Raw genomic sequence first — 60,948 nt, 5'->3', positions numbered from 1 at the left:
TTGCATTTTGACCAACTCACGAAATTGGTCTTACCTCTTTTAAATCAAACAAAATCGTCCCTAAACTATATATATTTTTTTTTGCAGTTTTAGTCCTATCTCCCTATTTCCAACTCCAAAAACGCACAGAAATGACAGTTTTAGTCCAACGACCTATGCTCAACCATGAAATAGACAAGAAATAAATCATGTGGGTACAACAAATCTACTTTATTCAAAAGCCGTTAATAAGCTCAAACACATGGACAAACTTCAAAAACAAATTTTAAAAGCAGTTAAAGTAAAATAAATTATTTTAAGAAAAAGTCATAAATGGTGTCAGCAAAACAAATAAATAAACCGCAAGAATTGAATTCAAATCTCTTGTTTCATTAGTCAAAAAAAAAAAAAAAAAAAACTTGTTTCTTAGTACTCTATAAATCTTTTATTATTTTTTAATGTGTTTCTTGTCTTCCGTTTCAAACATTTGAATGCCAACAAGACAAAGTTTCACATATCAAATGAAACTGCAGCTTCTACCTTGTCAAACCAATATTCATCAATCATCATTTCCTCAAAATTATCGAACAAAAACACCACTCAGCTACCTTGTTATTCACCTCTCTTTCCAACACTAGCATAGTTCTTCATTCATTAGAGACAATTTTTCATTGAGCACATTATTTATTTCATCACATTTCAACTCTTTGAAGGTAATTAGATAATTTTTTAGTGTTTTTCTACATACCCTTTTGAACAATCTTGCTTCATGTTACTGTTCATGATTCAAAAATTAATTTTTTGATTGAAAAATTGTAACTTTAGTAATTGGTTGTTTGTTTTTGCTTAAAGGTTGTTCAAAGTGTTGATTTTTATTTTTTTTGTTGATCGTAGAAGCTGCTAGAGAGAGAGAGAGAGAAGGTGATGGTGATGAAGGAAAGAGATGAAGAGCTTGCTTTGTTCCTTGAGATGAGGAGGAGAGAGAAAGAGAATGAAAAGAATGACCTTCTACTTCTTCAAAACTCTGAGGAACTTGATTTGTCCAACTTGGGTATGTTTTTTTTCTTGTTTTTTTCTTCTTCTTGTTTTTGTTGTGATTATGTTCTAATTGTGTTCTTCACTGCAGAATCTAATCATGAAAACTCTATGATTTCCAAGATGGTATCTTCAGTTCCACCAAAGAAGACTGTGGTTGAAGAGTTCTTGAATTCAGAGAATGATAAGTCTGATTATGAATGGTAATTTTGGATTAATTGCAACTTTTAATTGCTGAAAAGAATATAAGATCTTGTAAATCAATTGGATGCAAAAGATTATTCTAATTAATCAGTCTATTTGATTTCAGAAAAGAATTCCTATTTTGATTTTCTGTTTTCAACTATTTGTACATGAAAAGATTAAACTTTCTAACACATTCTTCTATTGATTGAAATTAATTGAAAATTTCCATCATGTATGCCCCACATGAAATTTATGGGACCTAAATGGATTAGAGAGTGTGTTGCTAGCGTAGTTTGTGAAAACAAAATGTGACAGTTTTACAAATAAAAGTGAAAACAAAAGTAAAAAGGGATTTTTTTTTTTCTGATACCAAACATGCTCTTAAGCTTTGGAATGTAATTGTTTCTATGTATAATTTGGCGTGGTAGAAATTCTTATTGTCTAGTTGGATAGCAGTCACAATAGTACAGTTAAGCGTCATTCAAATTGCAAAAGGATTGATGAACTTTTAGAATGATTGAAGTGTATGATTGTTGTATTTGTGCGGTCCCAAATTTGAAATAGCTGAAAAGTATTTTGCAGTTTTGATAATGACAATTTGAGGCTGTATTCAGCAATTTTGTTCCTGTTCTTGTCTCCATTCATTATTTGTGATAAATAACTGATATTAAACGGCTTCTCAAATGTTTATATCTTAATCATAGTCTCCTTCATATCAATGGAACTTGGTGATTTCTCTTTTTAATGTCAAAGTTGATTATGAATTTATGGTGCTGAGTGCTTTGTCAAAGGAAATATGTTAACATCTAGCTTTTTACTTTTTATGTATTCTCTTCTGAGACTGATATAATACTTGAAAATGAGAATCATTGAACACCTTAATATTAATATATATATTGATCTGGTTTGATTAAGTGCAAACTTTCCACGGAGGAATCAGAAACAAGTTCAATTTTTATGGAATCATATATAGACTTGTCTAATATGATATTCTTCGGCAGTTAGAAACCTTTCATGCTAAAAATAACCAAATTGCATAATACATAACTGAGGAATAGAGTCATATAGCATGTATATTAATTTTTAGCTCAATCTCATTTTCTGCTTCTATATTGTAATACAATTTTTGTCTATCAAAACTTTTTCCTTCACACTGACAAGAGTTTTTCGTTATCAGGCTTCTTACACCACCTGATACACCACTTTTTCCTACTTTAGACAAGGAGTCACAAATGCCATTGAAGAGTGAAACGGAGACTCACAGTTCTCGTCCAACTGCTTTAAAGCTAAGGGTAAGAACTATTTAATACTTCCTCTGTCTCATATTACATGTCTTTTAAGGTTACACACGCATAGGAAAATTATCGAGTTTACTAATTTCTATGCTAAAATGTGTTTGTTTCATTTACTAAAGTACCCTATCAATAGCAGTTAGGTGAATTAAGATTCTGTTAATGAGTGTATATGCAGCATAGCAATTTTCCTCTTTGAATTAAGATCTTCTACCTTACTCAAAACCTTGTACTTTCATTTCTTTTATATTCCAACTAGTAGTAATGCATTATGTGTTTTTTAGTTGATTTAATTCATTCGACACATACACCTTCTTGTGTTGCAGGTAGATAATATCCAAATAGAACCTAGTTCAAGAAGCAATGTAGTTTCTAAGCATCATGCATCAATGTCAAGTTTTGGTTCTTCCACTAATGGCAGTAAGAGGATTTCTTCGTCAAGGGGTCCATCTCCAGCTACTTCAAGATCTTCAACTCCATCTGGAAGGCCAACATTACCTTCAACAACGAAATCCTCGAGGCCCTCTACGCCTACCTCGCGGGCCACATTAACTTCTACGAAGTCTACAGCTCCACCAGTGAGATCATCAACTCCCACTAGACCCACTTCGAGGGCCTCAACACCTACTTCAAGGCCTTCCTTGACAGCTCCTAAGACATCTCAAAGATCAGCAACTCCTAATATTCGATCATCAACACCTTCGAGGACATTTGGAGTATCTGCTCCTCCTACTCGACCTTCATCAACATCAAAAGCACGCCCTGTTGTTGCTAAGAATCCGGTGCAGTCACGTGGCATCTCTCCATCAGTAAAATCTAGACCTTGGGAACCCTCACAAATGCCTGGATTTACTCATGACGCTCCTCCAAATTTGAAGAAATCATTGCCAGAAAGACCGGCTTCAGTCACTAGAAATAGGCCTGGAGTTCCGAGTTCGAGATCAGCTTCTGTTGAGGCGACTAGCAATACTAAATCTAGAAGGCAGTCTAATACACCTTCGAAAGGACGTGCTTCAACCGGGTTCACTCACAATAATCATAGCTCATTGCATGCTTTGAGTAGAGCTCGTTTCACCGATGGTGACGAAGATAGCCCTGTTGTAATTGGTACAAAGATGGTCGAAAGAGTAGTAAACATGAGAAAACTTGCACCACCAAAGCATGACGACCCTTGCGCCAACAACAATTCATATGGCAAATCTTCATCTGGCAGCTCTGGATTCGGAAGTACGCTTTCAAAGAAGTCTTTAGATATGGCAATGAGGCATATGGTATGTTCATAACTCCATTGCTTATATGTTCTGCTACTGATTTTGTAGTTTTCATTAATGAGTATAATCTATCTAGGGAGACAAATATTATTTTTTTATATGCTTAAACTTGGTATACTTGAAATTAAAGGCTAATAACTTCATGAGTTATTTCTATGGAGAATATTCATTTAGTCATGAACTGTAATGAGTAAAAGATAGAATAGAAAGGTATACAAATGTAAATATAAATATGCAGTACATTTGTGATGTATCTGAATAAGCAAGCGGTATTATACTAAAATGAAAATTGTATTTGAATTAAAATGTAATATACACTATGCTATATAAAATGATGTCTAAACTTTGAAATTAATTTATTACCTTTTCATAGTAAACAAGTTACAATTTGTTGATGATTTCTCTTATACAGGACATAAGGCGAAGCGTTCAGGGTAATATGCGGCCACATGTGACAAGCATTCCAGCTTCGTCTATGTACAGTGTGAGATCAGGTAGTTCATCAAAGAGCAGAACAATGAGTGTTTCTGATTCGCCACATGCCACAAGCAGCACTGCTAGCTCTGAACTAAGTGTAAATAATAACTCCATATCTTATGGAAGTGAGAATGAAAAAGATTTTTAGAAGACGGTTTATTCAATCATCACCACTATATGATGGCCAAGGCATGATTATTACTGCTTTTGTGATTTTATTTGTATGTGGTGGAACAAATAGCACAGATATTGGTGTGATACCATGTAAATGTGGTAATGGCAGAAAGTTTGTAGCATAGCAGTTACCTTGAGACATTTTATGAACTTTGTTTGTGGTACATCAATCATTGTGCTGAACATTTTGAACTATCAATTGATGAGCTTGTTCAATTCTTACTTACTAAATTTGCTTTAAGTTCAATAATCTTGGTTCTGATTGTGTTGAAAAAGTAAAATAAAAAACGAAAGAAAGATTAAAAAAAACTTGCATCGACATTCAAGTAAACCCATAGCACCTCTGTTTCCTTTCATTTTTTTCTTCGAACAATGCCAATAACGCCTCCCTCTCTCGCACTTCGCCGCTGTTATGCCGTTGATGTGCTGCTATTCCGCATCAAGACCAGAAACACAAGACAAGGTTTTCTTCTCCTTTCCTTCTAACAACTTTTTGAATGTTGATTTTGGGCTTCTGTTTTGACTGTGTTAGATTTTTTATATTAACATGATCTGACCCCTTTTGAATAACTTCTTTCATTCGAACCAAAGTTATTTACTTAAGTTTGTTTGCGAGTTTTGAATGTTTGAAGAGAGGGGAGGGGTTTGGAGAAAAAAAGAAATGAGCAAGTGGAAGAAATAGATGACATTGGGAGGTGAAAAAATAGAAGATGTTGAGAGGTGAAGGCTTTTGAGGTTCATTTTTCTTCATAATACAAAACCCTCCTCATTTGAGGAACTTGAAAATTGTATTTGAGGAAAGTTTTGGATGGTTTATATGAATTCTTCAAATTTAATCTATGTATTTACTAAATAGAGATATATTGGTGAAGAAATAATTAATGTACTTTGAAATTTGAAAATAGTCTTATAAAAAGGGACAGAGAAAAAACTCAAAAGGGTTATAATTAGGGACGGAAGTAGTATACTCCCTCCGTCCCAAATTGTATGTCACTTTAGAAAAAATATTTGTCTCAATTTGTATGTCGCTTTACAATACCAATGAAAAATTAATGTTATTTTTTCTATTATATCCTTAACTATTTATTACTTTCTCTTCTTTCAATTCCTTCATTTATCTTTCTCCGTGCTGCCGCACGGGTCATATACATTGTAGATGTAGTAGACAAAAACAAATCTCAATGCATATCAAAGAGAATGAAATATGTGGTCCCAAATATATGTAGATGTTGGAATTTGAACCTCAGACACCACACTTATTCACCTTAAAAATATTAAATTTTATCAATCGTGTGTTACTTCATTCTTTTGTTAAAATTATATGTCAATGTTATATTATTGGTATGTTACTTCATCTTTTTGTTTTTTTTGACAAAATGTTACTTCATTCTTTTGTAAAAATTATATGTTAATGTTATGTTATGTACCTAAAAATAGCTCATTCTTAACCTCAACATGTAAAATGTTTTATTTAAATAATTTTCCTTTTATCGAATATTTGGCCTTTACCGTAAATGATACCCTTTAACTGTTTGTTGAAATGTTTGTTCCACCTGTTTATATAGATTGCAAAATTCTGGTGCATTTTATTGTAGATATTTAACAAAGAGAGTTCAGTTCTAATTTGGATGAAAAGTGTAATATTAACAAAAAAAATGTTACTATAATCTTTCAAAACCCTTTTATTCCAATAGGGCGAGTTGTTTTGTTGAAGAAATAGGGCGATTTGTTTTGAAGAAATAGGGGAAATAAAGCGATGCCGATTTGCTTTGTTCATGAAAATAGGAGATTAGGTGTGAGCATTATGGTGGTTCATGAAAATAGGAGATTAGGTGTGAGCATTAGGGTTAAAACAGTAAAATTATGCAATAGGGTTTAGGTTAAAATTAGAGCTTACGAGTTAACTTTAATATATACGAAGATATCATTTATTGAGGACAATTTTGTAAAACAACTCATAATATCTCTTTCCCACACAATATTAATTACATTTCTTAATATGTGTGAAATGCCCAAAACGTCATACAATTTGGGACGGAGGGAGAAATATTCTTAAAATTAAAAATATATTAATCATAATCATTAATTTATCATTCTCTAAAAAACCACTCTTTCAAAAAATATTTTTTCATTTTTCCCTATATTTTCAACCCTCTAAAACCTTTTATTTCCCTCCGCTTCAACCTCCCAAACAAAGCCTTAAGAAAATCATATTATAAATTGGTTTTTTCTAAATTACCTTTGAAGAATGGTGGGTAATTTACCCACCAACCAATGAAAATGAGCAATTTATTTGTGGGGTCAAGATAATTCATGAATATGTGCTTATGTGGCTAATGTGTATTGGTTGAGGTAAATTACCCATCCTTCTTTCATGGGTAGCCTAGTTGTCACCTTATAAATTTAGTTAAGTTTAAAACAGATTGTTGCATTTATTAGGTTTTTTTTTTTGTATTAATTTAGGTTCTGATTTTTATTTAATTTAGGTTCCGTTGTATTTTTGTTTTATCTGATTTAAATTTATTTGTCATGGATTTTCATGTTAAAATTTATAGTGGTGATGACCTCCGGTCAAAATTTTAAAACATTGATACAATCAAATCATATGACCATTATCAAAGTTCCATCTTCATAGGTTAGTTCCTATAGCATCTCTATAAATATACACAGATATTGCTAAAATTCTACACTATAGTAAATTTTAAAATTTCCATTAAATATTTAATTTGTATACGCACATGCACCAATCAAATCACTATACGACATTTTTTGTTTTTTTATGTTAGATTTTAAAATATCTTTACAAATACCTATTTGGCATGATTTATTTGTTAGATTCGTATAAAGAAGTTTTAAAACAATTTTTTAGAGGAAAACAATTTAAGCATAAAAATTATTCTCATATTTAAAATATGGTGTAAACTCAAGGTACATGACCCACTGCATCTGCTTACATGAAATCAGTCGGCCGTGAAAATAATCGATTTCGGTACAACCGAGTTTAAGAAAGAGAGTAAGAGAAAAGGAGTAAGTTGTCGACGATTGCCCAAACTTAAAGAAATGAGGTATGCATGCGGGATATGTATATGTATCTGATTGATTTATGGTTGGATTTCAAGAAGGGGAAGAGGTGTATATATCAGTAATGGAACACAAACATTCGGTTGAGTTTGCTAGTTGTTTGACCACTTTGCTTTGTAATTTTATGTCTTTTGCTAAAGAACCTTTCTTTTTTCATTCTTCTTCTCACAGTCAATAATATTTGCTCTGAGTTAGCATATCTACTTGATAAATTATTTTTCTAACTTGTTAAATAATTTTTATAAAAGACTAATTCATATTGTTAAAAAGTTTGGTTGACTTAAAAAATATTATACAATGAAATATTCAATTAAGTTTTTTTTGAAACATTAATTAAGTAGTTAGACTATTATTTAACAACTCACACACAGACACAACAAGGTAATACATATTATGAATAAAAACACTCTTTTTATATTATTTACATTTACTTTTTTTTTTTTGAAGGAATATTATTTATTTACATTTACTTAATTACGTTAGTTTGTTGTATCATAGAGGTTTTTAATTTTTGTAAAAAAAAACTTTTTGAATAAACCATAAATTTATTTGATATATAGCTAACACATGTAGTTGAAATATTCTTGATATAATATTTTTTTTTTTAATTTCACTTTTAAAAATTGTTGACTACCTTGAGGGGATTTCAACCAATCAATTAAAAATATCATTTTTGATTGATTTTCTTTCTCGATGCATTTTTTAGTCATATATTAGCAAAGATCTTGTACAATGATTTACAGAGACAAAAGAAAATTAAGGAAATATTAACAATTAATTTGGGATTCTGAACTTCTCTTCAAATATGGGAACCTCGATTGTCGTTAAATTTTTTAAACAATTTTTAGGTAACTTATTGATCGATAGTTTTCAATTAAAAACCCAAATAGTATATTTTTAATTAAAAATTTGATTAATCAAATTATTTTCCCAACCTTAAAGATAATGACAACCGTGAACTTCTACTAAAGTAAGAAATCGTTGACTGTCGTCAAAATTTGAACAACTTTTAAACATTATCGTATACCACTAGAAACATTTACGAAACCCTATCCAACTATATATAATAATACTAATATATTGATTAATATTTTATAATTAAAAACTCTAAAGTACATTTTAAAATAAATACTTTAGTTTAATACAAAAAGAAATAATAAAGTTTTTTTTATTTGTTGGTGATATAAGATATATAAGAAATATACTTAAATATCATCTAATTTTGATCCGTCTGTTGAGAGTTAGTGTCTATGAAACATTAAAGTTTAACAATTATTTGTGCCAAAAAAAAAAAAAAAGTTTAACAATTATTTTTACTCATTTACGAAATCGTTCATTTCATTATAAAATCACCTAATTTTGATCCATCTGTTGAGAGTTTGTCAATGAAACATTAAGTTTAACAATTTTAACAACACACTTGAATTGAAACTTAACCTCGGTATTTCTTTAAATTGGAAAATTGAAAACAACTTTGCTATTCAAGAAGGACTCATTACGTAAATTAATCTTCTCTCTTACCTAATCTTCATTCGTTTAATGTTGAAGGGATTATAGTTTGAGTTATTATCATGAAATAAATTATATAGACGATAATCTTCATAATATACCTCGAAAGATAATAGTCAAATATAACTGAAAAGTGAGAAGCACACTAAATTGAGCTGGGAAAGGAAAATCATTTAAGATATTTTGAGAAATTGAAGAGGAGATTTTTTTTTTTTTTTTTGAATTAGTTTAGGGCTTAAGATAAGAATCATAAGATGGCACAAATGTAATGTGATTTTTTTTTTTCTTCAACTTTTGCTTGTAAATTTTATGGTACTTTGTGTTCGCAAAAGTGTATTTTATCATAATCATTTGTGCAAAAAGAAAAGAAAAAAGTTACAAAAGCGTAAATGGAAACAAATGAGATACCAAATGAAAAATTAATGCTGCTGATATTTCTCGTACAATTATATAGTGTTAAATGATAATAATTCATAATTTGTCCATAAAATAATAAAATATTACAAAATTTTATGCAACTTCTATAAAAAAAAGTAGTTATTTCATAGATAATAAATACATAATACATAAATATAACAATGATTATAATTTACATCACTTTGTATATTTGACATATATAATATTTATTCTCGTATGATATGTATAACAAATGAACAACAAGTGAGATACACATTCTTTGCAAGATGTATTGGTTGTTTGTTTGTTGGTGTTGATTTAAATACATGATGAATCCAATATTCATATTTAATACATGAATAATGAATGAGATATGTATTATTTACAAGGTATATTGATGATTTGTGCATGCAGTTTGTAGTGTTCTGTGTGATTGAAATTCATGACTCAAAGAGGTTTAATTTATGAGAATAAAAAAAGGGTTAATAGTGTTTTTCACCCCTGTAATATATGTCATTTTCGGTTTTCGTCCCTGTAAAATTTTCGGTTTGATTTGCATCATTGTAAAACTTTTTTTTTTCTTCCAAAAAACACATCTCCCCCATCCAACTCAGCAAATTTGCTTACATGGCGCTGATTTGGCATTTTTTTTCATTTTTTATTATTTTTAATTGACCACGTGTAAAAAAACATTTCCACATCAAATTTTACTTTTAAAATATTTGAAAATAAATTTTAAAAAATAAAAAATTCAAAAAGATATTCAGTTTTTTTTCCAAAAAATCGAAAAATAATTTTTAAAAAATTCAGAAAAATAGTCATATTTTTTTTGGAAAAATAAAAAAAAAGATTAGATTTTTTTTTTTCAAAAATTTGAAAAAAATCTATTAAAATTTTTTTCGATTAAAAAGATTTAAAAAAATTATGGGATTTAATTTTCAAAATACAAAAAAAAGAATCTGAATTTTTTTTAAAGAAAAAAATCTGTATACAAATATAGAAAAAATTCAGATTTTTTATTCGAAAATTTTAAAAAATCTGACCTTTTTTTCAATTTTGAAAATTAAATCCCAGAAATTTTTTAAATCTTTTTAATCGAAAAAAATCTTAATAGTTTTTTTCTTCTAATTTTTGAAAAAAAAATCTAATTTTTTTTTTCGATTTTTCCAAAAAAATATGACTATTTTTCTGTTTTTTTATATTTCGGAAAAAATCTTAATATTTTTTCTGAATTTTTTAAAAATTACTTTTCGATTTTTTTTTAAAATTTTTGGAAAAAAAAACTGCATATTTTTATGAATTTTTTTATTTTTTAAAATTTATTTTCAAATATTTTAAAAGTAAAATCTGATGTGGAAATATTTTTTTACACGTGGCCAATTAAAAATAATAAAAAATGCCAAATCAGCGCCACGTAAGCGAATTTGCTGAGTTGGATGGGGGATGAGTGTTTTTTGGAATTTTTTTTTTTTTACATGGATGCAAATCAAACAGAAAATTTTACAGGGGTGAAAACCGAAAATGACCTATATTATAGGGGTGAAAAACAATATTAACCCTTTTTCAAATTATTATTATTAGAGTGAAGACCCATTTGGTCCTTGACAAATTCCATAGAGGGCTAACCAGTCCTCAACAAATGAAACGACCCTGTTTAGTCTTTTACAAAATTTAAGCAGAGACAATTTCGCCCCTATGTCAATATTTTTCTCAAACCTATTTTTTTCTTTCTATTTTTGACTTATGATTGGGCATCCAAATGTTTTACTGATTGCCACATGTGTAATTTAAAAAAAATAAGGGATATTTAAGTCCCCACTAAAAAAAATTGGGACAATTTAATACCGTAAAAATAATAAAAGCAAAATTGGTCATTATTTTTCAAGTTTTTCATGAAATTAGATAGATTTTTAGCAAGTATACTAAAACTATCAAAGTAATAAATCAAAGTTCGTATCCACGAGAACTCTGTTAATTCAAATTAGCAATAAGGTTATGATCTCGGATGCACGAAATTGGAGGGTTGCCCTAGGCAGTTGGTTTGATTGCATAAAATTAAAAAAAGTTGTAAATTTGTTTTGAAAATATTAAGAGAGATGGGATCAGGTCTTTCAAATCCTCTAATTACGACTGTTTGGTAAACTTCACCTATTTTATATGAATATTCCTTTAGTTTTACGATGATTAACAAAAGTAGTTCATATCAATTCCTCGAGTCAGAACTCTCTTCTCAGATTACACTCCCTAATTCCTTATGTGGTCTAATATTCCCTGAAAGTTTTCAAAGTGTTAACCTAATATTACAATTAAACGATTATCCATTCATAGACAAGCCCTGTTTAATTGAACAATCCAATTATGTCTAAGTTGAAAGCTTTGGTCAGTAGTCATTCATACTTACGAATTCATGTTACATATGATTAGTATATAAAAAGCATTAAGAACAATTGGATTGAATAAAACTAAATTAATATTCACATGCAATAGAGTTTCACAGCGACATATTTCAAACAAGTCTACATACGAATCATCTCCAGACCTAATCTATGGTGATTTAGCCACTCGTAATGAAAATTAGTAATAACATAATCATCTGAAGCATTAAAACATACAAAGATGGACTATAAGTTGGATGGAAGACCACCTCTTTAGTCTTCCACTCTCAAAATCGTGCTTCAAATCTCCAAAATTCAAAACCCTTATATTTTAAACCAATTTCAGCTTAAATATGCAAAACGGTGCCTAAAACCATGACACGATTTGCCTTAAAACCCTAAGGATCCTTCTAGATGCATCTTCACAATCGTGTCACAATTATGCCATCGTGACATGTTTTTGTAGACAAAGAATTTCTTTAAATCTAGGCATTTGTGTAACGACACTAAAATTGTGACACGTTACAATTAATTCCAATTTCTTAATATTTTATACTTTTTGCACCTCCATGCTGTCTTAAATTGCTACATACTCAATATAACATCAAAATAAGTCTACAAAATTACTTAATGACAACATGCCATTAGACCCATTTTGATCCTTGACAAATTATCTAGGGGAAAATCAGTCCTCAACAAATGAAACGACCCTGTTTAGTCCTTTACAAAATTAAACCGTGACAATTTCGCCCCTATGTCAATATTTTCTCAAACCAGTTTTTTATTTTATTTTTTATCATTCTATGTTTGACTCGTGATTGGACATCCAGTTGTCTTACTGACTGCATGTATTATTTAAAAGAAATAAGGGACATCTAAGTCCGCACAAAAAAAATTTGTGACAATTTGATCCCTGCAAAAATAATAAAAGTAAAATTAGTCATTATTTTTCAATTTCTTCATGACAAAAGAAATATAAAATGTAGTTTCCCCTAAAAAAAAGAAAAAGAAAATGAAGTTTGTTATATTTTAAGAGACCAAATTGGTGATTTAAAAATGTTGTAAATTGTTACGGGAGTGATATTCGCTTCAACTGTTAAAGCCACAAGTTTGTTATAAGACCTCAGGGCCGGCCCAAGGGGTAGATACCCCAAGCAAGGGTTTTAGGCGCTGACAATGTTCTTTTTTATCTAAGGGAATATGACCTCCAGTTAATGATAGATCTAATAGTTCATAGTGAGATGATATCTGAAAAAAGCCTGGGAGAAAGACACAAATGCCTCCAAGAAAAGAAAAGAAATGTGTCTTACATCCCATTGTGTCAAAAGAAATGCCTCCAGTTAATTTTTATTTTTACTTACACTTTAACTTTCTCTTTGAAACCTGAGTAACTCAGCAACATCTCCTTCATCATTCATCCCTTTGTTTACTTCAAATTTTTTTTCTTTAGACTTTTGATTTTTCCAATTTCACATTTACAATGTCTTAACAAAGATTAAATAAATTGTTTTTGATTATTGATTGAAAAATAAATGTTAAATAAAATTGACTATGATAATTTAATAAATGATTTTACATTTAAATATTTTTGTAAAATAAATTTTAAATAAAAATAAAATATTAATATTGTTTTTAACTAAAAAAACTTTACTTTAGAGTTCACTTTAGGCCTCATCAAATGTTGGGCCGGCCCTAAAATACCTAGTTTAAAAGGTTAAATTGGACTATCTTTCTGACTTCTATTTCACCACCCAAACTTTCTATAAAAGCCAAAGTTAAACTATATGTCATTTGTTTTTGCGTGCTGACTTTTGCTGCAACAAGTTAAGCGAATAATGGTTGACCTTTCTCAAAGCGATTTGGAACCGAGGCATAACCCACCGTCGCACACCAACGCACGTACATTCAAATACCACTCTGGAATCTCCTTTCATTGGTCCGTGGAAGAACAACTTGCTCTTCAAGAAGTACTTGCTACGTAAGTTACTCTTCTCTTTTACCTGTTCTTTATTAGTTAACTAACAATAATTTAAGTTATAAATAAATAGTCATCATAATATAAATTTAAAGATAATTGTCAAATAGAACTGGAAAAGTGAAAAGCACACTGAATTAGTTTAGGGCTTGAGATAAGAAAGGCAGTATAATCACATCAAGATCGTACAAAATCGTAAAATCCAAACAAAAACGCAGAGTTTTAAAGAGTTTCGAAGAATTTTGTCCATTTTTTTAATCATTTACGTATAAGTATTTTGTGGACTTTAAACTAAATTTCAGATATACATTAATTGTTTCCTTTTTTGTTTTTTTTTGACAATTTTTTTCTTCAATTTTTGCTTATAGGTTTGCCTCATATTCCAACATAAAACTCTATGCAAAGATAGCAACAAAGATACCGACTAAGACAATACGCGACATAGCACTCCGAGTCAAATGGATGAAAGTAAGCTATAATTTTTTGGGTTAAATATATTTTTGGTATTTTATAAATATATCAATTTTTTTGTTTTATTTCCTCTAAAATTTTCCTTCCAACTTTTAATTTATGTAAAATTTTTAATCCTTATTTTTGAAGTTAATTTTTGTATTTTTTAATGGAATTGTGTAGAATATTGTAAAAATCTCTCCAAGTAAAAGATTATATTTTTTTTTAACAAAACATAAATTAAATATTAATTTTTAACCGTCAAAAATATAAAAATTCATATTTAATTTATGTTTTGTTAAAAAGTTATAATTTTTTTGGAAAAGGTTCTTATAATATTTTAAATTTTTATTCAAAAATATAAGTTCTACATATGATTTACTTTAAAGGAAGGAGAGACCAAAAGTAAAGATGGAAAACTTGTGGGGACTAAAAGTTGAAGACATTTTTTAGAAGGACAAAAATAAAAAGTTGACATATTTATAAGGACAAAAAACATATGTATCCCCTTTTTTTCTTTTTTCTCTCTTAAACATTTATGTCATTCTAAAAGTATTGAGTTGTTCTTAGCTATGAAGATTGGGAAATGATAATAAATTACGAATATTAATTATATATTTTTTAAAGAATTATAAGATGCCTCGTGTTTAAGGAAGTAATTATTTTCAGATTATTAACAGAATTGGTTTGCATTTTTTGTATAGAGTAAACAAGATGGCACGAGGAAGAAGGATGATCACAATTTGACAAATAAAAGTAAAAGCCAAAAGGTACTACTTTTGTTCTTTTGATATTCATATTACCATACAACTCTTCAGAATGATATTACTTACTCTATATACTGATAATAAGTCTGAAACAAAATTGTGACTTATGCTTGAATATGCAAATATTATATCACATAGTGTATTTATCGAATGTTTTTTGTTTATATTTATATACTTGTTCAGTAGTGGGCTTAGATGTTTTGGATTTTTTTTCAGGAAAAAATTGTTGATCTTGCAATCAAGTCGTCTAACTCTGCTGCGCAAGTAAACATTCTCCCAGAAAGAGTTGTTGATCATACAAACCAGTCGTCAGACACTTCTGCGCAAGCAATTCTCAACATTCTCCCAGAAAGAGTTGTTTATCATGCAAACAAGTCATCAGATTCTGCTGCGCAAGAAGAGTTAAGGATGGACAATGATGGTGGCATCTCTTTGGAAGGTTGGTTCCTTAGTAGCTTTAAAATCATTTGATATTTGAATACATAATTTATCTTTTGGAATGTTAAGCTTGGCATCTTATCTATTTGCATGTCCAGTTTAATTTTTAAAGCATCTCCTTTGAACTTTGCATTTTGCTTTTGGCAGCAATTTTAGAGGCCGCAAAGGCACTATTGGAGCACAACAAACAGCTCTTAAGTTTAATCGATGGAAATCTTGCTTCTATTGAGACTTTTAATTCAACGAAGGTAAATCTTGCTGTTTTGATCTGAACTGATTTAGTTAAACCTATTGTACATGAAAATAATCTCCTTTGTTATGTCATAATCAATGTTCTATTACTGGTTTTCAATCTTATATCTATATTGTTTGCATTCTTAACCCATGGCTGTAATACTTACCGATCATTTTTTTCGTTTCTTTGCTAGTTCACGGAGCATGAGATCAAATTTTTCGGCCAATTTTTGCATGAGTAAGTTGTCAACAGTTTTTAGTTGTTTATTATTATTATTAGTCTATTTATAATAAAGCATAGCAGTTCAAGTCCTATGTTTGTCTTCTTACATTTTGGCTGGTAATTGTTGCAGACGGCAGGAAGCCTTTCGAAGTAAACTCAAGGAGGATAACATGGTTCTTTTCGAAGAAATCAGATATAACATCAATAGAGTTTTGAACGCGTAAGTTGTAAACAGTTTTTAGTTGTTTATAAATATTAGTCTATCTATAATAAAGCATAGTATTACAAGTGATATGTTTCTCTTTTCACATTTTAAGTGTTCAAATGATTATAAATGTAAATTTATTTCAATATGACTCTAAGTAATCTTTTCTTTTTTCTCTCCATTTTTTCTGCAGTACGAATAGCAAGCAAATGCCACCTCTTTCTGATCGTCTGAATGAAATGGAGAAGAGTTCCTTCCTTCGATGGATAAATAACGGATTATGTTCACAACTTCGTATCTGAACTGAAGATGACCAAGCATTTATCACTGTACAAAAAAGAAAGTATATAAGTTGATATATCCTTGTAAAGTCTTGTACACATTGTTGTTGCTGCATTCAGTTTGATCATAGTGATATGCATATATAACTTGTGCATGAATGTATATCAGATATGTAGTTTACATTTTAAGTTGAAAATAATTAGTATACTGGTTCAACACAAGTGTAACTTCAATTTGTTTTCACTCATTCACACCTATATTGAGTTTTAGTCTATGAGATTGTTTGCTTTCCTTTTGTCAAAATTGTTTCAGTTTTTAACTATCAAGTCCAAATATTTCAAAAGTGGAAAATTATTGGTGTCGTGTTTGATAGATACCTTATACCGATACTCGTCGTATACGTCATAAAAGAATTATTGGTCATCTTAGAAAGTACCCAATCATTTTTTATCATTTTAAAGTATTTTCTTCAATACTTTTTTGGATACGTCTCACAAACTATAGATATGTTCGTCAAATGGAAAGAGACAAACATCTATGTTGCTTCGGCACTTCAAATTGAAGATATGTCTAGTGTCGAGTAATTACATTTTAAATTACTTCTATTTTTTTTTAAAAATTATTATCAGTGTTGTTGTCAGGTATTTGATGTCCATATGTATATGTCATGACATATAATTATACATTCAATTACTTATATATTTTTTTCAAACCCCTATCATTGGAAAAATTAAGATTCATTTATCTAGTGTAGAACTATTTTCAACTAGAATATCATTTGATTTGTTATCAAGATTCTCCCAATGTCTTGGTAATAAATATCAAAATGAGAAATATATATATATATATATATATATATATATATATATATATATATATATATATATATATATATATATATATATATTTATAAACTTCACCATGATTTTTAATAATAGATGAAATTGGACACATCATTAGGAATACTTGAATTATCATCAATTTTCTTATTTTCGTTTTCATGATCCAATTGTTCCAAGTTTTTGTATGGCTCACTTGATAGTGAAATTTAGGGCTGAAAACACTTGATGGTGGGGTGGTATATATCAAAAATATCATTAGGCCTAAAAACTATGTTCATGTTTGGCTCCATGGTATGATTTGCTGTATAAACCCTCCTAGGGACAGATCCAATTCATGGCTAGGTGTGGCTAATTCTCTCAATTTTTTTTTTTTTTTTTTTTTTACATATGAAGGATGTCTATAAAAATAAAGTGTTAGAGAAACTTGACGTCTTGTTTTGTCACAATTAACAATTGTTAGGGTTATAATAGACATACACTAATAATTTTTGCCCAAATAAAATTACTAAAAATGTTATTTTGATTGAAATAGTATAGTTTTTAATTTCATTGAGCAAATTAATTTTTGACATTATTAATTCTGGATCCGCCCCTGAATCCTCCTATAAAAAAATTTCCGCTTCCTACAAACCTGGCCCTAGGCCGTCAGCCAAGGCTGGCCTCTGTTCCTCCCTCTTGTTATATTCATCCCAAAAAAAAAAAAAAAAAAAAAAAAAAAATATATATATATATATATATATATATATATATATATATATATATTAATTTTACTTATCCACATCTTAAATTAAGTTTTATGCATTACCACTGAATTCTCACAATATTGCCTCACATTTGTTTTTCCCTTCATATTTTCTAGAATACATATAACTGAATTATCTTATAAGTATTTGGTAAAATATTTTTTAAAAAAATAATAAAATGAAATCTAATATTTCATGTGTACGTATTTGTGAAGTATCTATACTATACATCATTCGATCATTATTATAAATAAAAATTTACATTTTAGATTAATTCAATAAACAGATTTATAATGTAGATCATATACATTATTTATTAAATAACCTTAAATGTAAATTTTTCTTTATTGAAAAAAGTTACATTTCTTATAGGTGCTATTGATTTATCTCGTAAATTCTTCAATTGTATATGTAATCTTAGTAACGACACGTGACAACCAATTCAACAAAGTCATTATTTTTTTTTTGAGGGGACAAAGTCAATATCTTTTCTCATATAGACAAAAAAAAAAAAGAAATATTTTCCTTAATTCTCCTATCCTATGTTTGGTCCCCTGAATTTTGACTCTTTCTTGTCTAGACTAGATGACGACTGATTCCATGACTGTATGACGCAGTCATTTGTTCATTTCATGAAACAAAGGAAAGTAGAAGAAAAAAACACGGACAAAGAAAAAACATGTCACTTTCAAAATTTATTACCCACATACACACTACTCTTAGAACTTTGTCCCTCCTTTCCTATGATAGCTTTCTTGACCCTTTCATTTCATTTCCCTTTTTAACAATTCATTTATGAATTCACACGTTCTTTCCAACCTCACAATATTTGCTACCATCATTCATATATTATAAAGTAGTTGGTTGCCTTTCTTTTTCTCATAGTAAAGACCTTAGCTTTTCATTTTTTTACACCCCCATAAGTTTGAAAAAAAAAAATGTTCTATTTACCATTTATTGTGAATTTAGTGTTTTCATAGTTTTCAACTAGGTTGGTTATTGGTTTTGTTGATATGTGTGATGAGTGATGTATTTGTGAAGCAAATGTGGTTGGAAGATTTGATGGTAGCATAGTCATGATTTGCAATTGTTTTGGTGCCTTGAATTGGTCTAAAGGGAAAGGTGAACCTGCTGAGCAGCTACATGAACAAGGTACAGAAAATAATAAAGCTTAAAATTTTTCATTTTGGAGCAATTATTTACATAAAAATATAATTGTCATTATTTATTGTCTTGTTTGTGCCCTTTCATCTTTCCTGTTCAAATTTTAGATAAATGTTTTTACAAAGGTTGAATTGCCTATTTATTTGTAGCAATAGAGGGTTGGTTAATTCATGCAGAGATTTCATTTTCTAGAAATTTTGTGTGTTCTCTTTCTTTTGTGTCTTTAGATAGTAAGACATATCCAAGATGTAACATATTTGGAAGACAGCTATGTCCTTAGTAGGTAAGAAGCCGGTAAAAAATTTCAAAGATGTATTGGTGAAAATATTTCTAAATTTTATATTTCATGGGTATGCATAGGGACGTATCAGATGTGTATCGATATCAGATACATGTTACACAATGATGCTTTTCTGTTTTTCAAGTATCAGCGCTTCATAGGTTGCATGTTTTATTTGGGGAATTGGGACGGGGTAAGGGTTGCAACTTAATCTTGGTTTTGGAGCTTAGGAAATTTAATGTAGTACTATGTTGCAGGTAGTGTTAAGTTGAAAGAAACTAAGCTTTAGGAAGATGTTATGGCTTCATTTAGTAGTACAATTATAGGTATAGTTGTTCTCTTTTTGATTCTTTCCTCATATAGTCAAAAGTCAAACCATGACCATGTGTATTAGTAGATAAATTCCAAATTTACAACGCCAGGATTTATATGTTGCTGAGCATAATTAAATGCAGGTCAAACTTTAAGTCAATCTGCAGAGTTATAGTTTGTATCTCTCGAACCACCTTATATTTTGTTAGATTAGTTTATTTGAACTTATATATTGACATAAGCACTTATGAGACCACTTGAGAGAACTTATGAAATCAACTAATGACATGTTCATAAGCTGTTTTCAGGGTATTACCATAAGCTCATCACAATAGCTTATTAAAATAACTTATAACTTGTAGGAAAATAGTATGTGACTTTGTTTTAAAGATATAGCTTATATATAATCACTAAAATTTGAGCGGTTTTCAGCATATTTCCACAAGCTCTCCACAATATCTTATGAAAACAACTTATAGCTTATATGAAAATAATTTGACTTTACTTTTTGTTAAAGAAATAGCTTATACATAAGCACTAAAACATGATAAAGTCTTATTGATGTTTATCGTATAAGCGCTTAATTAAGTTGTTTATCAAAACAAGGTTTTAGTACTCCTGAGTTCAACTTTATGGGACAGATATCCTTTTTAAGAAATTTTGTATTGATTGTTTTTCTTTTGTGTGTAAAGCTTTGTGTTTGTGGTTGACAGTGATGAAAACTAAAAGCTTTAGCTATAACTCATTGAGATCTGCTACGGGAGATTTTCATCCTTCATGCAAAATTGGTGGAGGAGGGTATGGAGTTGTCTACAAGGTTAGGATCATAACCAATGCTTTTTTCATCTTTTGTTTTGTCTTATTTCTTAGTGCTTACTACCCGAAATTAATTTGTGTCATTGTCATTAACATTTGTAGGGTGTTTTAAGGGATGGTACTCAAGTCGCTATCAAGTCTCTTTCTGTAGAGTCTAAACAAGGAACTCACGAATTTATGACAGAAATTGCTATGATATCTAATATACAACATCCAAATCTTGTGAAATTAATCGGCTTCTGTATCGAGGGTAATCATCGAATATTGGTGTATGAGTTTCTCGAGAATAATAGCCTCACAAGTTCTTTATTAGGTGATTTGTACTTTTATATCATCATTATCTAAATTAAATGGCCATTTAAAACTTTCCACTTTTGAAAACAGTTATTATCTTCGTAGTTAAACTTTCCTTTTTTAACAGGTTCAAAAAGTAAATGTGTTCCTCTGGATTGGCAAAAAAGGGCTATTATTTGCCGTGGTACAGCTTCGGGTCTAAGCTTTCTTCACGAAGAGGCTCAGCCAAACATTGTTCACAGAGATATCAAAGCCAGCAACATATTGTTGGATGAGAATTTCCATCCAAAAATTGGTGATTTTGGTCTTGCAAAACTTTTCCCTGACAATGTCACACATGTTAGTACTCGAGTTGCCGGAACAATGTAAGTATAAATGCATAATTTTACATTAATATATATCATATTATGTGACTGGTACCAGAATTTTGCTTTTCAGTTATCGCTTGATAGTTTAATCTTTGTTTAACATTTATCTGAGCAGGGGATATCTTGCGCCAGAATATGCGCTTCTAAGACAGCTTACAAAGAAAGCCGATGTATATAGTTTTGGGATCCTGATGCTTGAAATAATCAGTGGTAAAAGTAGTAGCAAAGCTGCATTTGGAGACAATATTTTGGTTCTGGTCGAATGGGTATGTTTCTGAGTCCTTTTATATGAATAATGTTGACCATGGAAGTTAAAAACGGTTAATCATGCTTTACAACACAACTGAAATTAAGGTTTCACACTCTAAGGAGTTTCCTCAGAAGACGCCCAGTAGAGGAATTTCAATGAGTTGAGCAGAAAACACCTATGTTATTAGCTTTTCTTGTATATTTTTTTTATTGTTGATCATTGAAGTTGCAATATATTAGTTTCTCCTAACATGTCATTCATATATGCAGGCATGGAAGCTGAAAGAAGAAAACCGGCTTCTGGAACTTGTTGATTCAGAAATAACCGACTATGATGAGAATGAGGTGTATCGGTTCCTTGTGATTGCTCTATTTTGCACCCAATCAGGAGCTCAGCACAGACCAACCATGAAACAAGTTCTACAAATGCTTTCCAGACAAGTTCATCTTAATGAGAAGGCATTGACTGAGCCTGGAATATACAGATGGAATGCTTCCGCAAAGACGAGTGGTTCTTTGAATGAGATTTCATCGTCATCTCAAGTAATCAAGCACAAAAAATATGAAAATCGATGTCAAACCTCTACGCAATTTAGCGGTACAGATATTGTGACAGAGATGTTTCCTAGATGATGGTTACTATTTACAAATGATGTTGGTTCCATGTTTCTGGTATATGATGTATTTATCGTTTAGTTATTAGGATACATGTGGTTCCAAAGGGAATCATGATTCATTATGATGAATCTTATTTCTTATATTGTTGGATACTGCATTAAATAAATGTTCATATATTTACTTCTGTTATTGCTTATTGGTTCCACATTCCATAAAAACATTGATCAGCAATAACACGTTTCAAAGAGCCAAACCCATGTTTCAAAGAGCTAACAGTGAAAGGACCTGTTTGGTTTGGCGGCGGGAAAGCTAAACCCACGTTTCAAAGAGCAACTTTCGTAAAAATTGAAAAGCTTGCTTTCCTAGCTTTCACGACAATGTGATTTCTTGCAACTGTTTTGAAAATTACAACGCCATTCGAGACATACTAAAAGATGCAGTAACACATTATAATAAATTATTACTTATCAAGGAAGATATCAAAAAGACGTAATAACAATGAGCTCAAGGAAAATGTGGAAATTCAAATAACCAACCGAGGTATAAAATGAAAGTAACGTTACATAAGGGTGGCAATGTGATCCACCAAATCCATAATCATCCAATCCCTCCAGTACAAAATCCATCTAATCCATCTACCAAACAATTTTTCTTCTTCTTATATTAGAAACGTCGTTACATGCAACTCTAGATTATAAATGGGACGTTTAACCTTGCCCTTTCGTCCATAATTTTCTTCTTCTTATTAGAAATGTAATCCACAGCTTCTCTCTCAACCAAATGCTTACTTCTATTTTCATATAACTTGCGTGTTAAGGCTGCGTACTCCTCATCCAAGGCAACAATACGTCTATAATAATCATCTTCATCTTGGGTTAAATTTTGCATCTCTTTGTCCGAAATATCAAGAGAAGTGTGATGGTTGAGACGAAGAACTAAGCGATCAAACCATTCACCTCTGAAGCCATACATCTTGAGAACATCGAGATCATTAGAAACTGATGATTTTGAAGAAGTCAGTAAGTCTAAGGTAGAGTGAGATCGCAAAAACTTGAGGAAAGTAGCGAAATATTCATAAGCTTGACGTCTCATGTTCCATGTGTGTATCTGTTCTGAAAGAAGAAAGCCAGCGTGACGAGAAGAAAATTCTACGAGGAGCTGTGCATCTTGGGGAGGGAAATCAGAGCCTAGCACATAATTTGGAGGTGGAGGATCTGTAATGAAAACATATCAAGTTTAGGGAATTCTCAAACAATTTGTAGGCCCGGTTTTAATCTTTCTTAAGCCGACACAAAATTTAAATATTGGAAAAAAAAATGAGGCATTATAAAAGAAAATTATTTAAAATAACGCACTGATGGGACTTAAACCCATAAAAAATAGGCATTATAAAGAAAAGGGTAATGTTAACGAAGCAAATATAGTAAAATCATATTGGAACTTGTACGGTCAATTTGTTAAAAGTTTAAAAAGTATTTCTTTTAATTTAAAACTTTCTTTTTTTGGTTTCCTTAACCGGTGCTCTCGGAGCACCCGTTAACATAATCGTAAAGAAAAACCTAGCATTTGAGGCTGCACCAATGGAGCATTGTTATAAGTTTGTAAATTTTTCCACATTTCAGGGCCTTAATTACTTAAAAAATATATATTTTGAACCCCAATACATTCGAGACTAGTCTACATTCGAAGTCATGTGGCGTAGCCCAACCTCGATGTACTATGGGCCAACCTTGATCAAGTTTCTTACTAACACTATGTGTGATAACTTTGGGTCTAAAAAGAAAGTAAAAGAAATGAAACTGGAAGGAACGAAAAGAGTGGAATGTGAGATTATTGTTAATTGTATCATAGATGAAAAAAAGGTTAAATTACACTTTTGGTAGTTAATTTTAGGTTTTACTTTACTCTCTTAAGTTTTATTTTGTTTCATTTTGATCCCCTTAAATTCAATAGATTATTTGAGTTGTCGTTGTTGAAGAGTGAATCGGTTTTTGGCATGCATTTGTTAGGGTGGGGTTTGGAGGGGGCAGCGTGGAGTTGGAGACGTAGGTTGTTTGGGTGGGAAGAGGAGTTAGTGGGGGAACTTAGGCTTTTACTTCAAAGTGTCACTTTGCAGGTTGATAGGGTCGACAGAAGGCTTTGGCGGTTGGAAACATCATCCGTTTATACTGTCCGAAGTGCTTATAACTTCTTGTCTGTTAATGGTCCTATTGATGATGCGGTGTCTCTGCATTATTTGTGGCAGAAGGAAATTCCTTTGAAGGTGGTGTTATTTGTTTGGCGTCTGTTACATGATAGGTTGCCTACTAAGGACAACATTTACCGTCGTCATGTGGTTGGCATTGATGATCAATTTTGCGTGGGAGGTTGTGGGGAGGTGGAAACATCTTCTCACTTATTATTACATTGTAATGTTTTCGGGGCTGTTTGGAATCACATCTCTAGGTGGATTGGTGTTTCTACTGTTATGCCTGGTGATGCACCCAGTCACTTTAATCAGTTTAATTTTTTAGGGGGAGCTGCCAAGTCAAGGCGGTTCATCCTTCAGGTTATTTGGTTTGCAACAGTGTGGGAAATTTGGAAAGAAAGGAACAACATGATTTTCAAGAACAAAAATTGTTCTATATTGTAAGTGGTGGACAAAATAAAGTCGTTAACTTTCATGTGGTTGAAGGGGAAATACGTTAGTCTCGCCTCCAACTATCACAGTTGGTGGCTTAGCCCATTTGCGATTCTAGGCATTGGTTAATAGTCTTTGTTTCTTGTATTTTGGTGGTGTAAACTATTGCTTTGACATTGTTTGTACTTTGGTGTTTCTTCCTTAGCACACCTTGTGCTAGGAAGGCCATTTGGTTGAGTTAATATATTTCATTTTATCTTCTTAAAAAAACAAAAATATTAGACAATGAAAAGTGCTATATAGTAGGACACTATTGCCCCCACAAAATTCGTCGATTCGGAAATTATAGTGATGGCAAAGAATACGGCAGATAAAAATTAAGTAATAAATGGAGAATTTTTTTTTTTTTTTTTATTTTTTATTTTTTAAATATGAGTGATCTAACACGTCGTGTGTATGTCATGCTTGCTGGCCATCATGCCAACAAGCATTTTTCTTAGACAATTTAGTTGCTTAAGTTTTTTTCGTTTTATTTTGGTCACCTAACTTAAAAATATTTGATGCTTTGATTCTTCAAGTTACAACATTTAGTCCCTTCAATCATTCCTATCAAAAATCAAAATGTCTTAATATTTATAACATAAAGATCCAAAGTTTTAAACCTTCATAACTTAAGGGTGATTCAATGCAATTCAATAAAATTAAAATTCCTTTATTTTGATACATATTATCAAATTGGGTCCATAAAAGATTAAGTGAGAGGGTGTTTCAACAGTCACTCTTCTCTAATTGGTTCAATTTTTATACCACCCTCTCTTTTTATAGAGTTTTGCAGATTATTCCTCTACTGTATACATGTCAACAACGATCCAATATTGAATATAGGAACAAACAAAAGCATGGAAAGAGACAATCAACCGATGAGGAATGAAGTGAACAATGAAAGGATGTTCCTCAACATTTTCAAAACATTTTGTAGAGGAAATTAAAAATTGAGAAAAACCTATCTTGGTTAAAATTTCTAAAGAAGGCATACGTACCAATAATTGTTTCTGAGCCTTGAGATTCTTCTGATCTGCTTATCTGAAACTCGTTGTTTGTATTCCTCGGTTTTTTGTTTTTTCTATTGTTGTTATTATTATTACGGTTGCCTCTGTTTCGACCATTGGTGAACATATTTTGCTTGATGGATCCAAAGAAGTTTGCAGCTATATTTATCTATTTTGAACTACCCACTTGGAGACAATAATTTAAGTTATATAGTCCTTGCTAATTTGTGTCATAAATGATAAGAGCACATATTACACATTTTATTTTATTTTTTATTTTACAAAAGCAATGTGCTAGTTCATGATCACTAACAGATTTAGACACCACATCTGCATCAAAAACTTTAAGGTATTAGTTATACGGGTATCATATCTTATATATCCAACATTTCCTCCATTTCTAATCGATTTGGAACCTACCCACTCACACTTGATTTTCAATAATCCTCCCTTCAAGTGTGAGTCACCCACGTTAGTAGATTGATCCATACTAGGATCTCACTCTGAGCGAGCCTAACCAAGTCTTTGATGCCTAGGCATGGAAGCAAATCCCGTACCCACTCGTACCCACCCAAACCAGTCCCGATTTGATGGGTTTTTCCTGTTTTTATTGAGTTTGGGTATGAGTTTTTCCAAATTTCAAAACAAGGTTATGAGACAGGTAGTAGGTATATAGGTACCCACCCAAACTCATACACAAACCCATCCCGGATGTAGAAAACTATTTTGTTACCCCTTTTATATAAATATAAACTAAAACGCTAAACCATTTCACTCGTGCAATCAGAGTCTCAGTTTTGTCAGACTCAGTTTGTCCGACATCGATCTCGGCTCTCCTTTCTCCATTATCTCTTCTCAATCGATCTCACACTCACAAATTTTCAACGTAAATCGCTTTCAGTTTGATTTTATTTTGGTTTATCCTAAATTAGAAACAACCCTTATTATTTTTCTATCCATTCTTTAATGAAATCATAAGGATGTTGGTTTGATAATTTGTTGGATAATGCATTACAACGTTTCATGCGGATGAGATTCAAGTTCTTGTTGGAAAATCTGGGGAGCTCCGGGAGCGGCAATGCGCTAAACGTCCAAGACCACTAAGAGACTTTGTGTTGGATATTTGTATTGGCTGCATTATTGGTAAAACAAATATCCATGTTTGTGATGTTGGATACTATGTTCCAACATGTTTTAGGCATTTCTACGAGATGTTGGATATGATGTTCCAACATCCTGCACGGTTCAGTGTGCCTTTTTTTATGCCTGAATGTATGTGCACTTTATCTTATTAAAGAATCCACGTCCTCATATCTTGCTGACCAAGAAAGAAACGCGCATATATGTTCAGAATTAGTTGCGGTTTTATTCCCAAAAGAGTAACAATATTTTAAGGAATATTTGAATTTGTTTGGAAGTTCCTAAAGATGTTCCTACATATTAAGACTTTCCTTATTTGTTACTGATTCTTGTTATGTAGATCAGCTGAACGATCTACATTTTCTGAAGCCCAACAAGGTTAACGATCCCATAATGCTTTAATATATAAGGAAGACTTCAAGGCCTAATTTGGTATTCAAGCCGTCATTCTAAAAAATTAGTTTTTAGGGTTTTGAGTCGTGTTCTTTGTGTGTTCTTCTCTTGTATCGTTTGTGATGCAAATCTAGGACTGTTTGTTATTTGTGAACCTTTCTTGTATCACCTTGATACATGTTAAAGACTGTTTATTGAGTTGTAACTCGTGTGCTACACCAAAGCTTTGAAGCAAAGTTGTAGTTTGTGTTTGAAGGTAACTTCACCATTCTGTGTTTGAATCTGATAATCACAAGGGTTGTGATTGATTGTAGGATAGTGAGATGGGATCTCAGATCTAGGAGTTCCTAGGTTGAAGTCTAGACGGGTAGGTCCTAGGTCTTAAGTTGTAAACGTGGTTTACTGAGAACTTTATAATAAGGACTACACTAGTGGATTTCCTTCCTGGCTTGGTAGCCCCTATAATAGGTGTGTTTGTCACTGAACTGGGTCAACAAACTCTGTGCCTTTTACTTTCTTGTCATTTACTTTCTTGCATATCTTATGTTTGTTAGCATAACGTTGGAACATTAAACGCAACATCTGTTTTCTTTGGTTCTGGTGTTGGAACATCGCATAGAACATCTTAAAACTAGTGTGCTAGAATTTCTCTTTGACACCATATCTTCATCCAAAATCTTAAGCCATTAATATATGAGTCTTATTTCTTATGTATCCAACATTTCCTCCATTTTAAATCGATGAAGGACTTAATTAACCACCCACATTCCAGCACGAAAGGAGAATCCACCCACTATTACAATTGCTCTTTTTTCTTTCTTTTTGACACAAACACTCACGTTCTTCTGACACGGCTTCCAGTAAACTAAGCTTAAAGGGTTTAGTTAATTAATTTGAGGGTTCAATTTTTTTTTTGTGGGTTCAATTTCAACTTCTTCCACGTTAATGATGCAGAGATCATGTTGAATATCTTACTTGTAAAAGAGAAAGGATTATAAATATCTTACCACCTGTTCACATGTGTATAATCAATGCTTGAATTTTATAGTATTCTATATTTAGTTGACTTACGGGATCGAAGCTACAACTAAGGGAGGGACAGTATATTCTAGCATCGTCGAGGTCAATGCATAACTTTGTCATTTTATGAAATCATGGGGAACAATTCAAAAGTAATTTTTATTCCATTTTGCTTGAACAACAAATTTGATTGTAAAGGAAACATATAAATAACATTGCAAAGACTATTATGTCTAAAATCACATAGTTGCTTAGGTTGATTAATCTTAGGGATAAGACAGATATAGATATGATTAATATCATCTACATTACCATTATTGTTTAGAAAAATATTGTGAGCAAACCTGTCTAATATGTCCTGCATCTTAGTAGGGTTATAGAATTCAAAAAATTTATGGAAATAGTCGGTAAATTATATGATGAATATGATCTTCATCTTGCCATCTAGTTTCTTGATTGTTATTAATGGAAACTATTTCTTCCTTTGTCATTGAGAGGTCTTGTAGTGAAAATACTTAGAATTATTGTCATTAATGGAAACTATCTTGTTCTTTCTTATGACGGTCCAATGAAAAAAAAAAGTCGATATTTTGATTTTCCTTTATTTAAGTTTTTAATTCGTTCTAATTTTACTTTAATTATGAATTAATTTTGATTTGGTTGTTGCGGTTTATATTGAATTAACCGGGGAAGAATATCGCTAGCTAAAGTTGCAAGAAAGGTAACTAATGAAATGCTATAAAAAAATTTCTCTAAGAAAAAGTTGCAAGAAAGGTTTTGTACCCAAAACATTGTTGCAAGAAGAAGGATGATTTTGCGTGTATATCGGATTAATAGCCTCTTCACTTATGTAGTTTTTTTTTAATATATAAACAAATAAATAAAATTTGTCCGATTGAAATATGATAAAGAATACTGTATAAGCAAACGATAATAGACATAGATAGTTGGTCATTTCAATCACATCTTACTTGATCACGGACACAGATAAAAAATGGCTAAGCGCACACATAGATCGAAAAATAATAATTGAATGAGGTGTATTTAAAATTGTGTAAACAAACATACAAACCTCAAATGGAAGGGTAAACAATGTATTCCCTTTCCAAACAAACAAAAGGATAAGAAACGTATACAAGAAAGAGGAACTAATCCCATAAAACACATAAATTATTTTTTCAAATAATAGTCTAGGATTGCATAAACAGTCTGCACAACACTAAGTAGAGCAACCAGTGCAGCTACAAAGTTGTAGTTTTGTTTCAAAAAGTTTACAACCCATTCTAGATGATACATGCAGAGATGGCGAAATATTTTAAAGATTTTCAAGATGAAAAACGCCTCGGAGTAATTGTTCAACTCATCAACCATTTTAACATAACTAGAATCAACTATCTCACGATCAACTCCGAACGAAATCGTACGAAAAAAATCTTGCAACTCCTCATTGTTCATCTTCAAATGATCTACAATGATATTCTTTTCCTTGAGAAGCTTCACATCAGCTTCACAACAAATCAAACCATTGAAAATCAAAGCAGATAAAGTGAATTTTCCGCTAAGATTAATCGTACCGATTTGGTTCTCGTCACCACTTTCATATCCATCCATAGAAGAACTCTTCCAATTCTTTTTATGATGCTCCCAAGCAATTACATTGCACCACTTTGCTTTCGTAGTTTTTGTAATATGCAATTGTGCAATTTCAAATTTCCCATTCTCAAACTTAAACTCGAAATCCAAACCTCTCACTTCTCCATCAACAACCGTTGCATCGACTTGTTTATCGATTTCTTTACTCACAACAAGCATTTTACCAAACTTAATAAATACACCACCAAAAAAATTTCTTATCAAACTAAAGCAAGAAGATATTCTGCTATCTTTATCATCTTCAATAACTTTGATACTTACCCCTGCAGCGAGTAGTCTCGAAGCACATCTCTTCAATTCCAACTTCAACTTTTGATTTTTCTCAGTAATGCCTACTATATGATTATCATTACTCTCAATTTCACTATCACTTTCACTCTCACTTTGCCTCCTACTGTTAACAAAAAAGTGAACCAAATCAAGAATGTGAGGAGCTTCGAGATTTGAAAGATTCGAAACCTCAGGATAGGATAAGATAGACAGGATAAGATTATTAATCTTGGTTGCCCTCTGTACCCGATCTGTTGAGTCAAAAACATTTGGGAAAAGAATTTGAGACAACTTGTGAAGTACTAAAATTGGTATTTGATTTTCCAACAACATTAGATCAGACAAAACATCTTCGTCTTTTAGTACTTCAGGTGCAGGACAATGTGAATTCAAACGACTTGGTAGTTCAGAACCGAACCCTTTTGTAATCACAAGCTCTAACAGAAAACAACCATCAACCAACATAATCTTGGCAAGTTCATGTTTTTCCAGTTTGATGTCGGACACATAACTCGCTCGAACTAGTTTATCTAATTCCCATATCGCTTTGCTGCATTTTTCTAAGTATGTTTTGGATTCACCTTCTTTTCCTGCTCGGTGTAAGAGAGACAACATGGAGCGCAATTTGACTTCTTCCATTAGAAGTAAATCTTCTCTGCTTCCTTTGAATCTTGGTCCGATTGATACCACCCTTGGCATGTAAGCTTCTTCGTTCAATGAGTTTTTAAGTTCTTCAGGAACTATGGATATGCTACATGATTGAATGTAATCGTGGTCTACCGATTTTAACAATGTTTGTATAGAATTTAGCCAGTCATTCATCATCTCGGTATCATTTTCTGTTTTTTTAGTACTGGCCATGGCATGTAAGTGGGGGATATTTGCTTTGAAAGAAAGAAGTGGATTATTAACTGGTGAGAGTGAAACAAACCCAGAAGTTCATAACAATGCCTCAAGTCAATGGCAGCACCAAAATATTATTTTTATTCCTAGATGGATCCGAAATGGGTCACAATAAAAGAGTAAGTCAGTAATTGATTACTCCATACCTCTCACTATAATCTTATTATTATAATTATTTGTAATATTAAAAAGCTAATTGCCACTTTAGAATATGAAGTATTCTCTTTTCTTGTTATCCACAATTGCTTAACAGATCTGACTCTATTTCACTTGGACATTTTATCTCTTATATCTATATAATTAAAATTTCCAATAACTTTCTATTACTACAAACTAAGCATCAACAATGAAAAACCCATTTTTAAGCATTAAATATGTCCCACATATACATATCACTCATTTATAATTTTTGGATTAAATACTTTTCTCGTCAAATTGTCAACTTTTGTTTTTTTTCGTTTCCATAAAAAAAAGGTGGCTTATTGTCGTTCCTATCAAAAAAATTGCATACATTTTTAGTCACTATTAAGTCAACGTGCATTTTTGAAACATGTTAAAACATTATACGAAGAATTGTTTATCTTTGGTAAATCAGCGGTTTCTGGTTTATCTTTGGAAAAAAATTTGTTTAAATTTTAACCCTGTAGTTTGAAGATTATTTGGTTTTTGACATTCATGGATTTTAACAGTACAAAATGGATTATATGGTAGGGGTAAACTGAAATTCGCTTAAAATTTTATGGGCGAAAGTACCTTAGAATAGGAGGTTATGACAAATAAAAAAGATTATCTTCACCGTGAATCCGCATGTGACAATTTTTTTTCCAACAAATCGGTGGTTGTTTCCCTTTCATCGCCTGTTTATGTTCATAAAATTATGCCTTCTCATGTTCTGACCAGCTGCCTACCTATGTAGAAACGTTTTTTTGGTAATTATATATCCATCTTTCAAGGCAAAAAAGAAAAAGACCACACAGTACATGCCATGGAGTTTAGTGAATGGCGTCGTTCCATGGTAGTTTCACTAAGTTCTGTCGACTATGACGGTTACACTCAATCACGTAGCATTTCCATTGTTCCTGAAGTACTTAAAAAATCAAACGAGGATGCATATACACCAAGGGCAGTGTCCATTGGACCCCGATTCAAGGGAAGCAGGGAAGACTTACTTCTCATGGAAGAGATCAAAATAAGGTGCATGATGTATCTCTTTCATAGAGAACAACTCTACATGTCCGTTGAGGAAAAGTTGAGTGCTTGCTGTGAAGTAATATGGAATTGAAATGATCAGATTCGAGCAAGCTATGTGGTTGATATCGACCTAGAACAACATGAACTCGCAAAAATTATGTTAGTAGATGGTTGTTTTCTGTTAGAGCTTCTAATATCAAAAGGGTTAGATGATGAACTACCATGTCAATTGAAATCTCCTGCTCCTGCACCTCAGGTGCTAAGAGATGAAGATGTCTTGTCTGATCTCGCTTTGTTGGAAAACCAGATCCCAATTTGTGTTCTCCACGAGCTTTCTCGAAAACTTTTCGACAATTTCTTTAAATATGATGTGAAGGAAAGAGCAACCAGGATTAATAATCTTGTCCTGTCTCTTTTAGGCTATTCACAGCTTCAGATTCAGAGCATTAAAGCCTCTCATATTCTTGATATTGTCCACTTTTTCGTTAACGGGAAAGGTGAGATGCAGAGCAAAACGGAGAGTTGCATTAACCAGGTAATAGAAATATAAAATTAGTTGTTTTTTTAGGGGATAAAATTAGTTGTTTGATTATTGTAGTCCTGACACTTTTAATTGGAGTGTTTTGATGTTTACATCCAATTATTTCTGTTTCTCAAACTATTATCGGTATAAGTATTTGCGTTCGTGCTTTATAACGAGTTAGTCATGACTCTCATGGGTTCGTTACAAATACTTTTCAAATGTCCTGCTGCGGATTAGAATATGGACCTAAGCCGTGGAGATACCTTGAGATGCTCACTGCGGTTACAAATTTTACTTAGACTGTGTTCGTAAAAAAAAGTTACAAATACTATCATAATTAGTTTGTGATTGTTATTACTTTGTTTGCAATTGTTAATAAGTAGTTAGATAGTTATGTGTAAGCTCTATAAATAGGTCATCTTTTCATTTTCATAATGTTTGCAATCAATTTAATATGTTGTTCGGTCATTTCATGCAATTGGTGTTTGATCCAAATCCATGAATTTGTAACACCAGGAATATAACTTTGAGGACATTATCGATACTCAGCAGCAACATGTGGTAAAACTTAAACTGAAGTGCTGTGCTTTTAGACTCCTAACTTCAGGAGTTACCATAAAACCACTTTCCGAGAAGAAAGATAAAGAGCTTGGTCTTTCTTGCTTCAATTTGGCGTGGAAGAGTTTATGTGGTGTGCTTTTTAGGCTTATCAATATCCTTGTAAATGGTAAGCACTTGAATTTGAACCATATTCCTGAAGAGGTAGAAGTGAAAGGATTGGATTTTTACTTTAAGTTTCAAAATGGGGAACTTGAAATTGAACAACTGCATATCATAAAAACAACAAAAGCTAAGTGGTGCAATATAATTGCTTGGGAAGACATATCCAAGATGTATCATATTTGGAAGACAGCTACGTCTTTAGTAGGTAAGAAGCTGGTAAAAAGATTCAAAGATGTATTGGTAAAAATATTTGTTTGTAGTATATGTGAACCGGTATCAGATACATATCGGACACTGATACTTTTTCATTTTTTAAGTATCTGCGCTTCATAGGTTGAATGTTTTATTTGGGGAATTGGAACTGGATGGAGTTGTTGGCAATAGAAGGGTTACAGCTTAGTCTTGATTTTGGAGCTTAGGAAATTTAATGTAGTACTATGTTGCAGGTAGTGTTAAGTTGAAAGAAACTAAGCTTTAGGAAGATGTTATGGCTTCATTTAGTAGTACAATTATAGGTATAGTTGTCCTCTTTTTGATTCTTTCCTCATATAGTCAAAAGTCAAACCATGACCATGTGTATTAGTAGATAAATTCCAAATTTACAACGCCAGGATTTATATGTTGCTGAGCATAATTAAATGCAGGTCAAACTTGAAGTCAACCTGCAGAGTTATAGTTTGTATCTCTCGAACCACCTTATATTTTGTTAGATTAGTTTATTTTAACTTATATATTGACATAAGCACTTATGAGACCACTTGAGAGAACTTATGAAATCAACTAATGACATGTTCACAAGCTCGCCACAATAACTTATTAAAACCACATATAGCTTATTTGAAAATAATTTGTCTTTTTTTTTTAAAGAAATAACTTGTATATAAGCACTAAAAATTGAGCGGTTTTCAGTATATTTCCATAAGCTCTCCACAATATCTTGTGAAAACAACTTATAGCTTATATGAAAATAATTTGACTTTACTTTTGTTAACGAAATAGCTTATAGATAATCACTAAAATATGATAAAGTCTTATTGATGTTTATCCTATAAGAGCTTAATTAAGTTGTTTATCAAAACAAGGTTCCAGTACTCCTAAGTTCAACTTTATGGGACTGATATCCTTTTTAAAATGTTAATTGATATTAATAAAACAAGCAGTGCTATTTAGTATAATATGAAGTGATACAGTGAACAAGAGAGATTAGAGGTAGAAAATTCCTTGCACCAACTATTTCTACAAAATTTACAATATTTCTGTATTATGAAACGTTATCTATTTTACTATTTAAACTATTTCATGCTTCTGTTGTATACTTATATTTTGGTGAATTTCTCCCATATAATGGAAATTATTGTAAGCAAAATATGCATGTGAAAGTGTATGGATCTAGTGAGATTTTATTGACTTGGACATTATCATCCTAAAACCAGATTCTGGACCCTTTTCAAATGTTTAAAGTTTGAGAAATTGTGTATTCTTTGTTTTTCTTTTGTGTGTAAAGCTTTGTGTTTGTGATTGACAGTGATGAAAACTAAAAGCTTTAGCTATAACTCATTGAGATCCGCTACTGGAGATTTTCATCCTTCATGCAAAATTGGCGGAGGAGGCTATGGAGTTGTCTACAAGGTTAGGATCATAACCAATGCTTTTTTTTGTCTTTTGTTTTTGTCATATTGCTTAGTGCTTACCACCCGAAATTCATTTGTTTCACTGTCATTAACATTTGCAGGGAGTTTTAAGGGATGGTACTCAAGTCGCTATCAAGTCACTTTCTGTAGAGTCGAAACAAGGAACTCATGAATTTATGACAGAAATTGCTATGATATCTAATATACAACATCCAAATCTTGTGAAACTAATCGGCTTCTGTATCGAGGGTAATCATCGAATATTGGTGTATGAGTTTCTCAAGAATAATAGCCTTGCAAGTTCTTTGTTAGGTAATTTGTACTTCTATATCATCATTATCTAAATTAAAAGGCCCGTTCAAAACTTTTCAATTTTGAAAACAGTTATTATCTTCGTAGTTAAACTTGGATTGGCAAAAAAGGGCTACTATTTTAGATCATTATTCCTCCGTGTTATACCCTGTTTTTGGACCTAAAAATACTGGGCCCAATTTCATTTCAAACTTTGTCAATTATCAAATTTCAACTGCACAGTTCAAATTGTCTCTGCCTCGCAGCATTTTCAATCACAATTTTACCTATGTTTTTTCTTGCATAAAACCTTTCGAAATGTCTTTACTTGTCTTGTAAGTCATTCAAAAGTGTCTCTGAATCATTACATCGCTGTTTCTACAGTTTATTTCAAAATTTGCAAAAAGTCATACAGAAGGGTATTTTGGTCATTTCCTGCAGCGGGACCCATTTTCATCCTTGTGACAGTCTCTGAGTCTTTTTCAGATTGTTTTTTAACCTTTCGACAGTAAACCTTATTAAATTCATTTCAAACTTGCATCTGAGTCAGTGTCAAGTCAATTTGAATCTGTTTGGGTCAATTTTAGCCCTAGGGGCATTTTGGTCATTTCACACAAAATTTTGGCATAGAGAGGTTACTTTGAAGTACCTCATTTAGGCCATTGGTTCGTTTTAGTCCGTTTTGTCGATTTTATTTCTGTTTCGCTTTACGTTTGGTCAAATTGCGTTTTTTATTCAATTTTATTTTAATTGCATTTTGGTCCCTCAATTGAGGTTCCAAAATTGCATATTTTGTCCAAAAGTTTTTTATTTCATTTCAGTCCTTGCTTTTATTTTATTTTTTTTCAGTCCAGTCCTTTTTCTTTTAAAATTGCAAACAGGTCCTTCAAGTTAAATTTACAGGCAGCGTTTTTTTTTTTTTTTTTTTTTTTTTTTTTTTTTTTTTTAGTCCAATGCCACATGTCAGTTTCCCATTGGTTCCAATGCACACATGTCAGCTATAAAAGCATTAAGTCAGATTTCAGGGCCATGAATCAGGAGACACATCAACAAACAGAGATTCAATTTTCTCTCTCCATTCAGTTAGATCAAAAACAGAAAAATCATCAGAAATCACCAAGAACACATAAACCCTAGAATTTTCCAGAAAGCAAAATTGATCAAAAATTTCGTTGTTTCTTTGAAGGTTCTCAGAGATTCTGGTAGAATCATCATCATTCAACCTTCATCTTCGCAATTCAAGGCGCGAATCCACCACCAGAAGCGGCAGACTCAAGCACCGATCACGAAGAATCAGTGAAAAAGTGGGAAAGAAGATGAAGTTTTCGGCTAAAAGCATGAAGAATCAGTGAGATCAAGCTCCGATTTATTTTCGGATTCAAAGCAGTAAGATCAACAGAGAAAGACGGTTGAAGTTTTCCGAAGAAAATCGTCATCAAAATTCCAACCGAAACCACAGGTAAACAACTTCAACATCATTTTCTTTGAAAAAGCATGAATCAGTGAAGTGAAAAACGAACAGATCCAGAATTTCCAAAACTAAAAAGGAATCAAAACCGTCAGTTCAGATCTAGATCCATAAGGATCTAGACCTTGCATGTGAAAACAAGTACCAGAAACGTAACCAGTAGAAGAAGACGAATTAAAAGATGTAAGAATCTTGAAATTCTGGAGATTTCCTCGCCGGAACCCTAGGAGGTTCATCGGAGAAGATGAAGTTTCCGGTCACCTTCATCTTCTCCGGCGACATAGCCAGAAACCGGTGGAGAAGAGAGAAGAGTGGAGAAGAGAGAAGAGTTTAGAGAGAGAATGAGAGTAACAAAATGAAAAAACCGGTGCCAATTGTGTTTATATAGCCAGTGAACCGGACCGGTTTATTTCCGGTCTAGTCCCCCTTGTTCCTGGCCGTTTGATCTAGGGTTTCAGAATCCTAGATCAATCGTGTGGCTCCTGTGCAATCTGTTTTTTGAGTATGGGCTTTGGGTTTGGGCCTAGTCTGCTTTCACGTTTTTTACTTTTTTGTGCTATTTGCGCCGTATTTCCTTGCTATCTGCACCTGTTGCTTACTCACTTTTTTTATGAAAATTCCTAAAAAAATCCTGGTGATTTCTTGATACATTTTTGGTATTTCTATGGTGTTTCTTGCATAAAAAAAATGTTAAAATGGCATGAACTAATTCCATGTGTTTTTACACTTTTGGTATGCATTTTGCTATGTTTTGTTCTTGACATTTTGATATTATGATGTGAATGAATGATGCCTAATATGGTGATGAATATGCCCCTGGAAATGTGCTTTTGTTTGCTGTTTTTGAACATGATTTTATGAATTTCTTGTTTTGCAAGCAACAAGTTTAGTCTTAAAAAATAAAGTGTCAAATTTCTCTATGAATTTGGTGTGGTACTTTGCTTGCATGTGTCCCTATTAATTTCATGTCATGGCTTGACACAAAATCTCTTTCAAAATTGCCATGAAATGACAATTATGGGTCACAAGCACCTTTAGGTATCATATCAAAATTTTTTAGGCTTTTGCCACTTTATTACTTTCTTTTGCTTTTCCTATGCAATTTCTTTTTGTTTTATTTCCTATTATTTTGTGCTTTGTGATCACTAACCATTTCATCTCATGTGCCATACATTTCATGAGCATTTCTCCATTTCACCACTATCTCCTCCACTTTCTTTAGCTTAGCATTTATTTTTTGCAAATTTTAATTCCTTTGGTGATGTAATTTGTTATCATTGGTTTGTAGCTTGGCAAAGGGGCCATAGAATGTACTTAGGCAATTTTTGTAATATGGACTATGGACACTATGACGCACCGGCACGCACACACTCACCTTAGATGTATGTATAGGATTGTATGGTTAGATGAATGCTTAGGTTTAAACACTTAGATAAAAATCAACTTTTTTCCAAAACATGCAAATAACACTTGAAAACCTTTTTGAAAATAAAATGGAGTCAAAACTCCTTATTTCCCCCTTTATTTTCTTAAGTAAAATTTTCAATAAATCTTAATCCTCCTTGGACTTTATTTTTGCAAAATGACTAATTCCACCTCACACTTTCCAAATCTTATGCCCTTGAGGCCTCTCATCTCCTTTCTTCAAAATCTTTTCTCAAACTTAAAATCAACCAACAAAAACAAAAACCATTTTTGAGAACGAACTACGAACGGTTTTGATCCCTTAAAAGGGTACGTAGACAATGAGTCAAAGCTCATCCAAGCCGAAATAAAAATCAAATTCTACTTCTTCTCACCCCCCATTCTTAACTAATCACACCTTCTTTTTTACAAATAAGCAATAAAATTAAAGCGTAGAAATAAACTTAGGAGAACGGTTCTTATGGAATACCATAATTGCTCCGGGTGCCTAACACCTTCCCGTAGCGAAAACGACCCCCGAATCTAGAAACTTTTTAAGGGTTTTTCTCCTTTTACCCTTCCCAAGAAAAAAGAGAGATATCAACGGTCGAAAGGTTCAAGTCCAATTAATGGCTTGGCACCCCAAAACCATGATAACACTCCGAAAGCCATTTGATCTTGTCTCAATCTTTGTTTATTTTCAATTTTTGAGTTTAAGATAACAACACTCGGCAATTTCAGGGCTTTTCAATCTTTTTGGATGATCACACCCCCTCTGTTAACAAAATAGCATATTCAGTGGATAAACTATGCATGGTCGCATGGATGATTATGCAATAGTGTATTAAAGCCAATCTATGTATATCAACACTTGAGCCTTCATTATTATTATTATTATTATTTTTTTTGTTAACCCTCAGGTTCTTTTCGGAAAGGGGCCTTAGTAGTAATCTAGAGTCCGGCTAGAAGGTAAGTAAAGTCTGACCAAGAATTGTTCCCATTAGGAATCAAACTCGGGTTCTCCTGAAAGATTCGTCCTAACAATTTCTGTTCAATCACATGGTTAACTCTTGAGCCTTCTAGCTGAAGTAAAGCATAACTATTTTCCGTTTTCTTCGTGGGTAATTAATGGAGCTTTTATTTCTATAGTACAGCCAACACAAATGTTCTGAAATATTAAAACTTTTGGTTTTAAATTAGTATGTCACTAAAATATGAAACATGTTCTACAAATGCTTTCCAAACAAGTTCATTATGGAGAAGGCATTGACTGAGCATGGAATATACAAATAGAATGCCTCCGCAAAGACGAGTGGTTCTTTGAATGAGATGTCATCGTCATCTCAAGTAATCAAGCACAAAAAATATGAAAATCGACATCAAACCTCTACGCAATTTAGCGGTACAGATATTGTGACAGAGATGTTTCCTAGATGATGGTTACTATTTGCAAATGATGTTGGGTTCATACTTTTGGTATGTGATGTATTTATCTTTTTTGTTGTTAGGATACATGTGGTTCCAAAGGGAATAATGGGTAAATATATTATGATGAATCTTATTTCTTATGTTGTGGGGTACTACATTGAATAAATGTTCATATATTTACTTCTGTTATTGCTTATTGGTTCCACTTTCCATACAAAAATTGATCACCATAATCTATTAAAGTAAGGTATAGATATTTGCTCTGAATCACTTAATGCACTGATAATTCTTTTGATCAGCAGACACTACTGGATAAAAATAAATGTCCAGTGTATTCTTTGAAGTTTGAAGTGGGGAAAATTTTAGTAGTTTCTTAAAACAAAATTCTTATGGTTTTCACTATTTTTAATTGGATTGTCTTTACTTTTTTGATTCACTTGTTTCATTTGCGCATGTTGGTCTAATATTTTATATGATTAAGCGTGTTTAGAGAATTCTAGTAACCTTTCTCTCAACAGGTACTATTTAGACATTTTGCCAACTGCATATATTCATTATCATATCATTTTTGTACTTCCATTTACACCATTACTATATGCATTTTCTATTTTCTATTCTTTCTTGTTGGTCATTACCACTTATTTAACTAATGTTTTAAAACTCGAATCACATTGAATCAACGAGACTTCTGAATTATGGTTCAATCGTTCAAAGTGGGATGAAATTGCAACCAAACCGCTCAACTAACTGAACTGTAAACAGTGTCATTTGAGTTTGTTTTGATTTCAAAAACATTGATTTTAACTATATAGCAAAAGAGTCTCATAAACATTCTGTAATCTTACACGTAAAACTAGTGCATGTTTATTTTGGGAAAATGTGTGTTTTTCACTTTCAAGTTTACACTTTCAAGTTTACACTTTAAAATTGCCAGATCGTTTTTAATCTATTTCCTATTTTAAAATTTTGTAACAAAAAACGTAGTGGCGATCTGCAATAGCGTCATCTAGATTTTGAAGTATCAGTCTACCTTAGACATCAATCAATCAAAATAGTTCACTCTAGAATTTACCCGAAAAGGGGAAATCACATTGGAAATAAAGGTTTTCCAAACACCGCAAACATTTAAAGATGTCACGTTAGAATGAATCATTACTGCACACACTTTAGTAAAATCGAGGAAGATATCCAACAAACATAATAACAAAAACGAACTCAAGGAAAATATGGAAACTCAGAGAACCAAAGCAACCGATGTATGTATAAAATTAAAGTAACGTTACATGCAACTCTAGATTGGAAAAGGAATGTTCAACCTTGCTCTTTCTTCCATAATTTGCCTCAATGTATTAGAAATGCTTTCCATAGCTTCTCTCCCATTTGAAAGCTTAGCTGTATTTTCATTTAATCTGCGTGTTAAGTCTGTACCCTCCGCTTCCAAGCTAGCAACATATGTAAAATAAATAGGTTGAAGTTTGATCAATGTTTGTAACCCTTCGTTGGAAACATCATGAGAAGTGTGAGGGTTAAGACGAAGAACTAAGCGATCAAGCCATTCACCGGTGAAGCCATACATCTTGATAACATAAAGATCATTAGAAACTGATGTTTTTGATGTAGTCATCAAGTCCAAGGTAGAGTGAGATCGCAAAAACCTGAGGAATTTGGCGAAATATTCATAAGCTTGACGTCTCATGTTCGGAGTGTGTATATGTTCTGAAAGAAGAAAGCCAGTGTGACGAGCAGAAAATTGTGTGAGGAGGTCTGCATCTTCTGGAGGGAAATCGGCAGGAACAGGACGACTATCAGAGTTTGGTAAAACATAAGGCAGCCGAGGTGCAGGACCTGTAAATAAAACATCAACTTTCATACTAACATCATGGCTCTCTTTGGCAAACAAATAGCGGATGAACTTATAGCGTATGACTGATAAACTAGGTTATAGTTGATAGGTGACAAATTAGCTGATTAACTTTGTAGTGTTTGTTAAAATAAGAGGGTGGTTGAAATAGCTTATAAGTATGAAATGACGTAAACAAATATATTGATTTTTTTTCTTTCAATTAAAGCAACAAAGGTAAAATTGACATAATAGATGATAAGTTATAAGTTTTAAACTATAAGCTACTTGAATCCGCTTATTAAAAAACACGATAAACTAGTAAAAATAGGTTATAAGCTCGTCAAAAAGTGACGATTATCAAACATACCTTTTTAATCAAATAAACTTATAAGACATAAACTATAAACTATAAGCTCAAATATATTACCTTTTATTTTTTTAAGAACTCAAATATGTTACTTGCCAAACAGACCCTATGTTTGGTAGCCTTTGGTCCGATAAGAAAGTGGGAAGAAAGATAATTAAAGAGTAGAATGTGAGATTCTTGGTAGTTGTTTGATAGAAGAACAAAATCAAAGAACATTTTTTTTCTACTCTTCTCTTATCTGATTGGATTAAAAATAGAAAAAATTGCATTCACCTCCCCAAAAATCTATTAAAATGTAATCACATACTTCTATTTGTTTTTCCAGATTGTTACCTCCACTATATAGGTACCGATCTAATATTGAATATATATAAAACAAAACGATGAAAAATTGTTAAAAAGTGAGATTCAGATGCAGTAAAAGTAATAAACATACGTACCAATATTCTTCAAAAAACATACTTACCAATACTTGTTTGTAAGGCTTGAGAATTTCCTCTTCCCTGAAGCTCGTTGTGTCTATACCTCGGTCTTTTGTTGTTTAGAATGTTATTTGGAAGTTCATCCCAACCATTGTTGGACATATTTTGCTGGATGGACAAACAAATTTGCAGCTATTTGTCTATTTTGGTCAACTCACTTTTGGAGTAGAGACAATAATTAAAATCATATACATCCTTATACTTTTTTATTTGGTTTGATTAAACAGTCAGTCCAGTCATCGTACTTCTTTCCACACTACAAACTTCTTACATCTTAATATTATTATCTTTTTCACACTTGCCTTTTCGTGATATAAAAAGAAAGTTAAATAGTGCTCTTAAAACATTTTATTAAGGAAACTAATATAAAAATATTTGTTGAAAAATGGTAAAAAGTTATGTATTAAACTTTCAAAGATTTATCTTTCTTATTTTTAATACTAATTTTTTTTTTAATTAATATCTTTAAGACACTTATTAGTATAATTCTAAAACACAGAAACTCAGTGGGAAAGACATATTGACATTTTCCCAAATAGATAGCTAATTCATAATAATTATATAAATAATGAAAGTCAAAGTCTCGGTATAAATACAAATATATATGATGATGACAAATGCAAAAGGAAATGCTAAGGTGTGAGCATATTGCATAGTTTTTCACTCTAGTATATTCTGAAAAAATGAATATAAACGATTTTTACAAATTGAAATAAAACTCCAAATTTATGTTGGGTTATATATTCAACATATATTTTTTCATTCAATATGTGACTCGTAGTCACACATGATATATGTTCCCCCTCAAACATAAGTTTTTATTTTTCATCCACATGCCCTTGTGTCGTATCGTTGCTTACATCATAAACAAGACGCATTGATGACCACCATTTTCTGATAGACTTTCAATATAAGGAGCCGGTTAAACCTATTTCTAATACTATTGTTGGATAATGAAGGGGGTTTGAGGATCACCACGTTGAGTTTTGAGCAATCACATAGTAAAATTGAACACCAGATTTTAATGCCAAATTTTCTAAGGAATAAATTTTATAGGTCCTCTCACTTAGATGTTGTTCAACCTCCACTTTTTTTATCAAAGGTTAGACTCTTACTCACACTTCGTAAACAAAAACATCGAGCAAACAACAACAACCAACAATCAAGCAAAACAAAAATCAAACCGAAAAACAAAGATAAATATAGTAGAGGAACAAATACATGAAACATTCAAATTGAGGCACACAATAAAATCTGCATTGATGAGATTTTGAGGCACACAATACAATTTTCCTTCTAACCTTAAAAAATTGACGGTGATGCTAATTTAACTATCAACCAATTTGCTACTATCTCTATCCATAAATTACTCTTCAAGTGAAAATATTAATTTTCTAATCCATAAACAATTAATATTAAATAATCCTCAAAGGCATATTTTTTATTACCAAGATATTGATACGAAGTATGATAGCTACCAACTACTACATCACCATCTGACATGCAAGGAAGAACTGCAACTCGTGATGGGATCTTCACGCCTTAGGGCGAATAACTGAAACTCTATTCTTGTTCATCCATCGTTATCGTTTGAACAATATCTTCGAACACATGTTCGAAATAACCTACTATTAGACATGAATGTTTATAATGTATACCCCCGCATAATGATTAGAACGATCACTCATAGATCCCCAAAGTAAAACGACACTTAAAGTCCTCACTTCATTATTTAATGAAGAGACAAATTTGGGGAGGAAGGGCACCATACAAATCTAATCTAGTTGAAATTTAAATCCTTGATTAAAATTTGATCCTACGAATTATCTAATTATTGTTAGATTGACTTAGCGTCAACGACTTGTTCAAACAAAACAAACGAAAATACTTGTTGAAAATAAAACATGAACCGTAAACAAGTAAAAATTGCATTAAAAACATGCACAACAAAAATGAGGATGATATCAAAATAAACATTTTATAAATAAATGAAAAGAAATTAAAATTTGAAAGGCCACTAAGCCTGATTTTCTTCTTCTACTTCTTCATCCTCTTCCCCAGGAGATCGCTACATTCGGTGGCCGACTTCAACGCAGATTCAAGCCCTTTCTTATCGCGCTCGAGCTCAGCCACCCTCTTAGTCAATTCCTCCGCATATTTGTGAGTAGCATTAACTATTCCTCGTGCTTGGTTAGGGCCTGGATTTCTTTGTCTTTATGAGAACACTCCATAATCACACCCATCTAAATTTCATGCTTGTCCTTGTAATCAACAACGTCGGCTCCAACTTGGCCAAATTAAGCTCAAAGGCCACCTTCTTATTAAAGAATCTCTCAGCTCAGGCCTCGTACTCACTCTCTGATCCACTCAGGGCCATCACAATACTAAGGGCTCACTGCCTTGATAAAACCTTATGTCACTGTTCGACTTCTTTCCACAAGATCGAGCTGATTGGTTATTGAGCCATCAATACTGCTCAACATCAAAGTGAGTTGATTGTGGAACTTTTATGGGTTCGACCAGTCGCTTGGAGGGGTCAGCACTGGACAATCCAAATTCTCGGGGATTTCTTTCTCAAACTACTGAGCTTTCCCTCGAGCAACTATATCAATCCTAATCCTCTTCGGCTAATGCTCTTCCACGTCTATGACCTCCCTCAGATAGGACTCGATCTGCTCCAATGGGATGCCTGTCGAGATTGGGGAGTCCCCTTCAGAAGTGGACCTCATTGTCAAAGTATTGATATTATGAGGACCCTTTCTCTGAACAACAGTAGCCTTACTCCCACCCTTCTTGGTGAGCCTCATCAACTCTTCCTGAAGGTTAGGCATGGCGCCTGTGAGCAGCATAAAGGAGAATAGTTAGTGACAAGCTAACAAAAAAACAAAAGAATCAATTGCAGAAAAATACATCAGGCAAAATGCAAAATTTACCTAGTAAGACCCTCGCCTCTAAGGCATTCGAACACCTGACAAGCTTGAATGTATCATTGAAACTAGGCTCGGAAAGAGGAAAACCCTTAGAAGTTTATAGAATTTATTGCCTACTACCTACTACGGTGTAATGGATCAGGATACAATCATAAGCCTAGAAACTAAAGTAGTTCTCGGTCTCCTTCGCTGACAACTTCTCATAGGTAGATATACACAAACTCTCTCATTTGATGACTAAAATTCTCATTGCACCAATATAAAGGAAACATAGGGACCTCTACTTCAACAAAGGACTCATCAACCATAACGCGTCTTCTTGTTTGTATCACACCATTTGAAGCCATCATGTTCTTCGGTTTTATGATCAAATACTTATGCTTGAAACTTTGAACAAAATCAGTGTAGATGCTAAGAAGAAGGCGATGTACGGACGAATTCAATGTGCGCCGCACACATTATTTGAAGGCCGGGATGAAGTCCATCAAATTTGGATAAAGTTACGAGGGATCTAATTCAAGCCATTTAAAAATCTCATTTTGAAAATCCGAGAAGGGCATTCTGAAGCCCATATCTTTAAAGACAACCTCATATCTAGGGATCATGTTCTCCGTATAACATTATCATATCATGCTGTCTATCGAGGGAATTCTCACATCCTAGTCCTCTTGGCCCCTCGAGTCAACAACTATAATCTTAATGCTCGTCTCATGGAAAGCGTAGATAGTGAGGGTTATCATGGGATCATCCCCTATCCATCTGTCAATGGATTCCTCAACGGAGATTCTGCAACGCCATGGATTTTCATCCAAGACGTTAATTAAAAATATTCATTTCTTTAAAAATATTTGAACGAAACTAATGGAAAGATAAACTATTAAAATAAATTAATAGAAAATTACTCTTTTTAAGATTAATTATTTCCTAACGGAAGAAATAATAGAGTTCAAGAATATTTTAAAAATTACAATTACAAAATAATAAAAACTAATCTCCTTTTTCATTGAAAAACCCAATTTTCTCCGTAAGCGTTTCATCATACATCAAGCTTCATATTTCATCTTTAGTACCTACAACATTATATTACTGTAAGGATCAATTTCCGGTTCCACATGGGATCAACTAAACTCAGGAAAATGCCATAAAATAATAATACAAATATGAAGGTGAGAAAAACACAAGAAGGGGGGTTGAATTGTGTTTTCTTTTTCTCGTAAAAATTCTTCTTCTGATATCACTTCAGAAGCTGGTTGAGAGTGCTTCTGATGTGATGTTCATAATTAGATATGCAGCGGAATAAAAACAGAGCAGAGAAAAGAAAGAGAGACACAAGCAATTATCCCGGTTCCTTCCACAAATCGGAAGTAGTCCAGTCCCCCTTGCACTTCCAAGGAGATTTCCACTAAGAAATAATCACACAGATTACAACTGCTCAATACTATCTAGTATGAGACTTCCCAAATGCTCAAGCACGCAGGCAAGAGACTTCCAATGCTCAAGCACTAAAGCAAGAGACTTCTAATCAAACAGAATTACACAGAAAATTGTTTGACTTGAACACTTGATATACAATCAGCGGTGTTCACAATACAATGCAATAAAAGACTCTAGACTTAAGAATTTCTAAGATATATCAAATTAGTGCAGAAATTCAAAGTGCTTTTGAGAATCAAATTTGGCAGAGTTTGGGTGCTTTTAACTTGTGTTGATGTCTCTTATGATCTTCAAGTCTTCACTCCTTTATATAGTGGTTAGTAGAGAGACGTTGAGATCTTTAGCACGTCTAAAGAGTCGTTGAGTTCCTTTGATCATCCACCAGTAATCTTTTGCCTGATTTGGGTGTAGTCCTATGAAGGATCAACTTCAAATTCATTCCTATCTTGAAGGAACAATTCTGCAGGCAGAGCTGTTAACTTGTCTTGTAGCGAGGACACACTCAGGGTCGTTGAGGTAGTGGTTGTACACTTGTACTTTGTCAACTCTTTAATGAGGGACAAGCACCCATTGCTTTTCAAATGAACGTTGGCACTTCCCTTTTGATCGTTCGCTCTCTTAGACGAGGTTAACTTAATGAAACAGCTCTTTTGAGATTTCAGATTGAATCTTCTGATCAACTGTAGCTTCTGGTGATGATATAGCTTCTGATGAAATCTTGCTTCTGATGAACTTTGCTTCTGATGAACTTCTGCTTCTGATGACGTCATTACTTCAAAGGCACTTGTAACTTCAGAAACACTTCATAGCTTCAGACGCAGTTTTCTTCAGATGCTTTAGGTTCCTTTGCTCTCTATTGTTCTTCCAAGACCTATTGAAATTGATTAACTTTGTCTATGGTCCTGTACGCTTGAACAAATATTAGCAATAACCAATTGACAATTTTTAATACCTTGTTATCATCAAAACTCATTAGGGTTTATTGTAAAACACATTTTGTTCCAACAAAATACTCATCAACTAAAAAGGATTAAAAATGGGCAAAAGAATAAAGTACACAAAAACTATTTTGTAAGACTTTATGCATCAAGTGCATGATATGCAAGATTCAAATGATCCGGATATCGTCGTGTTAACACACATAGCCACGACTAATGGAAGAATGAACCACTCAATGGTTCCTGCAAGACCCGCCACCTAGTGACATTAACCCAATAAAAATAGACCACTAAATGGTCTCTGCAATGTCGTAGCCCAATAAAACTAGACCATTAAATGGTCTCTGCAAGACCGTATCCCAAATAAAACTATACCACTAAATGGTCTTTGCAAGGCCGTAGCTCAAATAAAACCAGACCACTAAATTTTCTCTGCAAGGCCGTAGCTCAAATAAAACTAGACCAATAAATGGTTGTCGTAGCCCAAAGACTCCATGATATGCTATGCGACTCAATATGTAATCAACAAAATCAAAAATAAAATCATGAAATGCAACACATCAACCACTAATATTTTGTGAACCACAAACCATTTTTAGAATCATATATAGTTATCAACATGCAAAATCTAATAATAAAATTCTCATAACAATCGACACAATATTCAATCAAAACAAGAAGTCATACATATAAATTACATAAAGTCATTAAATAGAATAAAATATAGAAAAACTAACTCTTTAATGGATAAGAATTCTACTACTATTTCACAACACTTATCCCACCTAGAATGATGGTGTGGGAAAAAAGCCCTTACCTTCAATGATTTCCTTCCTAATAACCTCCAAATCCCCACGAAGTCGCCCTGACAAATAGGAAGAGTGGAAAACGTATTTGATAAAGAGAAGATGTTTCAAGTTGAAGAATGAACTAATAAAATTATTTGGGGTCATTAAGGGATGGTGATGTATTCGAAGGTGTGGCTAGCTTGAGAAGGAAGACTTTTAAAATGAAATGTAGGAGGTATAGTACATGGGACCGAAAATGCAAGAGAGGTAATTCATTATTTATTTAAGACAGAACAAACAATTCTCATTCTCTGGTACAAATTAACAAAACGTATGGCACATTGAATGGTAAGAGTAAATGAGTAACACTCATGATGGTCAATAGCCCAAAACATGTGGACATATGATGCAAAGAATTTGATTTGTCTATGTGGCACTTAATACGGCATCCATTAACCATTAATGCAATTTCCATTTCAATGGAATCCAAAACCGGTGTGGAGAAAGACAATACTAACAAATGGAGTTAATTGGATTAATGGAAGAAATCTTGTTTTTAAATCCTTTGACCAAAAAATAAACCAAAGTATGGCTAAAAATTAGAACTTATGGCTGTCTTTGGCAATTAAAAAGGAATGTAAGATGAAGAGAAATTGGGGGTTTGGATACTAATCAAAGTAAGTCTTATCAATTGGTCAACAAATTAATTATATCAAGAATAACAGTTTTATTTTGTCATTCTACATTTATACAAAAAAGATAGGATAAAATTCAAATTTATTATCTCCGTAAGCTTAGCTCAGTTGGTAGGGATATTGAATATTATATGCAGGAGCCGGGGTTCGAACCCCGAACACTCCACTTCTCCACAATTAAATTGTGTGAGCTCTAGCCAATAGGCTACTTGACCAAAAAAAAAAAATCAAATTTATTAATTAAACTAGTGAATGTCACTTTTTCTTAAATTCGTCACTTCAAAATAAATTGTAAAAAAAATCAAATAAATGAATAATACATAACTTTTTTTTTTTTTATAGAAAATAACATTTATAAATTTTTGGGGTGCTACATATTTGGTCTTGCCTTCTCTCTGCCATGTCAAACTTGAAAGGAAAAGAGGGAAAAAAATGAATTCAACATTCAAATCAACTATTCCTTCACTAATTAGGTCAATTAGAAGAGGAAGTGCTTAAACGTTCCTTGCGAACTACGAAATCCCTAGAGAAAACTAAATAAAACCAAGATACCCATAAATTCTAAAGTTGTGATGATGACCACTTTTACGACATCGCATGATTAGACTATAAGTCATAAACCACCGTCTAAAAAAACCATTTAAAACAAAAATGCACATGAAAATACATAAACAACGAGAGAATCAGTGGTTTTCTTAAACGAAACTCTACTATTCATAGTAAAAACAGAGTTGGCGACAACCCTATCATCATCTTCTACCTTAAAACGTGCATAAACTATGCCTTAAAACATTCTTAGTGCCTGCAAGTACACCCCACCATCCCCTCCCCTACCATTCGAAGCTTGCGAAGACAACAACTCACCATATATCAAACATCGTTTTGTTGATCAGGTCATATCAAAAAGTAACGGTGGTTTGCAAATTTGCAATGTGTTACCTAAAATGTCCGCGGAGAGAGATAATTCAGTAAATGTCAATGATAATGAGATAAATTCAAAAGTTAAAATATGTGGTTGACTCTTGAACACAAATTCTATTGTGGACTGCAAAGGTGGTATGCGAGATAGGAGCTTCAACTTCGAATAAGTGACATCATAGTCTTTCATTGTTGGAGTTTCAAATAATTTTGAAATATCACTACCAATTAATCAAATTAAAGTAGTTTACCCTATAATTTACCAAAGAAAGGGGAGAGCATATTGGAAATAAAGGTTTTCCAGACACAACTAACATTTAAAAATGTAGTAACACATTGGAATGAATTATTATTGAACACTTTAGAAACATCGAGGAAGATATCCATGCATCCAATAAACATGATAATAATGAACTTAAGGAAAATGTGGAAACTCAAAGAACCAAGTGAGGTATTCGCTTTGGTCCTTTTTATAAGAGATATTCTTGCATGAACTCTCACCCAACACATTATTCTTACACCCGATCAATAAAAATATGACATATGTTATTAACTTTAAAAAAAATGTGATTTTAATTAAGGAAATGGAAACATAAATGGTGGTGGGTGGTTTTTGTCGGTTAAAGAAAGTGGAAAAAAGAGAGAAATATTAAAAATAATGAGAAAAAATTATGATATGAATTATTTTTATTATTTTAATGAGATGTTTGATTTTAATTGGTTGGGTGTAAAAATAATCTCTTAGGTAAGATCATGTGAGAATTTCTCATAGTAGATAAATGAACAACAAAAGTTGATATATTCAAAAACTAAATATATCAATTTTTGTTGACTCATTTGTCTCGTATATAAGGGACGAGAGGGAATATAAAATGCGACACTAAATATTAAAAGGGGCATTAAAGCTTGCTATTTCTTCCATAACTTGCTTCTTCCTATTAGAAACGTAGTCCATAGCTAGTTTCTCGTCGCTAATCTTTCTTCTTAATTCACGTAATTTGTATGTTAAGATTGCATATTCCTCCTCCAACTCTCCAACTAGTTTCGAATCAGTATACGTAGCTTCTTGGTCAGTCAGGTTTCGCAACTCTTCTTCAGCGATATCAAGATAGGAGGGATTCAGACGAAGAACTAAGTCATCAAGCCATTCACCTCTGAAGCCATACATATTAATAACATCGAGTCCTTCAGCAACATGTGATTTTAATGTAGTCATCAAGTCTAAGGTAGAGTGTGATCGCAAGAGGTTGAGGAAGTTGGCGAAATACTCGTAAGCTCCACGTCTTATGTCAGGGGGATGTGTTTGTTCTGAAAGAAGAAAGCCAGCATGACGAGCAGAAAATTCCCTGAGGAGTCGCGCATCATTAAGAGGGAAATCGGCAACAACAGAGCGTGGTAAAACATTACGCCGACCAGGTGCAGGACCTGTAAAGAAAACATAAAAATTGTGCAAAGGACAAATACTTATTATTTTCTCTCATATAGTTGTTATGCTATATTTGGTTTATAAAATAAAGTGAGAGGAAAGAAATGTAAGAGAAAATTTTATTAGCCAAAAAAAAAGTAGGAACTTTTTTAGTTTTTGTTTTTTGAAGGAAGTTTTCATATATAGTTGTAGGGTTCAAATAGGTAGATGGAGGTATCCATCAAACATTACTCTAAATTATATTGTTAAATTCAAGAAACCCAACAATACTATCTAGTGGATTATGTGCTTTGAACTATCCATAAAAAGAATGATTCCCAATAACTTTTTCAAAATCTACTTTTTAAAAAGCAAGAAACACATTGTTTTTAAGTCAAAAGAAGCACATCCTAAGAACAACATTTCATGTGGAGCAGTTTTTATATTTTTTTTTTCTTTTCAGAATCATATTTTTTTTTTGAAAATTTATAATAAATGGATGAAAATTTCTAAAAGTGCTTATTTTGTTTAAAACAATAAATATTTTCATAAAAAAGTATAGCGAAAGGCCTCTTAATTACTTCTTTTTTTCATGGCTTTTCCAGATTTTTTATAGCTGCCAATAAAATCGAATATTGAATATAGGAACAAATGATCAAAAGGATGAAAAATTGTTAAAAAATGAGATTCGGACAGAGTTTTTCAGATGCAGTAAAAATGATAATTTATAATAATACGGAATCTTCTTGACAATTTCATACGTACCAACAATTGTTTATAAGTAAAAATATTAAGCTTATCAAAATATTGGTATGTAATCACTCATAATAATATTGAATATTAGAAACTAATAATAATATTCGATTTTTAATACGTACCAATAATTGTTTCTGGGGCTTGAGTATTTCCTCTGCGCTGAAACTCGTTGTGTGTTTCTAACCGTCTTCTGGTTCTTCTACTGTTAGTATGATGTTCATCTCGACCATCGGTGGGCATTTTTTGCTGTATGAACAAACAAAGAAATTTGCAGCTATTTATCTACTTTGGTCCACCCACTTTTGGGTAGAGACAATAATTGAAATTATATATATAATCCTTATAACTTCTTTCCACACTACACCTTCACATTATTATCCGTCATACGCACTCGCCCTTCACGATATTAAAAAAAAATAAAAAATAAAGAAACACAGAAATTCAGTGTGAAAGGACCGTTGAATTTTTCAAATAACAAGATATAAGATAGCCCCCTATAAAAATAATGGCGGTCAAAGTCGCTGTATAACAGTGTATGCTCCCTATTTCTTTCAAAAACAAAAATACTCCAAAAAAAAAAAAAACCACAGCAATATGTACCCCCCTTTAAAAAAAACAATATATATCATGACAAATGCAAAAGGAAATGATAAGGTGTGAGCAATTGCATAGTCTTTTTCATTTTATTTTTCTTTTTGTTTTTTATGATAAATATTTAGGATAAAGGGCAGTGGCGGAGTGTTAGCCAATATTTTTAAAGGCTATCATTAAATACGGTTAAAATAGGTTGACCTTGTAATCGAAGAAATTGTTCTTTTATCCTTATCAAAAGTTGGATTTGCTAGAGATATTGGAAGGCATGTGTCTCGGTTCGACACGAATAATCTCTCGGAGGGCAGTTTTTTCGGATAAGGTCAAATAAACAGATATTTTCAAGACACATTCGAAATTCAAATCGAATGGATAAGTATAGTTAGTTTTCTACAGTTATAATTTCAAATTCAAATCTAGGAAGCTTTATCTATTTGTATAAATAGTAGTTTTCCCTAGGAAAAAAAGGGTCACAATTCAATCATACAAAAAACTTACACTCAAATTATCCGCATGGAAGAGAGAAACGAGTCACAAGTTGCACGGTCGGGTCACCTCACCAGTACAGAAAACTTAAAACTTACATTCAATCCAATAATGAACCACTCAAGAAATACAACGTAAGCTTTAACAAAAAAGTCGTTCAAGTCCAAGGAATTGATGAAAACTGAATATATATTTACTGTAAAAAGGTCTCCTAAGAGGAAGCGACTTTGCTATGGCCAAATAAGTAGAGGAATCAATATATCTCAACGATTTCTTAAATAAAGCCAAAACTTATATTAGATACAATGAGAAGCTTAGTGATGTGGAGGTGAGAAAGTATAGACAAGAAAAAGAACATGAGTCCTCCTGAAAAAACAACCAAGATATGCACAGATATGAGAACTGTGAAAGGAGAGTCGGGGACCCACTTTCCGATTTAGGAAATACATGCTACCCACTTTCCACTTTCCTGTTTCACAAACTCTAAGTTTAAGGAGATTGGAATTCTCTTCCCAAAACTGTCCGCCCTAAAGTCACGTTTACATATAGAGAAATTCTGTCTCTTAAAACATTGAAAGTTTGGTGACGAAATTGGTTTGAGAATTTAGACCGAATAAGGGCCTGTTTGTTTTATCTTTTATTAAAATAGATTTTTACAGTGTAATAGTTTTTTGTTACAATTTTTTTAACAAAGAAATTTGTAAAATATGTGATTTTTACTATGTAAAATATCTAACAATGAATATTTAAGTTAGTAAATGCCAAAATCTCATTTTTAACTTATGCTAAATGAGTTTGAAATAACTTCCACTATTTTTAAGTAAATTTCTAAAAAAATCCATTTTTAAAAATACAAATTTTTTTTTTTTTAAAATCTAAAACAAACGTGCTTTAAATATGCCCTAATTCTTGTCTTTATGTTAATTCTGACCACATGTCTCTAACATCAAAAATATGTCCAATACTATTTTCTATCTCTAGTTTTGATTGGTAATATGATCTTTATGTTATATATTTTTGAAAGATATTATATTTGTTATATTGCTCGTATAATTGAAAAAGATAAGTATAGTTTGTTATAATATGAAGATATAAATTATATATTATTTATACCTAAAATTTTAATTAAAATCGAATCAATTGTAATTAAAATTTCATAAAAACTACTGTTTATAATTTATACACATTAACAGAATAAAAAAAGCAAAAAGACATGTACAGAGTGTTTGTTCGTCAGAACGCCGTTTTATAATAAAATTAATGATGAAAAAATGGTGGCGGAACCTACGATACACTTTATTAAAACCGTAAATTATCAACAACAAAAAATTATGAAATAGAAATAGCATACCTGTTTTGTAATGGTGATACTTACGATCTTTTATGATGGAATTTGCACGGCCACTTGGAATAACAAAATCGAACTCATACATTAAATGTCACACAAGAAAAATAAATTGACTTGCATTTTAAATCCTAACAAACACCCAAATGAATTCCCATTACAAACAGAAGGACAAGAAACATACATTATTACAAACAGAAGGACAGGAAACATACATGAAATAAATATTTCGTAATATACAGCAATACCCAATCGACATCATCCAAGCTAGGTCAACATGTGCGAAAAAGAATAAAAAAAAAAAAGTCCAATTCAAAAGTTGAAATTTGATACCAATACACTTCAGCACGAAATAGTTTAATCATATGCACATGATGTTTCGCTTTAATCTTGTTTTCTAGTGGCAGTTTCTTTAATTAGAATCTAATCTTGTTTTCTTATGGCAGTTTCTTTAATTACAATATCATCGAGACTACAAACTAGGTGGATTCTAGGGTGAGGGTTCAATTAGGTCCCTCATCGGTGGACCACGAGAAAAATACCGTTAGATAAAATAGATGGTTAAGATTTATTCAAATTAAATGTGAGAATATATACAATTACTCATATTCAATCCTATCCTAACATGGTTTCCACCTCTGTTACTGTTAATGTTGTAAATCTGTCCATAAACATGTACGCTTTTCCCCTCAAATCATCATCTTAGACTAAAACCATCAAAATTGAAAATCAAGTTATGAACCCTACAATTAACAAATTTCTTCTTCTGTTAAACAAAATCTCTTTTACAAAATCTTATTTATTCATCAAAGTCTCTATAATATCTGACATGGAAGTTTCATTCTTAGCACAATCATGGCGTGAAATGAAATGAGGGAATTTATGTGTTCATAAAATTAATCCCTTCTTGAATTGTTTGATAATACTTTTAATTTGATGGAAGGTGATGTTTGGTTGCATAAGAAATGGATTTAGGAGATGCCAAAGCTAGTAAGAATTTTCATATTTTTCTCCTCCAAATCTTTGATTTCTATTTCATAGTCTGGTTTTGGACTGAAAAGAGGAATTGATGTCTGAAGAATAAGAAATTTCTAAATTTAGGGTTCATAATTTGATATCAGATTTTATGGTTTGAGTCCATAATCATTGGAAGTAAAGAGAGTATCTTATTTTGAAGGAAGAATAGTAGGAATTGTAAACATAACTCAAAACCATATGAGGATAATATTGAATGTGAAAAGTTTGACATGTTCTCCCTTTTAATTTGAATAAATCTAAACCACTTATTTAATCTATTGGTGTTTTTTTCATGGTCCACTGATGAGGGACCTAATTGGACCCTCACCCTAGAATCCACCTACAAACTAAGTCAGTTTGTTTATTTATTTATTTTTGTGTTGGCTTAATATATCATTAACTTATTTTTTGTTTTCATTTTGATGCCCTAACTATAAAGTGTCTCAATTTGGTCCCATAAGTCTTCTGCCGTTTACCATTTTGGTCATTTCCGTTTGTTTTTTAATGTTTACTATTTTTGATATTGTTTCAACCATTTGATTGCTGGTTCATTGTATACCACGCTGAACCACCAACATCTAATTTTTTCCCAAGCTTCATATTCTTCCTTTCACCACTTCTTCATACAATATATATAAAAAAAGGGTTAATTATGTTTTTGGTCCCTATAAATATGTCAACTTTTCGTTTTAGTCCCTCTAAAATTTTCCTTCACCTTTTAGTCCCTATACAATTTTCAATCACTAATTTTGGTCCCTACTTTTAAGTGAAATTTTGTATTTTTTAATAAAATTGTGCAGAAATGTATAGAATATTGTAAAAATCACTCCCCAAAAAATTAGAATTTTTTTTAACAAAAAATGAATTAAATATGAATTTTTTTACCGTAAAATATATAAAAATTCATATTAAATTCATGTTATAGTAAAAAATTCTAAATTTTTTTGGGAGAGATCCTTATAATATTATGCATTTTTCTGCAAAATTTTATTTAAAAATATGAATTTTACGTATAAGTTTACTTTAAAGGAGGGACCAAAAGTAATGATTGAAAATTTTATAGGGACTAAAAGTTGAAGGAAAATTTTAGAGGGACTAAAACGAAAAGTTGTTATATTTATAGGGACTAAAAACATATTTAACCAAAAAAAAAATATCAGAAAAAATTCATCATTTAACCAAAAATAAAACTCAAACTCAACCTAACAAATAAAACATTGCAGATTGATTAAAAAAAAGAGGAATCCATCGATTTATCACTAGCTGAGGAGCACTCGCTCAAATATAGAGACACGTCATTGCTCTTTTCCTGGCAACCTAGTCCTCAAGTTCAGTTTTTTTTCTCTCTCTCTCTCTTTTTTTAATTATTTGAAGTGCAAAGGTCAATCAGTTAAAACAAATCAAACATAAATCCCATTTCTTCTCCATTACCACTGTTTCAAAATGTTATTTTCGATTGTCCATAAAAAGTTGTCAGTCAATTCTCCACATATTTACATATATGTATACTGTTCAAATTAGCAACTTTGACTATTGCATTACAAAAGATCAATTCATAGATTGATCTGAATCATGCAACACTTTGATATCCATGGATGGTAGTGTACATGGTTATAAAGATATTAAAAAGGTGTGGTTTTGACGACTGTAGGAAGGCTTTCTCGTGGGAGTGTTGGTGGTAGGTTTTAGACTGTGTGGTCATCGCAGGAAAACAACAAGTTTAGTGGCTGTTAATGTTGATTCAGCGGAGATTGAAGTTCAAGGTTTGCAATTTAAGTGTTGTTTAAATGTAGGAGAACATAGGGAAGAAGATGGAGGAAAAATTTAGGTGTTTGTGGTTTATTATAAGTTATGATAGATCCCTCCATGATTCAACGGTCTCCATTTATAAAAAAGATCAAAAGGTTAAAAATGAAAGACTTAATGAGGTTTATGGTGGATCATCTATAAAGTTGATTCACCATAGACATTTAAGGTTAAAAACAAACGGAAAGGATCAAAATGGTAAACGGAAAAAGACTTATGAGACCAAATAGAGATATTTATAGTTAGTGGACCAAAATGAAAAAAAAAAAAAAGTTAAGTGACAAAACGATGTATTAAGCCAACACAAAAATAAATAAATAAACAAACTGACTTAGTTTGTAGTCTCGATTATATTGTAATTAAAGAAACTGCCATAAGAAAACAAGATTAGATTGTAATTAAAGAAACAGCCACTAGAAAACAAGATTAAAACGAAACATCATGTGCATATGATTAAACTATTTCGTGCTGAAGTGTATTGGTATAAATTTCAACTATTTCGCACATGTTGAACTGGCTTGGATGATGTCGATTGGGCATTGCTGTATATTACGAAGTGGGCATTTGGTTTATATCATGAAGACAAATAAAATATGTAGTAGGTGGAGTGGCAAGATATGTTAGGACCTACTTGATTAAGAAGATGATGAAGATAAATACGATAAAGAGTGCATATAAATTTTAAAGTGTGTGTAACACATTAACCTTTACGTTTGATTCGTCCCCGCCAGTTATGCCAATCACATGTAAAAGGGTATATGGTGAATCTCCTTCAAGATAGTATAGAATTTTTGATGTGACTTGCACATGTCAATTCCTCTCGTGCACTTAAGAAAAGAGAGAATGATTTAATATTATTTTCGGCAGAATTTTGACTCACAATAATGTGATATTCGGTCTCTTTTCTGAATGTCTCTTCCTCCATAGTGTCTCTATTTATAGATAAATTTGTCTTATGGAAAAGAGAAACAATTCTTTAGAAAAGTTTGTTCATGAATGACTACACTTCTTCAATGATAAGCATACTACACCCCTTTCGCTAAACGGTCCTTTTTAGCAATTGTAACTTTCCCAATTTATATTTTGGAAATTACTCTCACACAGTTTTCAAAATATATTTAAATCAATTATTCTGAAAATCTGGTGGTTTCAGATAAAGATATCTCATAATTTGAACAATTACTTAGTGATTTAAGTATTCACTTATCCCCAAATAGAATAGTGTGTAAGCTTTGAACCAACTATTCATTAAAACAAATGTGCATAATTCACATGAAACTTGGTATCAATGATTGAATTATAGAAATGACATGCTTGTTAAGATTTTGTGTCGTTTATCCTTTTCATGATAATTTCAGAGTCAAACCCTTAAACTCAATACCAAGACCTTGTGTCATTAGAATTTAATACGACATATAAATTTAACATAAGTAAATATCACATTTGAGATATTATCCATCGATAACGTCGTTACCATCAATCATATTCGATTAATTAATAAATTTTTCCACAATTGTTGTCATTGAGTAATAAAAAATAAATCATATAATCGAACCTAAAGATTGTTAGAACCTATGTTGGGGGTTTGCTGCAATAACTTGATGAAGAAGATGATGAAGATAGACATGATGAATAATACACATAAATTCCACATCTTGTATGGGACATGCTAACCTTTAAGTTCGATTCGCCCCTACCAGTTATGCCAACCGGATGCAAAAGGGTATGTGGCAAATCCACATTAGGATACTATGATATTATTGACGTTACTTTCATATTTACACCAAGCGTATTGATCAATGATAGTTTACATAATAAAGTTCTATCAATTTTTCTCGTGCACTAGAGAAAAGAAAGACTTATTTAGTATTATTTTTGGCAGAATTTTGTCTCACAAGAATCTGACACTCTTTTATGCCTCCAAAGTGTCTCTATTTATAGAGAAAATTATGTCTTACAGTGAAGAGAAATAACTATTTAGAAGAGTTTGTTAATAAACGGTTAGACTGCTTCATTGATCACGCATTACACCCTTTCACTAAAAGGTCTATTTTAACTATTGCAACTTTTCAAATTTATTATTTTAAAAGTTACTCTTTACACCATTTCGTTAAAATATTTCTTTTAACCATTACAACTTTCCAAATTTATATTTTGAATCTTACTCTCACAAGATAGTGGTGTGGATCGAATTTGATGGGTTTTGAATGAAAAAAATAAATTACAAATCATTCAATTTGAAATTCAATATTTCAATTTTATTATTTGATGTCCAATCATTGAATTCAAATCAAACATGCCCCAATTAGGTTTTTTTAACAAGCCAAAATGAAACTTAGATTAAAGAACGCACTTTTTGACTAGAACAAGGAGTGCTAGAGCAGAAAGCGACAAAAGTTTACAACGTTAAAACTACAAGAAACGAAGCATGATTAGCAAAATTACATGCTAATATCCAAACAAACCAAGGGATTAAGCCACCAACAATGATAACTAAAAGCAAAAATTACATATTTCTCCTTCAGCCACAAAAAAGATAGCAGCTTAACTTTGTCCACTAATTCATAAATCGAAGCGGCCTTGTTATTAAAAATCATGTTATTTCGTTCTTTCCATATCACCCAAATGCACGTTAGCCATATTACAAGAAGAGTATACCGAAGACGTCTGTAACCGCCTCCTAATTGACCAAATTGCAAAAAATGATCAGACAAACACATAGGATCAACCCCTGAAAAACCAAGCTATCTGCGCAAATGATACGAAATAGTGCTGAAAGTAGGACAAGAAAGAAACGAGTGATCTGACATTTCCTCCATCCTACAACCACCCACGCAAAGCTAATTATCATGTGATAGAATGTCGCGCCTAATAATATTATCCTTTGCAGGAAGCCGATCACGAAGAAGCAGCCAATAAAAAATAGTAACTTTCAAAGGCACTTTCTTACGCCAAATCAAATTTGAAACTGGCACGTGGATAGGTTGCTCCGTAGCAATTAGCATTTGGTACACACCACGAACTGAATAGCCTTTGTCAGGCTCTAAATGTCATTGCCACTTATCCTCAGTGTCAGCTTGCAAATATCATCTAAAATACGAGCCTCATCAACCACCTCATTAGCAATAATGATACCATCTAAAATTTGTTTTCCACGATCAAACGCAGACTGAGAATCAAATATCACTGTCCCTATAACCGTTCGCAATCTATTTGCTAATACATTAGCCAAAATCTTATACATACACCCAACAAAAGATATAGGACGAAAATCATTAACACACTGAGGGCTGTCGACCTTGGGAATAAAGGTAATAAAAGTTCAATTTATACCATTAGAAAGCTGCCCAGTTTGATGAAACTCTGACATGATACGGATCAAGTCATATTTAATTTCTGCCCAAA

General features: G+C 32.0%; 7 protein-coding genes across 10 annotated transcripts; 3 read left to right on the top strand and 4 right to left on the bottom strand.

Annotated features, from left to right (window-relative positions):
* The first annotated feature begins 418 nt into the window (after window positions 1–418).
* LOC11413620 (proteoglycan 4) lies at window positions 419–4,645 on the top strand. Of its 2 annotated transcripts, none has more exons than XM_024771229.2 (6): window positions 419–692; window positions 877–1,030; window positions 1,106–1,217; window positions 2,378–2,492; window positions 2,819–3,763; window positions 4,176–4,645. In XM_024771229.2, the coding sequence occupies exons 2-6, from the start codon at window positions 904–906 to the stop codon at window positions 4,386–4,388; spliced, it is 1,512 nt and encodes a 503-aa protein (XP_024626997.1). In that variant the 5' UTR covers window positions 419–692; window positions 877–903; the 3' UTR covers window positions 4,389–4,645. The 2 variants fall into 2 exon arrangements, with proteins under 2 accessions (XP_024626997.1, XP_003623288.1); XM_003623240.4 differs by having other exon boundaries at window positions 420–692; window positions 874–1,030.
* Window positions 4,646–13,610: 8,965 nt separating this feature from the next.
* Window positions 13,611–16,369, top strand: LOC120577061 (uncharacterized). Its single transcript, XM_039827968.1, has 7 exons — window positions 13,611–13,753; window positions 14,119–14,218; window positions 15,184–15,406; window positions 15,553–15,653; window positions 15,834–15,877; window positions 15,993–16,082; window positions 16,261–16,369. The coding sequence occupies exons 1-7, from the start codon at window positions 13,611–13,613 to the stop codon at window positions 16,367–16,369; spliced, it is 810 nt and encodes a 269-aa protein (XP_039683902.1).
* A 2,297-nt stretch (window positions 16,370–18,666) lies between these two features.
* On the top strand, window positions 18,667–22,227 carry LOC11409449 (cold-responsive protein kinase 1). Of its 3 annotated transcripts, none has more exons than XM_024769660.2 (6): window positions 18,667–19,086; window positions 20,383–20,507; window positions 20,609–20,819; window positions 20,928–21,165; window positions 21,284–21,434; window positions 21,688–22,227. In XM_024769660.2, exons 1-6 carry the CDS (start codon window positions 19,011–19,013, stop codon window positions 22,048–22,050), a joined length of 1,164 nt encoding a protein of 387 aa, XP_024625428.1. In that variant the 5' UTR covers window positions 18,667–19,010; the 3' UTR covers window positions 22,051–22,227. The 3 variants fall into 3 exon arrangements, with proteins under 3 accessions (XP_024625428.1, XP_003623285.1, XP_039683238.1); XM_003623237.4 differs by having other exon boundaries at window positions 18,672–19,086; window positions 20,404–20,507; XM_039827304.1 differs by lacking the exon at window positions 18,667–19,086 and adding an exon at window positions 19,138–19,381 and having other exon boundaries at window positions 20,404–20,507.
* Window positions 22,228–22,534: 307 nt separating this feature from the next.
* On the bottom strand, window positions 22,535–25,877 carry LOC112416304 (putative uncharacterized transmembrane protein DDB_G0285049). Its single transcript, XM_024769662.2, has 2 exons — window positions 25,696–25,877; window positions 22,535–23,249 (listed from the first exon to the last, which is right to left on the bottom strand). The coding sequence occupies exons 1-2, from the start codon at window positions 25,829–25,831 to the stop codon at window positions 22,723–22,725; spliced, it is 663 nt and encodes a 220-aa protein (XP_024625430.1). The 5' UTR covers window positions 25,832–25,877; the 3' UTR covers window positions 22,535–22,722.
* A 3,550-nt stretch (window positions 25,878–29,427) lies between these two features.
* On the bottom strand, window positions 29,428–31,041 carry LOC11415585 (UPF0481 protein At3g47200). The gene has a single exon (XM_003623235.3). It carries the CDS (start codon window positions 31,039–31,041, stop codon window positions 29,428–29,430), a length of 1,614 nt encoding a protein of 537 aa, XP_003623283.1.
* Window positions 31,042–40,846: 9,805 nt separating this feature from the next.
* On the bottom strand, window positions 40,847–42,651 carry LOC11410641 (uncharacterized). The gene is made up of 2 exons (XM_003623233.4): window positions 42,419–42,651; window positions 40,847–41,587 (listed from the first exon to the last, which is right to left on the bottom strand). The coding sequence occupies exons 1-2, from the start codon at window positions 42,534–42,536 to the stop codon at window positions 41,034–41,036; spliced, it is 672 nt and encodes a 223-aa protein (XP_003623281.1). The 5' UTR covers window positions 42,537–42,651; the 3' UTR covers window positions 40,847–41,033.
* Window positions 42,652–50,448: 7,797 nt separating this feature from the next.
* Window positions 50,449–52,614, bottom strand: LOC11407089 (uncharacterized). The gene is made up of 2 exons (XM_003623230.4): window positions 52,421–52,614; window positions 50,449–51,562 (listed from the first exon to the last, which is right to left on the bottom strand). The coding sequence occupies exons 1-2, from the start codon at window positions 52,536–52,538 to the stop codon at window positions 51,018–51,020; spliced, it is 663 nt and encodes a 220-aa protein (XP_003623278.1). The 5' UTR covers window positions 52,539–52,614; the 3' UTR covers window positions 50,449–51,017.
* Between the last annotated feature and the right edge of the window lie 8,334 nt (window positions 52,615–60,948).

Source organism: Medicago truncatula, chromosome 7 (genome assembly GCF_003473485.1).
Source record: "Medicago truncatula cultivar Jemalong A17 chromosome 7, MtrunA17r5.0-ANR, whole genome shotgun sequence".
NCBI lineage: Eukaryota > Viridiplantae > Streptophyta > Magnoliopsida > Fabales > Fabaceae > Medicago > Medicago truncatula.
Note: the sequence above shows the minus strand (reverse complement) of the source record. Positions and strands in the feature narration are given on the sequence as shown.

Coding starts and splice junctions, on each gene's coding strand:
- LOC112416304 (XM_024769662.2), bottom strand. CDS start 25,831: ATGTTCACCAATGGTCGAAACAGAGGCAACCGTAATAATAATAACAAC. Junction 23,250..25,695: donor AGGCTCAGAAACAATTATTG/GTACGTATGCCT, acceptor TTTTCATTACAG/ATCCTCCACCTCCAAATTAT.
- LOC11409449 (XM_024769660.2), top strand. CDS start 19,011: ATGATTTGCAATTGTTTTGGTGCCTTGAATTGGTCTAAAGGGAAAGGT. Junction 19,087..20,382: donor TGAGCAGCTACATGAACAAG/GTACAGAAAATA, acceptor TTGTGTGTAAAG/CTTTGTGTTTGTGGTTGACA. Junction 21,435..21,687: donor TTTTGGTTCTGGTCGAATGG/GTATGTTTCTGA, acceptor TCATATATGCAG/GCATGGAAGCTGAAAGAAGA.
- LOC11410641 (XM_003623233.4), bottom strand. CDS start 42,536: ATGTCCAACAATGGTTGGGATGAACTTCCAAATAACATTCTAAACAAC. Junction 41,588..42,418: donor AGCCTTACAAACAAGTATTG/GTAAGTATGTTT, acceptor TTTTATTTACAG/GTCCTGCACCTCGGCTGCCT.
- LOC11413620 (XM_024771229.2), top strand. CDS start 904: ATGGTGATGAAGGAAAGAGATGAAGAGCTTGCTTTGTTCCTTGAGATG. Junction 1,031..1,105: donor ACTTGATTTGTCCAACTTGG/GTATGTTTTTTT, acceptor TCTTCACTGCAG/AATCTAATCATGAAAACTCT. Junction 3,764..4,175: donor ATATGGCAATGAGGCATATG/GTATGTTCATAA, acceptor TCTCTTATACAG/GACATAAGGCGAAGCGTTCA.
- LOC11407089 (XM_003623230.4), bottom strand. CDS start 52,538: ATGCCCACCGATGGTCGAGATGAACATCATACTAACAGTAGAAGAACC. Junction 51,563..52,420: donor AGCCCCAGAAACAATTATTG/GTACGTATTAAA, acceptor TTTTCTTTACAG/GTCCTGCACCTGGTCGGCGT.
- LOC120577061 (XM_039827968.1), top strand. CDS start 13,611: ATGGTTGACCTTTCTCAAAGCGATTTGGAACCGAGGCATAACCCACCG. Junction 13,754..14,118: donor CTTCAAGAAGTACTTGCTAC/GTAAGTTACTCT, acceptor TTTTGCTTATAG/GTTTGCCTCATATTCCAACA. Junction 15,654..15,833: donor AGACTTTTAATTCAACGAAG/GTAAATCTTGCT, acceptor TTTCTTTGCTAG/TTCACGGAGCATGAGATCAA.
- LOC11415585 (XM_003623235.3), bottom strand. CDS start 31,041: ATGGCCAGTACTAAAAAAACAGAAAATGATACCGAGATGATGAATGAC.